At 42.2% G+C, this 72089-nt stretch overlaps 2 protein-coding genes across 3 annotated transcripts in view; one reads left to right on the top strand and one right to left on the bottom strand.

Annotated features, from left to right (window-relative positions):
- LOC121297959 (semaphorin-3B-like) overlaps positions 1 to 6736 on the top strand; it is a 26927-nt gene extending 20191 nt beyond the window's left edge. Inside the window, exons 12-18 of one of the 2 annotated variants that reach the window (XM_041224603.1) lie at positions 375 to 594; positions 1269 to 1360; positions 2150 to 2191; positions 2618 to 2775; positions 3086 to 3141; positions 3370 to 3509; positions 3696 to 6736. In XM_041224603.1, the coding sequence (XP_041080537.1) occupies positions 375 to 594; positions 1269 to 1360; positions 2150 to 2191; positions 2618 to 2775; positions 3086 to 3141; positions 3370 to 3509; positions 3696 to 4178 (1191 nt within the window). In that variant the 3' untranslated portion in view covers positions 4179 to 6736. The remainder of the gene's footprint in view (positions 1 to 374; positions 595 to 1268; positions 1361 to 2149; positions 2192 to 2617; positions 2776 to 3085; positions 3142 to 3369; positions 3510 to 3695) is intronic. The other variant, XM_041224604.1, reaches the window with a different exon arrangement.
- An 11487-nt stretch (positions 6737 to 18223) lies between these two features.
- Positions 18224 to 59477, bottom strand: LOC121298121 (semaphorin-3G-like). The gene is made up of 16 exons (XM_041224950.1): positions 58702 to 59477; positions 44892 to 45052; positions 39127 to 39189; positions 33477 to 33596; positions 29755 to 29845; positions 27148 to 27264; positions 26475 to 26617; positions 24981 to 25095; positions 24611 to 24680; positions 23858 to 24002; positions 22388 to 22619; positions 22032 to 22123; positions 21438 to 21479; positions 21113 to 21338; positions 20596 to 20729; positions 18224 to 20346 (listed from the first exon to the last, which is right to left on the bottom strand). Exons 1-16 carry the CDS (start codon positions 58832 to 58834, stop codon positions 19879 to 19881), a joined length of 2352 nt encoding a protein of 783 aa, XP_041080884.1. The 5' UTR covers positions 58835 to 59477; the 3' UTR covers positions 18224 to 19878.
- Positions 59478 to 72089: the final 12612 nt, after the last annotated feature.

Below are 72089 nucleotides of genomic sequence, written 5' to 3' on the forward strand. Positions count from 1 at the left end.
AGAGACACAGTGGCAATACACAAATGTCATCTGAAATGAGTAACAGACATTCCACAGCACAGAAGAGGGTTTCTCTCCTTTCTTTAATATGCCATTTGACTGGGTACCAGGGTTTATTGAATTTTTACGTTATTAATTTATAAAATTTTACTTTTGATTTTTAGTTAATTCAGTGATAAAGAATTTCTGAATATTTGTGTGAATTTTGAAAGAACATTCGAACATAAAACCCCCCCCCCCCCCCCCCCCCCCGTCCCAGTCGCAACGCTAATATTTTTTTGTTAGGAACCGTTTTGTGTGTGTGTGTGTGTGTGTGTGTGTGTGTGTGTGTGTGTGTTCGCACGAGTGACGGCTGGGTGGAATTTCTGTTTCAGTGTCCTAGCAAGACGTTCGGGAGCTTTGAGTCGACGAAGGAGTTCCCCGATGACGTGATCCAGTTTGCACGGCACCACCCCCTCATGTACAACCCCGTGTACCCGCTGAACCGGCGGCCCGTCTTCATGCGCACCAACGTGGAGCACAGCTTCACCCAGATTGCAGTGGACAGGGTGGCCGCCGCGGACGGGCAGTATGACGTCATGTTCATCGGCACAGGTGGGATTGTGGACTTACTGTAGGAAGAGTTTTACAGCTCCTTTTCACTGGCCACACTCTTCTTCTGTTCAAGATCTTACTGGCTCTTTGCTCGTGTTATGTACTGCAGTTTGAAATATGCAGATATCTTTATAAGGCTATCCTTGGCAAAGCCCCCAAAATGATTTCAATAAACCGCTAATTGCCTCTTGTAGTACTCAGACTGGTTTTCACTTCCTAAAGTTCGTACAGAATTTGGAAAAAAAGGTATGCAGTTTTCCTGCTTCATGGGTCTTGAAATAAACTTTAGCAAGAACTGAAACTACTTACTTTGATACCTTTAAAGGAATCCAAATAAAAAAATTGAGTAGCGAGCCGTGTTTTTGTTTTGGCCGGTGTTCCTAAATTATTTCTTGTAATTTTAATTTGAGTAACTTGTTTGGATTTGTTTTGCTCATTTGAATTTGTGTGTAGTTTTTTTTTTTTTTTTGCACTGAACAGCCAACATATGCTGCATTAGGATTATCCACTAGTAGATCTTCTGCTGTTTACACTTTCAGTGAGGTCCTGCCTTACCTTAGCACTGCATGTTAATATATGCTGTTGGAAATCACATTAGAACTTCAATGGAGTCCGTTTTCTCAGCCCCCTTGGTTTGGTTTGAGCGTGCCCGGCTGTGCTGTGCTTTTTTCCAGACGTGGGCTCTGTGCTGAAGGTGATCTCCGTTCCCAAGGAGAGCTGGAAGAACATGGAGGAGCTGCTTCTGGAGGAGCTGCAGGTGTTCAAGGTAAAGCCAGCGATTCCCCAGCACAGGGCCCGCTCTGTGCATGTGTAAGAGTGGAGGAATACACTGTACAGAAAGCATTTTCCTCCCAGACCCTGTCTACTGCTCCACATCACCCCCAACTGGAGAACACTCCATTGTGGCATGTTTAGAAGTACTGAAAACAACAATGGCAAAACCTTTGACTTAACCCTCCTATCATGCTTTATATATTTTATGACACTTAGTAAGTTGGGGTCACAAACTAACAAACAAACAAAAAAGAACTTTTCGATGTTTCTTTTTTGTTTAGAACTTCTATACAAACATAATATGACAATATGACCTGAGGTGTATATCTATTTAGCTTTGCATGCGTGAAGAAAAATAAATGCTTTCACTTGATCTTTCATTATTATTATATTTGCATATGATGTCTGGAAATGGCTGCACCTGGCTGGAGAGATGCTTATTAACAAGATTTATACAAATTTCTATGAGGCAGAGGTTAACAGACGTACCTGAGCTCTGAACATACTCCTAATAGGAGGGTTAAGACTTTCTCATTGAGGACACTGAGCAAGACTGCTAGGGTTCATGCTTGTTATTGCATTTAATATGTTTCTTTTTTGTATTTCTAAAAATACAACTTTAGACCAAGTAGCTTTGAAGCATGCCACAGACTACAGAACTTGCACCTTCCAGAAGTTTCAGCTAGTGCCGTTACTACCTGTTCCACTGCAGGTAGAAAGAAATGTACATTTACTTACAAGCGAGACACTTTACCATCAAACTGGTTGTGTTATTTTGCAGGACGCGTCTCCCATCACCAACATGCAGATCTCATCAAAACGGGTAAGTCCACAAGGCTAGTGCAGAAAGAACTGGAGCCAGTAACTGGGAACAGATAATTGAAGCAGTGCGTACATCACGTTACCTTTTACACCACTAGGGCCCGCTGTTGCTCTATGTGCAGGTTAGCTGAAGAGCCATTTGTGACAAAGTGTTTCTCACTCGTGCTTTTCACTGAATGTTAACAGCCTGCATTATGAAATAGCAGGGCTGTAATTCTGCTGATTGTACAGAGCCTGAGAATGCAGGTCTAATGCCCATCAGAGATAACTGTGGTATTACTTGAATTGAATCGGTGACTGTGTGTTTTGGCATTTCCAGATATCTGCTATAAAAAGATATCTACATACAGAATCAGTTGCAATGGCAGATAACTGAGGGCTGTTCTGGAGTTCTGTTCTGATGTGAATGTCTTCTCTCTGTTCATAGCAACAGCTGTACGTGGGCTCGGAGACGGGGCTGGCCCAGGTGCCCCTCCATCGCTGCAGTAGCTATGGAAAGGCGTGTGCGGAGTGCTGCCTGGCACGAGACCCCTACTGCGCCTGGGACGGGACGTCCTGCACCCGCTACCTCCCCAACACAAAGCGGTAAGGGTGCCTGGGTCAGGGGGCGTGGTGAACCCTGGGTTAATACACAAGCTATTCAACTGGTCAGGACAGGAGAGGCCTGGGTTCATGTGGGGTTGTATGTCCCACAGTAAACGAGTATGGCTGTCTAAGCATAGTGCTGTCAGGGGGGTAGATCACATAGTGCCCCTCCTGCAATGAGACTCACTGCAGTTCACCTTTCTCCTTCGCGAGCAGTAAATCCATGAACAGTAATCAATTTCTTTCTTTAAAAAGAAACTGCACTGCACTGTTGATTCTAAAACGTTTGCTTTGTCATGCACTCCCACAGGCGATTCAGGCGTCAGGATGTGAGAAACGGAGACCCAAACACACTATGCTCAGGAGGTAAGCCCATGTGAAGCAAGCAAAGCATATGCAGTAACCCCAATGAGTCCACTAGCACAAGACTGAGTACCTGAGAGGCAGTACAACACTTGTGGCAGCCTGTGTGTGTGTTAGTACCGCTTTAGATTTCATGATGTGTTCAGTGTGCTGCTCCCTGACACTGGGACTGCTGTGAGTTGTTCTGAGGTTGTATTTTGTTCTCATGGTGATATGACACATTCCCTCCAGACCACCACCAGCACAGAGTCACTGAGAAGAAGCTGTATGGGGTAGAGGGCAGCAGCACCTTCCTGGAGTGCATTCCCAAATCCCTGCAGGCCCAGGTGACCTGGACCTTCCAGAGCCAGCCGGACAGACGTCGAGACGAGGTGGGTACGGGAGGGCAGGGTGAGCACACTAATGACTGTACTCACCACTTTGGTTAAGAACTTTACAGTTGTAAGTTAATTCTCAACTAAAGTCACCCCCTGTTCTCAATTAGTTTGTGTAACAGAGGTTTTACTGCACTTTAAAGCAACTCTGTACCTGATCAGGGGTGTGCTGCCTTGTTCCAGGTTCACCCGGATGAGCGGATCATCAAGACGGACAGGGGTCTGCTGCTGAGGACCGTTCAGAGGAATGACGCAGGGGAGTACCAGTGCCACTCCATGGAGCACGGCTTCACCCAGACCCTGCTGCGCATCTCCCTGGAGATGATCTCCTCGGGCAATGCGGATGGGTACTCCCCCAAAGACCAGCTGGACCCCCATGGCTCCTCCCTCTCCTCCAGCCAGAAGGTCTGGTACCGAGACTTCATGCAGCTGGTGGACCACCCCAACCTCAAGACCGTTGACCAGATCTGCGAGCAGGTGTGGAAGCGCAAGAACCGGCAGCCGAAGCTGCTCCAGCCTCCCAAGAAACCAGCCCCTCCCCCCCTGGGAGTCCAAGTCAACCCCAGCAAGTGGAAACACCTGCAAGAGATCCGAAAGGCGCGGAACCGCAGGACCCACGAGACCCTGAGACCAGAACGGGCCCCCAGGAGCGCCACCACCTGGTGATTGTCTGCTGATGGGAGGGAGAGAGAAAGAGAGAGAAATAGAACGAGAGGCTGAGAAGGAAGGTAATAGAAGAGGAAGGTGGAGTGAAAAGGGTGTAGCCCTCAAACCTATCCTTTTCGTTGATTTTCATTTCAATTTTACTCCCTCCCCCACCAATCGCACCCCCATAGAGGTGGGCAATGGACTGCTCTTAAACCCACAATTGGTTGTTTAAGCCCGTTTATATCCAAAGGTTGCCGCAACCAAAGCTCTGTATTTCAAAATAGTTCTGGCAAAAAAAAATTAGAAAAATTAATGATGCAGTCTCCATTGGAATCCTGTGTTAACTTCATTGTTCTTCCATTAGTCCTGCCAGTAAGAGAACTGGGATTACCCAACTCATCACCCATGGACCTGATCATGTTCCTTCCCTGGAACCTGGCCTCTGACACACTTCTCCCCAGCCCCTTCTGTTCTGCTCTGGTTTCTGACTGTTCAATATTATTGCCTGCCAGGACACTCCATTCCTGGGCCAACTCCCAACATGATGATCCAGGAACAAATTAGTTTCCTAATGCCCAGTAGCATGAGAGTCCGGGCTTACACCTTTGGAACTGATGTCAATGTCACACGGTTGTGCTGCATGAAAAGACACGAATTACAAGGATTATGTTATTTTTTAGGGCAACGGACAAATCTTAATATTACATCTTGTTAGTATACAAAAAAAACCTTGGATGAAACTGGAATCACTTACAACCAAGAATCAACTCTGGAGGTCATGGGTGCCTGAGAGAATTGGATTAATAGTCATACAGTTTGGGACCTCCGTCCATTCTTCCAGGACCAGAGAACTATGATTCCTGAGGACCACTAATTAATGGGAGAGCACTCAGCATGTCCTTCATAACGCAGTGTCATCTTTCTGGGACCTTTGAACATCAGTAGATGATGTCATTCATTTCACAACAATTATGACATCACTTACAATAGAGACAATGGCATATTTGATTAGTGAGGTGATGCCATGGTCCATGATGAAGCACATGACACTATCACGGAGAGCATGAAATCACCCATCTTGGGCACAATGGTACTGCAGTGTCTGTCCTGTACTTGAGACACATTGGTTTTGTCTGGGAACTGCGTAGGATTATCCATGTCACAAAACACGGGACTGCACACTGAACAAGCCGACAACTGAAATGGGGAGGGGGAGAATGGACTTTCCTTTAGAATCTAGAAGATTGAAAATGTAATCTTTTCTTTTAGGTACTGTACTGTGGGTCCTCAAACCACCAGCAAGTCGTTGAATCCCTTTTTTTATTTGTTGTTTTTTAACTATTGCGCTCTTCAGCTTCCAGTTCTGGCTCAACCACTCCAGGCAAGCTTGACCACTGTTATTCATTCCAGTTCACAAAACCTCTTCAGCAAGAAACGTAGAGGAATGGCTTTAAGTACAGCACTAACAAATGTATTTGTTTTTGCTTCACTCTGTTGCTCCGCCTTGTGAAGAGGGAGGCTAGACTTCATCCTTCACCTTGGCTTAACATATGGCTACTGTGGAATTTGTCATTGTACAGTGTGTGACTCCAAGAGTAGATTAGTGTGCGCTTGTGTTTATGGTCCATGTACGGTAGTTATTTTGGCTGGTTTGGTAAAGGTTTTGTATTTATATCTATAGAGTGTGCAAAAAGATTGATTAAAACTCCAAAAAATAAACTTTGGATCAAAAATATTACAGCCAGTAAGACACGTATTCCTTTAAGTTATATTTCTGTAGCTTGTAATAAAGTACCACAAAAGCACCTTCTATTGTCATGTAAGTCAAGAATATACATTGGCCATGCATTATCAGGTGACAGACCAACGCTTTTCCTAGTACTTGCTACTTACGTCCAAGTTCTTGCTAACGAGGTTTCAATGCATCTGGACAGCTTCTGACAAGGTGCAAAGCAATGTATCCAAAAAGGAGTTCATGTTTTTTATTTCATGTTTTTATTGAATTACTTTGTATTTTTGTATTTTTTTTTTTTTTAAAGGAGAGCTGAGCTGTTGTTTCTGTATTCTGTATTATAAGCGAAACCTGAACTCTTTTTCTGCTGTTGCTAGCACCGACGAAGGAAAGACAAGACTCCTTGAAATATTTAAGTTAAGCATTAAAGTTGTATTTAAAAAGGTAATAATACAAAAAATAACAAACAACAGGTGGGCTAGACAATGTGCTTTTAAAGGTTGGTATCGATTGGTCTGGGACAGATCAGATATCAATATATTGTTATTAAAAGAAAATGCAGATAGGCAAGTATATATCCTGTGATTGAGTGCTGTGGACAGAAGGCACTTGGTTTTTATAGGTAATAAAAACCCCTCAGTTTGTTTGGTCTCCAGTGCTTATAAAGCATTGGAGGTGTATGTGTATGAATGTATTGCTTGGAATGGGTGAGCAAGCATGGCTACGATTATAAGAAAAGGTCAAAATTCACTGTGGCGCACAATACAGAACGAGTTCCTGTGGAGAAACGTTTCAGATCAAACGTATTAAATTAACACAATAAAATAAAGTTACTTACTTTGCACTGCTCTTAGTTTGGAAATTGACTATTTTTTTTAAATTATTCTGTTTTACTTAAATGAAGAAAATGCCCTCGTATCTGGTGTGTTTAAGTGGCAGCTAACACTTTATGGGTGCAGAGAAGCTTATGTACACTCAAGTAATGGCACAGCAGACTGCTTGCAGCTCAGCGGGGTCATTGTAATAAATTGCCAGGGTGTTGTAACTGTATGATTTAGTGCTGGCCTCCCCAGCTGGTCAAACTAAATGAAGCTATAATAACCTCTTCATTAGCTGTTACCCTTTAGAAGGTATTTTCATTATATCATAAAAGGGCAGTTTTTCGGAATGAATTACAGCAGACAAAGCTTGAACTCACAAGGGATTTAAAGACAGGCTCTAAAAATGTACAATAAGTCTTGAGATAAAGATTTGTGAAGAAGGACCCCGGGCCCGTCAACAAACAAACCTTCCATGAGTGATATATAAATACAAATCAGATTTATTGCAGGGAATCATATGGTACTGTATAGTGAATGATGTGACAGAGGCTAATGGTAAAGCCTTCTAATCCTGTTCAAAAGGTTGAAGGTTAACGTTGATTGAGCCGGGACTTGTTTTAGGATAATGTGTACATTCTGCAGCTACAGCATGCTTGTAGATACAATGCATCAGAAAAGCTGTAGCCAAGCGGCTAGCCTACAACACATGGAGTTCACCACTGGAACCACAAGGGGGCAGCACAGGACAGATAGTTCAGCCATACAGTATAATTACATACCCTTAATCTGTCATTTATATACAGTTTTCAAGTCTACAGTATCTGTGTCTTTGAATTCATAAACTCATTTGAATCTTAAACACAAGAGTTAGGTCATTCTTTCCCTTTAAGACAGAAAGTACACCAATGGGCCTTGGCTGAGTGCAATCTAAAGTGATGTTTTGCTGTTCCTGTAGTAAGCCGTGTAAGACAACCAACTCATGAAGCATGTACTGCATGCTTGAATATCCCACCCCAGCAATGCAAGATTGATTAATATGCAAACTGCACAGCACCTTTCACATCTGCAGCACAGACTCTGTCCTCTTACCACAGTGCTCTCTCAATCCATTAAACAACCTGATCTCGACTGCTAACCAGAACAAGCACTAAAAAAGCCATTTAAAAAAATGGTACGACCCAATTTACACAAAAAAGTGTCTGCGCCCATTAAAACACACAGCTGTCCATTATATTCTCAGCACCACTATGTATTTGCTAAGCTGAAGGTCAGGCATTTCCATTATTTCAGCCCAATAGTTTTAAAATAATTACGACCTGCACCCCTCGTTTCACTTTATTGCATCCCTCCACTTGGTCGGTGGGGAAATTAAATGGGGGAACAATTCATCAAACTGGCAACCAATTAGCCCCCCTGCTGGTCCTACAGAGAGAGCCCAGTGTGTTAGGTAAGGGGATGCTGGGCAGGTCTCACATTCAACTGGCTTAATTAGAGGCTCATTTCCTGGAGAAGTGGCTGATAAAGGGGAGCCAGCCATACCCTAACGATCTGCAACCCTCGGTGCATGTGTGTGCGTGTGTGTGCGTGTGTGTGTGCACGTTGCAAACTGCACCAGATCAACAAGTCCCTACTGTATTCTGTTTAGGTGAACTCAATTACCCAGGGGAAGTGGTTTTTAATGGGTTTGATAACGGAACTAGAAAGTCTCAGATTTCCTAGGAAGTTGAGAGATATTTGTATGTGTTTTCCAGGACCATGTTTCAAGTTAGACTGCAGTCTCTGCTTTTCTTCCATTCAATTTGTAAAAGAACTCTTCATAACAATGTATCATAGTAAAAGCAAAGTGTGATAAAGCATAGCGAAAGCATGGTAAAGCAACAAGCATTGTAAAGCATAGCAAGGTACAGTAAAGCATATTAAAAAACATGGCAAACCAGGGGAAATGCACAGTATAACAATGGGAAGAGCATGGGGGAAAATCGCAAAAATAACATGGTGTAGAATGTTCAGTCCTTTTTTAGAATTTAATGAGGAGTAACAGTCAGACAGTCATTACTTGGGTAAGGAGTTTTTCAATCAAGATCTCAAGTTGTGACTGACATTTGAAAACCAATGCTTTCAAAATCTATTTTCTGGACACATGACTGAAGCTAAACGTATTCAAATCCACATTCATCCATTTTAATATGGCTGGAGTTTTGGTTTTGTTCAAGGCTGTCATCTGGGATTGGCAGACCTCCTGTGCTGTCACAAGAAAAATGGAGCTTCTCCAATCTTAAAGGCCCTTCACAGGATACTATCCCACTGAACTGTACAGTTCTGCACTAAAGTGCCTTTACTGTAGTTAGACGGACCTCCCCTCCCAGGAACAGGCAGTTACGCCCTTGAGCTGAGAAAAGGGTAGTGCAGATAGCAGAGGAAACGAGTTTCCAATTAAAACATTCAGGGAGCAGAGCCCAACTTCAGGTCTTCTAGCTGTGTTCCTCTAGAAGTGTGCATGTGTTTATTCTCTACTGTATTTAAAAAGGATTGCTTTCCACAGTGGATATATTGTTTTAAAAAAGCCTCCTGATATTTATTAAAACCCAGTACTCTTAGCGTGCCACTACCCTTATAAAAGTGTGTGCACAGTGTTTTGCAGTTTTCCCACCCTTTTCCCTTGGTTTTACTATTATAATATTATAATTATATATTATAATTTACCCTGGTTTGCCATGTTTATTAATATACTTTGTCACACCTTGCTATTCATTGCAATGCTTGTCTGTGCTTTACCATGCTTTCATTGTGTTTTACTACACTTTGTTATGCTTTTACTATGGGAAAAACAACTTATGTTTACATTTAAAATAGATATTCAGGCGGGAGTCTTACCAAGCGCCTCTTGCTTTAGGTGTCTATTTAAAAAGCGTTTAGCTTGGGGAAAGGGACTTTTTAGAAATGAGTGCATCTGTGTGCGTGCTCTAAGAACTGCACTGATTAAAACATCTTCAGATGGCTGAATTCCGTCCCCTGCCTTGTGTAATGATTCCCATCTTGTCCGATCCCGTCTCGCTGACAGGCTGCCCCGGAGCGACGGGCCCTGGGATGAAAGTGGAGAGGATCTGAGAACTGGAGTATGCAATGGACCTTTTCGAACAGGGAGGCACTTCCTCTGCAGATCAGGCACAATGCGATTACTCTAATTGCAGCCACAATTAGCAGGTTTCCTGTTTTACCAGTCAAGGAAAACCTGCCACAACACAGCTTTGAATTCTTTAAAATTGTGTGAATCTCCGAACTTTTAATTGCGCGTAGATGTTTGTTTAAATGCATTTATCTATTTTCCTGTGCTCCTGCAGTGAGATATATACATCTATTTTTTTGTAACTTTTTTCCTCATCAACAAAAGCAAACCTTCTGTTTCAAAAGATTTTTCCTATCATTAGTTGTTTTCGAGAAATTTCTAGAAATTGGGTTGGGCTATACAAACTAATTGAACTGATGATATGATATATGATAGTATATATATATAACATATATATATATATATATATATATATATATATATATATATATATATATATATATACACCCCTCTGGGGCACCTGTCTCCTCTGTCCTCTCCTCTTTCTTGAAAGTTGCAGGACTCTAGCACCCCACTCGCATTGGGCTCCAGTCCATTGTTTCGGTGCACTTGGAATCAAACAGCAGAATCAGATTTGGACTGAGCAGTTTGTTTAAATTACTTAAATATGACTATAATAAAAAACCTTAGCAGGAGTTAGTTTATTAATTTTCAATGAAATGTAATTTTACTGCTTTTTATTTTAAAACAAATTATCCCATTAAAAGCAACATTTATCATGCTGTGTTATACACAAAAGAATTCCAGTTTTAAAAAAAAAAAAGGTTACAAGTGACACATTGATAAAGTTCTGATCAATTTCCAAGAGCTGTATAACATAGTGTGATTAATATATTTATTGAAAGGCTTGACTTAGCCTTCACCAGCCTGGACTGGGACTTCAGTGCATTTTCTCTCACGAGCGGCAAACCAACATCCCTGCTCTGATTCCATTGGGTCGATACGGTCAACCTGGAGTCCTTTACCAGCACAGAGAAAGAAAGAAATCCATTCGACGGTTCAATCATCATTGCTCTTTAAATAACTTTGAGAAAGAAAAAAAGGACTGCCTGATTACATTACTGTTTCTCATCATTAATTCCTCGCCTGCAAACTCAAATCAAACTTCTAAAGTGCTGTTGACAGAAATCTGTCCTTGAAACCAAAGTCTGATGATTAATTGCACTAATCAAGGCTCATTTTCTGCAGCTCGTTTGGGCAAATTAACCCCGAGGTCACAGCGGCATGTTGATTTAAAGGAGACAGGATCCCCAGTAGTGAGGGGTGGCAGGAAACCCCTTGTGTGAGTGTAAACTTTACTGAAAACAAATATTGAACTCTGCACACAAAACACAGTAGAAGGGAAAGGTAACATTAGAGACCCAAATCGCTCCTCTAAAAACACACCCTGTGTAACGAGAGGCATGTAGCAAGTGCTGCTCTCGACTCGGAGCGGACCGTCCACAGCACATGGAGTTAACTCTTGCTCTAATCTTCTCAATCTTGTTTCAGTCTTTGTTACCCAGTGATCCCTCATCCAGGGGGGGGGCAAACCGAAGTCTCAGAACTTAGAATCCGGACACCTGTTTTGGTGGGCAGCTTTAGTTTTCAGACTGTCTACAACCAATGAGTTTCCTTGTAATTCCAGAACTGAGAGGAGCATTTTGTTTTCAAACTCATTCGCTTCAGAACATCACATCCAGGTTTTATTTGGAATGACGAGGAGTAGATCAAGGTTTTTAATACATTATTTTGATGTGGTCTTTTACTAAAAGAACTGTTTTGAGTTCTTTTTAGTTTGCTCTATTTTGTAAAGTGCCCTGGGGCTCCCTGAAGGAGGCTATATAAATTAAAATAGCATGGCATGGCATGGTGTGTGTTCCACCTGCTAAGAGACTCAGTTACCACTCTGGCACTGCAGCAGCACTGCACACCACACAAGTATTCTATTTTCCACAGCTCAAGTACACAGGAAGATCTCATCATGGCAGGACAATGGCTGCCACCTTTGAGGAAAGGGCACTGCTCTGAGAACTAGCAGCCTGGGTTTCCTGGCTGCACAGTGCCTCAAAACAACAGCAAGGTGCAAGGAGGAGCACACAGCATGTGCAGCCTGGTGACGGACACTTCCTCTGGGAACAATAAAGCCAACCAGACTCCACCCTCAAAGAGCCGACCAATAAAGGCCTTTCATTTGGGTTCTGTTACAATGCAATGGAATTAATGAGTCTTCTTACTGTATAGTCTTCCAATCTTTAGCCTTCTGAAAGCAATTGACCACTTTGTTTGTTATGTATGCCCAACATAAAATTATCTGTAGCAACAAAAGCAAAACTCTCCAAATCCAAACGATCCAATTTAGCATGTAAAATAATAATCTTAACCCTAATCTGCAAAGATGAGTTTGTGTTGATTGCTGTTATTTCTTCATGCTTCTACCAGCTGTTCCATGGTTTTTTACAAAGCATTACTGATATCTTCCTTGGTTACCTGTGCTTCTCTTTGACTTCGCTGTCACTGCTTTTACTGCAGGAATTGTGGTTTGTTGTGAATTGATTCAAAGTAATAACAGGAAACAGAGAAACTGGCAGGTTATTGAACATTTCCATGATAATTACTGGCACTCATGACTCTGGCTTGTTACTGTCTGGTTAATATAAAACATTAAACAAGCGTTTTCTGAAACAGTCAGGGAACAAGGAAAGCTAAATGGGAGGTCCAGAGTTTTCAGAAACTTTCTCTGCAAAGATGGCTTCAGTCTTCAGTCCTGCAATATTATAACCTCATTATTCTGAATGAGAATGAAAACATTTGTAAGCGTATCAATTATGTAACTCTGAGTTGCATATATAAAATGCCAAACTGGTGCAAACTTGCCACTGGATTAAAATCTTAATTAATTTGTGCTTATAAAAGGTTCCCAGGGTAAATGCATGTCACAGAACATGTGATGGTAAAGCTGATTAATGAAAACAGTGCATAGTGCATTTTAAACCAAGAATGTAATAAATCAAGCATTCAAACTAAAACTAAATAGGTAAGGTGACCACATGGCTCCGTGATTACCGGGACAGTTTGGAACAGCCTAGTGCATTCTGATACGTTTTACCTGTGTCAGGTACCATTCTTACCTTTAAGAGAAACCGGACTACCCTTACCAGAATGCATTGGGTTGTGAATTGAAAAGCATGAACTGTCCCAAACTGTCCCGCTGAACACAGAGCCATGTGATCACCTTAAAAATATGCCATCCATCCATAATCTTCTTTCAATCCTTTAACAGCGTAATCTAACGACAAGAAACAGCAAGAAGATTGACTGATTAACATATATTTACAAAGATGTCTTGTATCAAACATTTCCCCTTTGTTTGATACAAAAAATGAGGAGCGATCACATGATCTTCCCAAACTCAAACAGAAACACAGGAACAAATGAAAGTAAGTACGTTGTTTTCTTTTCTTTTTCAATGCACACGTCTTACTTTCTAGCAATATAACACAAAGTAACTATATTGCTGTTATGCATAGATTTGATTGGGAATTCATTACGAATTGGCAATGAATGACGTGTACCTGTATTTATAAAAAATACAATCATTAACATTACATATACAGTACATTTTACACAGTTACTCAAGTATATTTTTTACACATAGACATGTGTGTGACAAAATTGTACCAGTTTTCAACTTTCATTCTGGTCACAAACAGTACAGTTGTTAAAGCATCCCTGTTTTGCTTGTCTGTATTCACCTTGTTTATAAGAGTGAAGCTGTAGCTGTGACAGCACAGTGGGTTATTATACCATGGCAATTTTACTATTATTTGTGTTTCTCTTGGAAGTGTGACCAGCCAGGCTAACCTTTTAAGTTAGTCTCTATTGTGTTTTGATTAACACAGCTATTTATACAACTGGTTTAAAATATAGATATACATCCCATGTTTATTTTTTTAAAGTATGACAGTGTTATTATATATTTATTTGGACTGCTTCAGAGTTGCTACTGCTTCAATTAATTGAAAAAACAAGAAAACAATTTCACTCTGAAATCTGGTAACCCTAACCCTGTCACACAGAGTAATTGAGGCCTATTACATCTGCAGTCTTAAAACTGCATTTATGCAGGAACACCAAGTATTTCTTTTAAAGCATAAGGGCTTAAATAATGAATTTAATGAAGCCGTATTCTTGTGGGATAGCTTCTCAGCTTTTTCCAGTTCGCAGTTTTAATATTTATGTGAACAAAAAGCAACTCAATGCTGTTTCAGTGTAATGCGGATGCTGGAAAAAAAAATGCAAAGCAGCAAGATAAATTCTGCTGTGAGCGGATGAAAAACACAGCGCTCTGTGCGCGTTACAATCTTCACCAAAATATTAGTTTTGTGTTTGGTGTTGGAGCTCATAGATCAGTTCAGAGACATGTGAACTGTGGCTTTGCACTGCAAAACCAAGGTGTTTTTTAAGGTCTGTCCAAAAGAAGGAGATTAAATTAAGTAAAAAAATTAAGAAAATGACTGACTGTCAAGACCTAAGGCCCTGTCCACACCACATAACTGAGAACCACACTCAAAAACGTTTTAATTAATCCAGCTCAAAGCGTCCACTCTAAAGTACCGTTTCATGTTTATTCGGATGTAATTGCTCCACACCCTATTAAAATAGTCTGCTTTACAGCTCCTAGACTGGACTGCGTGACTTTAATAAGATATCGTCCCACCACGCACTGGATTTTATGCTTACAACCCTGGAAATATGGAGCCCGTGACAACGGAACACATAGCACTTCTTAGCATGAACGTTATGGCTGTTTCGTAAAGGTACATTTTGTCATAACATGTGGGTTTTGTTTTGAACTCTGAAGTTTTCCTTGACCGATTTCATCACTCCAGATTTCAATGTGCCTTGATTTTGGCATCTGATCCACCATTATACAAGAGGCCTCAGAAATTGTGTATAGTACAGCAGTATTGATAGTCATTCGCAGCTCCTTCAGGCACCTGTTCTGCTGTATTTGTAATGTCCGTGTGCCAAAACATATCAGAATTCATTTTGGTATATACACAAAGTATGTTGTTGGGTATTACAGCATCCACACTTCTGACAAACCGCACAATCTGATGCGATCTGATTTAGAACCGGACTCAAGAGTACCCCGAGGTGGTCTCGAGTACAATTCTAGAGTACGGTATTAAACGTTGAGTAGTGTAGAGGTTAACCTTATTTAGCACTTTTAAGCCGGTTTAAAGGCAAGTTATATGGTTTAAAGGCATAGTGTGGACAGATGTCAACACCTAAAGGCATAGTGTGGACAGATGTAAACCCCTACCTGAGATCAAGGAATGTCGGTGTGTTGAAAATGCGACTCAAGTTCAAAGCTGATTCAGTTTAATAGGAAGATCAGAAGCATGCTGCTTCTAATTCCAGGCATTAGACCAATCCTCTTAACCAGCCACGGAGAAGAAAGCCAGAGGAATGGCCTCCTATGCCCAGTGGCAGCGGAGGAACACGCTTGGCCTACCTAACATATACATAATCAGTGCTAGCAGGGCGCAGATTGGAAACACCTGAAGGACGAGCCTGAAAAGCAGGGAAGAGTTTCTCCAAGGGGTATTACGCTTAGTGCTGGTGGGGAGGTTAATAGTTTTATAGTTGTCAGCACCATCCTGGTTTCGTCAGCTCACGTCTTTCACCACTGGCTCTGGCCCGGTCTCGGAGGTGTTGGGAATTTTTTAGATTTTTGGAGATGGATCAGTAACTCCCTTTTCCTGCTTCCCTGAAGACGGACAAGTCCTAAACCCCTCATCAATCAGGCCCTCTGTTTTATTGGGGGCAAATTCCATTAATGTTCTTTTATCAAAGAAATTAAGGAGGAGAAAAGCTTCTGCTAGTCAAACAGCAGGTTGTTTGAAGGGTCTGCGAGTGTAACGGACAGTGTTGTGTGATGCACTGCCGTTATGAATCTTGAGTGCACACTGTGCCTGAGTGCAAAGTCTACAGTTCTCGCTTAGGGACAAGCAAATAATGGCACGTCAGATCAATCACTTGCAATCCAAGTGCTATTAACCTTGACCCGTTTAATATTGCATGTATTTATTCAGCTTGTATAAAGGGTTACTGACATCTGACAACAAGTCATACGTCTAGGGAGCAAAATCCCAGCTTGTTGCATTGTAATGAATACAAGAACAAAATAAAATAAAACATGTGTTCAACAGGGGAATAAGAAATTAAACAACCAATTACAGTTATTAGCTGATGCTAGAATTGACCTGTGGAGTAAAAACATGTTTTGTTCAGCTGGTTTTGTCAGAACGCTGCAAGAGGCTCTGAGAGGAAAGGGAGTTGTAAATGAATGCTGTCGTCATGCCAGAGGTATTTTGAAACAGTACAGTATCTCAAACTAAAATAAAGAAAGGGCAGATTTACTACAGTCTCACTAAATTAACCCCAGTTAATCTAGAGAGACGAGGACCCTTTTTATTGTGTTGTATTGCTTTATGGGCTGGAATGGCTTGGTTCTAGAGCTTGTGTAACAGGCAGTGTTGTGTGGTACACTACCATTACAGATTGGGTCCCCTGGCGGTTAGATGAGATGAGGTTAAAAGCTCTAAAGCCAAAAATCATTTCATGATTTATAGTGCGGTTGTATTTTTACCATTTACACGATGGTATTGCACATAAAACATGACAGCAGGCTGAAGAGCACTTTGCTTGCTGATACTTTTTTTGAGGCTCGAGATCAACATTTCATCTGCCTTGACAAGGTCCCTATATAGAAAGAAGGGCAGGGGGGAGAGCAGGTGCGGCGTGGGGGAGAGGGAGTCGAGCTGAGCTGGGAGAAAGAAGTGAAAATGTAATCCAGCTGCTTGGCTCATGCTCTTTCAACATCTGTGAGTGGGGTTCTCTGTGTCTGTGTGTTGGGGTCAAAAAGTGCAGCTTGCTTATTAGGTTTGGTAAGTAATAAAAATGACATTGACATGCATTCCAGCTGAAAGCTGCAAATCAGCATGCACTTGGAAATACTTGTGCTCCTAGGTATGTTAATAGCTGGTGGAGTGGGTGTTTTAGGGGAACGCCTCATTATTACAGTCTGCAATTGAACGTGTTTCATTCCCCTGCCATTATGAAACTTAACATAGATTTTCAAATCAATCCAAAAAGTATTAAGGAGTCACAAGTCCTAGAAACAAACATCCAAACAAAGACAACACAGAAAGACAGCATATGCTCTGCAATTAAAGTCATGTGTTTTTTTGCAATTCTTTTTTTTTTTCTTTTTTGCAGCAGCTGACCCAAGCCAGTTCTAGAAAGTAGAATCTCACTTGGTTCGAAAGAAGGCAACACATTCACACCTATACACAACACATTTTCATCCCAAAACATTTCTGGTTATTATTGAAACATGAATCCCAAATATGTATGCAAGCCCAGTACCGATTGAGCCAGGCTGTGGTTTTAAACAGAGCTGTGTAAGCCCCTGGCTGGTCGATCCAGCCTGGGATATGGAACATTGGAACACTATGACACCTCCTGCACAAGGTGTCTCCCTTCCCCTCGCTCTCGGAGCTGCACACTGACTGTGTTTCCACCTCCTGTGCAAGGTGTCTCCCTTCCCCTCGCTCTCCAAGCTAGTAGGAGTCTGTGATGTGCTGCACATAGCGAAGTCTGAGACCTCCAATAATCTTCCTTTTGAAAATAACACAAAAGGACCACAAGATTTCAGTGGACATTATATGCAACACCTCCTGTGTGTGTATGTCGGCTCACTTAATAGCACCTAACCATGGGGGGCAGCCACCATGCAAATCACTGCAGAAAAACAGCACAGTTTTTTGCCACCAGTTCCAGTACAATTCTGCAACGAATAGGAAACAACTGTTGACTAATGTACAAAACCCCTGAATTAAATACACAAGCTTATTTCTGATTTGATAACTAAATGTGTTTTTATCCCTGTCTAAAAAAAACATGCTAATGATGATCTGGAGTAATGCAAGCAATGAGCATCGAATCTATCTGCGAATGTAATGTTACGTGGGCACAATTATAGCGCCCATCGTTTGACACCCCTGGAGTACCGCAGACAGTTAGCTGGCTGTGCCTCTATCACATGCCCGACAACTCAGCAGCCCTGTACTGTGTTCCCTTCATTGGCAGCGATATCCAGTCAAGTCATGTTTTTGATCAGCAGAGGCTGCAGCAGTCACTTGTAATGAACCCCCACTATGAGCAAAATGCACATCATAACCAACAACAGGCAGTTGTATTGCCTTGGCAACAGCTTTTATAAGGGAAAAAACTAAAGAAAAAGTATATAGAAAAGATTCAATAAAAAATACAAAGTTATGCTGTGCTCCAAAAAATACAAAAAAAAATAAAAAATCACTCCGATACATGCATGAGGGAGGTCATTAAATAGAATATAAATACATCATTAAATTACACACACTTTTTCCAGAGGTGGTCCCCTCAGTTCTGTATAGAGCGGCAATGGTCAATCTCTGGTGTGCTCCATGCTTGCTGTCATTTTGCAAGGCCTGTACAATGTCAGGAACAGTTTATTTGAACAATCCTTTAGGTTAACAGTATCATTCTGTGGCTTTGCACAATTATTTAGTGAAGTCATTTCGGTCATTTACATTTTTTTTTTTTTTTTCAATATATAAACCAGGATGTTTTGCAGGCAAAAACAAAGGTTCCTGCAGTTCTGCTGTTAGATTCAGCATTCTGCTATGATGATCCTTTGGGAAAGAGCAATGATGTAAAAACTTGAAAGATTTCCTAATGGTCTTCAATGGCAATGTGTTGCCACTGCTATGCAAGGAACTATCATATGGACAGCTGCATTGGCTGGACCAAGGTAGCATTTTCATTCATATACCAATACCAGACACAACATTAAATGACTGATACTATAGTTTAATAAGTTGCTCAAAGTCTTTGTTTTTGCCATGACAACTTCCAAATTCAAGACCATTAAAACTAAATGGACTACTAATGGAATGAGGGACTACTGTACAGCAAACGTTATCTACAGTAACTCAACAAGGGCAATAAAAATGAACTGCAAGTGGTACACAAAGTATAGTTTATCACATAAATATCATTTTGGAAGATTAATAAGTAAAGTAAGAAAACGTTTACACAAACGTCAGTCAGCTAAAACACGTATGTAACTTTCTTTTCTCCAGTAAAAATGATCAGTATGTATTACATTAATAGGCTTGACCAACATCCTTACAATGTCAGAAAAAAATGTTGTGTCAGGGAGAGTGATCCAGCTTTTACCAGTAAAAATATCCCAGCAGACAGCAGGACTGTCAGCTTTTGTTTACTGAAGCATGAGAAAGAGAAAAGGCATGTTTTGTCATTAAAAGGATTGATTTTACCAGAAAAAAATATCAGATGATGCTTTAAGAATGAAAAAGACTGAGGTCTGCCAATAAATACTGCCCACTTTTGCCAGTAAAAGTACCAGTTAGCTGATAGAGTTGTCAGTTTTTGCTGGTAAAATGGTCGCAACTTTTCAGTTGAATGACTAACATGTAAGTTCGGCAGTAAATTCCCCATGCTTTTTCTCGACTCCACACCTTCACAGCAGATTTATTTAAAATATAAAATAAATACTCGAGAGCTTCACAGACTGCAAGCATAACCCCTGGGAATGAGGCTGGGAAACTCTGGCCAGTGAGTGATAATGAGTGTGTGTTTGTGAGTACCGTGTGAACAAACCACGGTATGTGGTGGAAAGAGATATCAAACTGTCAACACACCGAAACAGCTGTGCGGTCCGAAGGAGACCCATTTACAGTATTTTACAAGAAACAAAGAAGGGTTTAAAAAGTTTATGCAAGTTGCCTTGGAGTGGCCACTAGTTAGCCTCGACTGAGAGATACAGTCTGATGTTTCAAACAGAGTTCAGTTAGGCCAAGAGGTGAGAGTTGCAGGCTGCTGACTCCTAGAAATGTCTTTCACCCAAGCTGAAGAAATTCTCTTCTGCTAAGTCCTTGCCCTCTCAGCCCCAGAGCCAAGTCAGCGTTCATGAGATGAAATTCCCTACGTGTCTCTAAGCGATCGCGGGATCCTGTGCCTCTCGTCCGAGCCCTTGTTCCGTGCCTTGCGCCCGCTCTCCTGTGCCAGCTTGTACTTGTTCAACATGGCCTTGTGTTTGCGCCTCTGCTTATCGCTGCACCAGACCCGCTCGCAGTACTCCTCTACGCGCGGCAGATTGGATGGGCCAATCAGCTGCATGATGTCCTTGAACCAGGAGCGTCCATGGGGCGTGGCCCGCTGGATGTGGCAAGGCAGTGGCCGGTACCCCGCCCACTCCTCTCCGGCCCCGCCCTCCTTGTTGAAGAGCTCCCTCAGTGTCTCCCCACGCAGGACCTCCAGGGATATGCGCAGCAGCGTCTGGGCAAAGCCGTGCTCCCGCGACTGGCACACATACACCCCCTCGTCGTGCCGGAACACCTTGCGGAACAGCAGGCCCTGCTCCGTCCAGATCATCCGCTCATCAGTCTTCACCTGGGGGAAGCATAGTTGACAAAAATGTCTCATTAATTGCCTGAAAACGAGTTACACCCTGAGTAAACTGCATTATCACTATTGAATATAATATTGCTGTTATACTGCTACAGTGCAGAAGAAGGACAAACAAAACTCACTTCTAACCTTATTGACTTACCTGCACTGTATAATTGCAATAATTAAAGATATGTTAAATAACAAGGCAGGCGCTAGATGCTGGGATTGATCAGTCCTCAAAGCACTGACCTCATCTCTGTGGTCATCTCTCTCCACAAACCAGGTGACGGTGGCCTGGGGAGATTTGGGAACACACTCCAGGAAGGTGCTGTTGTTCTCTGTCCCGTACACCACCTTTTCCTCTGTGCTGTCCAAGTCTTCCACTGTGGGAGAGAGAAGCAGGGAATCGGACAGGAAAGACGATAACTACAGAGTCCTCCCCCTTACCCATAGAACAGAGAGGCAAGAACTGCTTGTCACACAACCTGATAATAATAAACATGTATAAACAGTAGGAATAGAATTATGACTCCACCTACTTCGGGTGTATAATGGCCGTGCTAAAAGTACTCAAAAGTAGAAGATGTTGCTCCAAAACTTCCTAATGAACTTCTTTCTGATTTTCTCAAAATGATGCGCTGATTAGATTATGGATATGATCTGGTCCAAGCTGACTGGCTGGTGATCATCTTTGCCAGGTGGGTTCATAGTTCTGGACCTACCGTATTTCTGTTCCACACTGGAATAGAAAGTGAAGGTGGCTCACCGCTGACGTTCTGGTCCAGGCACTGGTGGACTGGGTTTCCATTGCGGATGTCCTGCCTGCGGAAGCGTCTCTTGTTGTGGGGCTGGTAGCGGGTGCAGGAGACCCCGTCCCAGGCACAGTAGGGATCCCGTGCCAGACAGCACTCTGCACACGCCTTTCCGTACGTCTCGCAGCGATGCAGCCTCACCTGTGCCACTCCCACCTGGGAGCCCACGTACAGCATTTGCTGGAAAGGAAATGGGACGGGGTTAATAATACAGTGCGCCAGTCACTGCAGTGACCAAAGTCCTGGTTAGAGATGCAGTACAGTGTCTAAAAGACTTACCCGTTTGACAGAGATCTTCATGGAGGTAATGGGTGTTGGCACCTGAAAATTGAAAACAGAGAATGAAACACTTGATTTGTCACCAGCGTGCTATACAGCACAATCTGTGGCGCTTTCATTAAGTTTCTCCAACTAGCGTGTGATTATATTGTAATGACACAGTAATTGCACGTGGTTGTGTATTGCAGTGCAACAGAATGCCTAGTTAAAAAAAGTAAACATCTTGGCAGTTCCTAGTGTCTCCTGTAATTACACTGAGTTTACACATGTGACTGTGTACTTACAGTACTATGTAATTACTATGTAACCAACACACACATGCAATTTAAGTGCAATTACACTGCATCTGGAGCCAAAACTCTCTAATCACTGAGCATCTCTAACCCAGAAGATCTCTTATCTTAGATCAGGGCAGTCCTTATCAAAGTTTACCAAAGTAATTTTGCAGTTTTGAATCCACGTCTGTTTACCATAGATTCACCATGTATATGATATGCAATGCGTGCATGTGCTTTACCATGATTCCGATGTGATTCCAGTCTATGCTCCTATGCATATACTATGATAGACCGTTATAAGGTGCGAGGTTCATACCTTGAAGACCTGCAGCTCTTCCAGGGTTACCTCTTCAGTGTGGAGAGAGTTTCCGCTGTGTAACACAATTCCCTTGAGCACAGAGCCAGCATCTGGAGAAGGGGAGAGGGCCAGGAGTCATTAAGGACTTAACAATATAGTGCCAGCAAGACGCTGTATATATCATGAGACGTTGTATATATCAGACCCTGATCCCAGCAGACGTTGTATATATCAGACCCTGATCCCAGCAGACGCTGTATATATCAGACCCTGATCCCAGCAGACGCTGTATATATCAGACCCTGATCCCACAAGATGTTATATATCCCTATATCCTCCGACAGGGAGGATAAAGAAGGAGCTGTCCGTCTCACCCGTGCCGATGAACATGACGTCGTACTGCCCGTCCTCGGCCTCCACGCGGTCCACCACGATGTGCCCCAGCCGGTACTCTACGTTGGTCTTGACCAGCACAGGCTGCCGCAGGGCCGGGTACACTGGCTGGGACATGAGCGGGTGACTGCGGGCAAACTGGAGCACTCCGTCCGGGTAGTCCTTGGTGCTGCCAAACTGCCGGCCCGGCTGGTTCGTGATCTTGCTCGGGCACTGGAGGAGAGAGTGAGAGAGAGAAAGAAAAAAAATAAAGGCTTAATGAAAAAGCTTCTGTCTTGTCTTCAACAGCCACATTGCTCCCTCCCACTGTCTAAACTGGGGGCTACGTGAGCTACCTGCAATACCATGGCGTAGTAGCGGTACCAAATAGCATCCTCTGTATTTGTGAATACTTGTGAATGTGGGTCGCTAACTCTAGGTAGGAATTAGAATCACTTCATGTTAAATGCTGTCTCCTGACTGTGATAACCTGTAATTTTGTTTTTTCCCCATGCTTTTACCCAAGCTCATGCTACAGATTGAATGTGCTTTACTAAGGTTAATCATGCTTTGTCACCAGGATTTACCATACTGGCCTATGGTTTGCAATGCTTGTGTTCAGCCATGCACTCACTGTGCTTTTTCTGTCGTAGGTGTTAACCATTGCAGACGGCTTTCAGCTTTTTGTGACCATTCTGTTTTTGATATTAATGACAGACTTTAGACAGTTCGAAACAAGTAAGGTTAAATAGATCGATGCACACTCTGAAACCCTAGAGGTTCCCGTCCCGTCAGAAGATGTTGCTTCAAGACACGTTTTCCCTTTGTTTGCTGTGTTGTGTGGTATATAAAGGGGTTCAACTGAAGGAACCAACAGTCAGACAACAAGGCAGTGTGTGTGACTCCCATCTCTCTGAGAGCTGCCAGCCTCGAGTGTGAGTGTGTGTCATTCTTCAGAAACAGAAAGGCGCAGCTTCGGCAGGATTCATGAAAGCCACACTGTATGAATCGATGTTGGTGATTCTGTTTCAGAGATGTTTCAGCGCTGGTTCAATGAGGTGCTGATTGATTCACATTCTGATTTTCCAGATTACTGAATTGCTGTTGCCCTAAAGAGCAGGATTATAATGTACTGACCTGGCAGCTATTGAAAACATTACTTAAAAGGAACATAAAAATAGCATAGTCCATAATTTTATTTTACCATGCTTTACTATGCTTGCCTGTGCTTTGCCATGCATTCACTACAGTTTTACTATGCTTTACTACACTTTTACTAAGGGTGATCGTAATAAACTTTTACAAGATGTCTCAGTTAAAAAAAACTAAAAACTTGGCAAATGCAGGTAGTTTTTTTTCCCAAGCAAACAATGAAGCCACAATGTATAGAGACAACACTGCAGACCACACCGCACGTTCTGGGACTGGCACGTGGTTAAGTTCACTCCAGACCACGGAGATAAGAGGCTTACCACGCCGGGCCGTGGGTAGGGCACTCTGCCCTCGAAGGCACTCCACTGGTAGTTGGGACCCTCCTGGTGGGCGAAAGGGCCGTTGAACGCCTCACGAATGTCCGCCATGCGATAGACACACACTGCAAAGCCCTGGAACACATTGCTGAAGAGAGGAAGACAGATCCATGAGTTATTATTGAAGCATACGGAAAGGGATTTCATCTTTAGAGTATCAATTTTAAATAATAAGACAATATGAAACAAGCCAATCAAGCTAATTATATATATATATATATATATATATATATATATATATATATATATATATATATATATATATATATATATATATATATATATATATATATATATATATATATATATTATATATATATATATATATATATATATATATATATATATATATATATATATATATATATATATATATATATATATATATATATATATATATATATATATATATATAGATATAGATATAGATACACACACACAGACACACACACATAATATATAATCTATCACCATTCTGACAGGGCAAGTTTTTTCCATCCAGAAATAACAAGCAGTCACAATGGAAATCAAATATAACATTATAGTTATATTAACTATAACTATCCTAGGGGGAACAATACAATGATTTTGAAAAGGAATCCAATTAACTGTTGAAATAACAGATTATGGTTTTATGCAGTGAGGAGGTGGAAGAGAGCTGAGAGAGGGTGTGAGGAAAGGGAGTTGGAGGATCACCTGATGGTGCTGAATATTGCGTAGACCTCTGGGTTTTTCTCATCCTTTGTTCTCAGCAGAAAGACGTCCTCTGAGAACCAGACACAAAGGATTAAATTGCATGTACCTTGGGGCGGGGTTATAGGAAAGGGCAGCCTCCAATCAGGACATCTCCTGAACCCTAGAACCCGCCCACCAGCTCACACATATCAATGCAAACACACCGCTAGATATACGTGCTTGTAACACTGTGAAGATTTACAGAATAATATGCACAGGGCTGTCAAAAGCAAGCTTAAAGACTCATTGTCAGAAAGAAATACAATTGTTTTAATAGTAAAAAAAAAAAAAAAAACAGCAAAAAAGTACTCAGATCAATAATGTATCTTACCCAGCTCGTCGAAGTGCGTGTCTATCCCGTGAGGTCCGGGGACGGAGCACACCAGCCTGGCCTTGATGAAGGTGCTCCACTTGTTGACCAGCACTCTCTGACCGCCCGCATCATTCTGTAACACAACGAGAGAGAGCTGCTTTACAGAGTTGGACTCATGGTGGCTGGGCAATTCATTGGTCTCTTTCTGCTCTCGGATAACTCCGAAATACCAACATTCAGTGAAGACTTGTTCAACCCCACTAATGAAAACGGCACGTTGATACAAACTAGCTGATTAAAAAAAACACAAGCCCCTAGAAAGACAGAGAGGCATGAAAAAAACCTTAATTGTAGGGATGTGGTAACATAACAGAATGCTGGTATTATGTTTATTTTTTTTCAATGCTGGAATTAGCTAAGCACCTGCGATATGTGGTATGCTGATATACCAGCATGTCATGCAACCTTCTGTACCATTGAGGGCATGCAAGCAGCAACCTGTTTCAGGGCCAGAGAGACGGCAGACAGGAAACACTAAAGAGCCCTTGGGGGAGTTTATCCACACCAAGCAATGAAACCCCTGGAACGTCTCTTTAGTGCCCTGTGATCAGCCACTGTGTGAAGTGACGCTGGTTAGTTATTGCCTCTCGAAAGCAAATCTTTACATCAGTGTTGGATTTAGCACTTCTGAAAAGTCACTGGAGGGTCAAGTCTGTCTAGGAAAGGCCTGGTGTAATTATAGTACTGCTCTTAAAAAAAGTAGCTGTCTGTATCTGTATTCATGCACACAAGAGTTTGGCCAAACCAGATGGTGACATCTGTTTAAATCAGAAAAGTTGATTGTGGCAGACTGCTTAATGGCACCTTATCAGGTTTCAAGAAATTATAGCCGCTAGGAAAACGCCAACTTCAATGTGCTGCATGTATGTAGCGATCAAAGCCAGAACTGAAATGGTGCTGACGTGTTGAGGGTGACTGTGAGGAATCATCTGTGATGAGAGCAGTTTTACCCGAGTGCTATTCAGGCATTCATTGAATCTCAACCAAACGCAGTGCAGCTGTGAAGCAAGATCTGTTTGGTTTGGCCCAAGTACTTCTCACTGTATTATTTACTGCTGCTGCTAATGCATCACCAACACATAAAGCATTACAGCTGGCCCATGAGCATTATAATATGCATTGAAACATGTTTTGGGAAGCATGTCACTGGATACTTGTGGGCTTCCATATTTTTCCCCGAAAGCTGGAGATTGAATTACTGACTGAATGAAGCACACTGCAAGCCAGCTGTTACGATTGGCATTGTGTTTTCAAATCTACAATGATGGAATGAGATCGACTCAACAAGATTGAGGAAGAAAACCAGTCCAGCTGTTCAATAACATGTTCATGAGTGACTCCACTGACAATAGTTTGTGTGTGATCAAAACTTTTACAACAATCCAACTGCTGCTCTTGGTTTTACTGTATTTATGAAGTTAGCAATTCCGATTAACCATGCCACAGACTCACCGCGCACACACGCCCTACGCGGCTGTAGATGGCGCCACTTTTGCCATTGGCTTCCATGGCCTTCTCGGTGAAGAAGAAATAGACCTTGTCATTGTCGCGATCGTCATTGTCCGGGATCAAATGAGCCGCCACAAACTTGGGATCTGTAGACGGGAAGAAATCCTTGCATGAATTCCAGTCTGCTTGAACCATGAGGAAACTTTCTGGCACCAAAAAAGTTCCCAATTTAACATATACTAAAACTAAAGAAACAACATTTTCCTGGAAACTAATATCCAAGTTTTACTGTCTGGAAAATTTGATGAAACACTGGCAATGAACTGATAGTGAGCAGCTTGGTAAAGAAAGTAGGGGAAGTCTTCAAGCGTAGACTAATTAATCTGTTTTAAATCAGACTTCAGTTTAACTCCAACAAGGTGGGCTACTGTTTATTAAATTATAGGCAGCTTCCAAGGCTTTCTGTTAGTTTTGTAATTCTCAGACAGAGCTGAGGGTTAAATCAGCAAGATCTGCACCAGGAGCTTCCTGATGGAAAATGGCCTTGTTGCTAAAATAATGTATTTCTTTATTTATTTATTTTTTGTCCTAAAACTTCGACTGACTTGCATCCAGCAGCCCTAATAATACAATCTCCGGAAGTGCTGGAGAGTTCGACAGGGTCGGAGGGGCTAACCGTGTAACAGCCGCTGGTCAGTCTCTGTTCTCATTGTGGAACGGGAGCCCATACTACGGAAAATCACAGAATCCCGCCCCAGGAAGTCTGCCGTCAGCCCTGTGTAGAGCTCACCACCTGCAGGGGGGGAGGCAGAGAGACAGATTTAGCAGCCAGGCAGGCAGTGGCAGTGCATTGATAACGTGTTACAATATTCACTTTCTAAACCCACCGAGGGTGCTGATGAAATAAAAAAAACAAAAATAAAGAGAGAGCGCAGCTGTACTGAAACAAGATCACAGAGAGGGAATTGCTTGGGGTGAATTGAATAATTGTGTATCGATTCATTTTTATCATATTGTGTCAAGCATCGTATAATGACATTGTGGAGACATTTGAGAGTTTCATTGTGGAGACATTTGAGAGTTTCCCAGGGTGATTGGTCACTGACTCCTTTTAAGAAATAGGATCACTTTTATTATATGCCTTGTGAGATGTTACAGGTTAGGGACTGGCATTACTTGGAACACAAGATAGGAAGAACATCGGGCAAGTGTTGAATGTCAGTTATTATTTCCCTTTTATTAGAAAATATACTTTGAACTTTATACAGTACTTACAACTGTTTTACAAGCATTACTCATGGCTTGTGTGTCATCTGATTTGTGCCATGTTGTAAGGTGTGGCAGGTTTGGCTCGGATGCCTGAACTTTGAAGCCAGTCAAATGAATTTTCATTGGTTCTGAAAAGAACATGCTAGTGCATTTTGCAGCCAGGACTGAGACCTTGTTGGCAGCCTTGTCTGATGAGTTTGCCTAGGGCTCTGTGTGTTCAGCAGTGTCCGATGCGTTTGCACAGGGCTCTGTGTGTTCAGCAGTGTCTGATGCGTTTGCATAGGGCTCTGTGTGTTCAGCAGTGTCTGATGCGTTTGCACAGGGCTCTGTGTGTTCAACAGTGTCTGATGCGTTTGCACAGGGCTCTGTGTGTTCAGCAGTGTCTGATGCGTTTGCATAGGGCTCTGTGTGTTCAGCAGTGTCTGATGCGTTTGCATAGGGCTCTGTGTGTTCAGCAGTGTCTGATGCGTTTGCACAGGGCTCTGTGTGTTCAGCAGTGTCTGATGCGTTTGCACAGGGCTCTGTGTGTTCAACAGTGTCTGATGCGTTTGCATAGGGCTCTGTGTGTTCAGCAGTGTCTGATGCGTTTGCATAGGGCTCTGTGTGTTCAGCAGTGTCTGATGCGTTTGCACAGGGCTCTGTGTGTTCAGCAGTGTCTGATGCGTTTGCATAGGGCTCTGTGTGTTCAGCAGTGTCTGATGCGTTTGCACAGGGCTCTGTGTGTTCAGCAGTGTCTGATGCGTTTGCATAGGGCTCTGTGTGTTCAGCAGTGTCTGATGCGTTTGCACAGGGCTCTGTGTGTTCAGCAGTGTCTGATGCGTTTGCATAGGGCTCTGTGTGTTCAGCAGTGTCTGATGCGTTTGCATAGGGCTCTGTGTGTTCAGCAGTGTCTGATGCGTTTGCATAGGGCTCTGTGTGTTCAGCAGTGTCTGATGCGTTTGCACAGGGCTCTGTGTGTTCAACAGTGTCTGATGCGTTTGCATAGGGCTCTGTGTGTTCAGCAGTGTCTGATGCGTTTGCATAGGGCTCTGTGTGTTCAGCAGTGTCTGATGCGTTTGCACAGGGCTCTGTGTGTTCAGCAGTGTCTGATGCGTTTGCATAGGGCTCTGTGTGTTCAGCAGTGTCTGATGCGTTTGCATAGGGCTCTGTGTGTTCAGCAGTGTCTGATGCGTTTGCATAGGGCTCTGTGTGTTCAGCAGTGTCTGATGCGTTTGCATAGGGCTCTGTGTGTTCAGCAGTGTCTGATGCGTTTGCATAGGGCTCTGTGTGTTCAGCAGTGTCTGATGCGTTTGCACAGGGCTCTGTGTGTTCAGCAGTGTCTGATGCGTTTGCACAGGGCTCTGTGTGTTCAGCAGTGTCTGATGCGTTTGCATAGGGCTCTGTGTGTTCAGCAGTGTCTGATGCGTTTGCATAGGGCTCTGTGTGTTCAGCAGTGTCTGATGCGTTTGCATAGGGCTCTGTGTGTTCAGCAGTGTCTGATGCGTTTGCATAGGGCTCTGTGTGTTCAGCAGTGTCTGATGCGTTTGCATAGGGCTCTGTGTGTTCAGCAGTGTCTGATGCGTTTGCACAGGGCTCTGTGTGTTCAGCAGTGTCTGATGCGTTTGCACAGGGCTCTGTGTGTTCAGCAGTGTCTGATGCGTTTGCATAGGGCTCTGTGTGTTCAGCAGTGTCTGATGCGTTTGCATAGGGCTCTGTGTGTTCAGCAGTGTCTGATCAACAAATCCAACAATAACAACATCAGGGATGAAGTACTGTAATATTCCCACAGCATAGCAGTTTGTGCTATTTAAGATTTTATAGCACTGAGCTGAAATAGGCAAAACATACAGAGGGAAAGCTCAGCTGGGCGTAAGTAATGTCATCTGGAATGGCTCAAAATGCTGGGCAATACAGAAGTTCTAAAAACAAAGGCATAGAATACAGAATGTTTAAATGTAGCAGAAAGGTTCTTGTCGGAATCCGGTTTGATAAAACTACAATTCCTATTGTATTATATTTCAAGAAAGGCACACACCGATGAAGGTGCTTGCGAAGGGCTTGCCGGGATCATGAGGGCACCTGCCCCGCCCGTTCTCCACGCTAGCAGGGTCCATCCTGAACACATGCTGTGAAACAAAACAAGACACAGAGTGGACAGGAGGGGGAGTTAGCTTTAACCTGCAGTGCTGTTAAATAAGAGGCGAGCCCGTCATTGCAGGCTGCTGAACCCCCCACGTGGAGTTGATGTAAACGTACTGGAGGGTTTCCAGCCCCCCCCAGCACCTGCTCAGCTTTACTTTCACAACTCAGCCATGCAGTTCACACAGTGTAGTTGACTGCTGGCAGCAGATGAGAAGATGCCACCATTCCAAGGGTTCAGCCCTGCTAAAAGACTGGAATTGCACAAAGACCAGCACTGTTTAACTTTTGTCCCATAAATCTGGAAAGGTCCATAAATCCAATATCTTCACACTCCCTCACATACTGCAGTGACCCTGGCACTGTAGATCAGTGGTTCCCAACCCTGTTTCTGAGGACCCCTGTGTCTGCTGGTTTTGATTCCAACTGAGGAACTGATTCAACGAGACCCTTAATTGAATTGATAATTTGCTTAATTATGGTTTTCAGCTCTTAACAGTTGCATATTTCAAGTTAGCTGTGACATTTTATAAGTAACTTGAACTCTGCAACTGTTTAAGAGCTGAAAACAATTAAAAAGCTCTAATTAAGCAAATGGTCAGTTCAATGAAGGGTCTTGTTAAGTAACTGAGCGCTCAATTGGAATGAAAACCAGCAGACGCATGGGGTCCCCAGGACCGGGTTTGGGAACCACTGCTGTAGATGATCAGTGTTACACCTCAAAGTGGTTGCAGCTATATAATTCCACAATATAATTCCTTTAATCTTACCTGATGTGCCCTTCCATTCTCTATGCAGGTCTCAAGCATGCAGTTTGAAAAAAAGCACATCACAAGCTTATATTTTCATTTTAAAACATGATATCTGGAATTACACAGAGTTTCATACATCTTTAGTTTGCAAGCCTTGCTTACATAAAGTCTTCCTTGGAGTTTGAAATTGCCCCCTTCAACTCTTTCTTTACTGTCATTACCCAACCAGCTGGCAGCAAGGCATCAAACTGAGACTTTCCCTTTAACCAAGTCTAGTACCAGATACTGGGTTTTGCAATGAAAATACATATTTTGTATAAAGCGTTTTTCTTTCAAAACTGCACTTTTCAGACCTGTACAACAAATGGAATGGAGCGGAGCAGGTACAGTGAGATCAATGGAGTCATGCGGACAGCGACCAGCACTTCAACCCAGCTGACAGCCCACACACACAGCACTGGAGTGCTGGTAGAGGGAGGAGGGTGGGAAACTTCAACCCAGCTGACAGCCCACACACACAGCACTGGAGTGCTGGTAGAGGGAGGAGGGTGGGAAACTTCAACCCAGCTGACTGCCCACACACACAGCACTGGAGTGCTGGTAGAGGGAGGAGGGTGGGAAACTTCAACCCAGCTGACTGCCCACACACACAGCACTGGAGTGCTGGTAGAGGGAGGAGGGTGGGAAACTTCAACCCAGCTGACTGCCCACACACACAGCACTGGAGTGCTGGTAGAGGGAGGAGGGTGGGAAACTTCAACCCAGCTGACAGCCCACACACACAGCACTGGAGTGCTGGTAGAGGGAGGAGGGTGGGAAACTTCAACCCAGCTGACTGCCCACACACACAGCACTGGAGTGCTGGTAGAGGGAGGAGGGTGGGAAACTTCAACCCAGCTGACAGCCCACACACACAGCACTGGAGTGCTGGTAGAGGGAGGAGGGTGGGAAACGTCAACCCAGCTGACAGCCCACACACACAGCACTGGAGTGCTGGTAGAGGGAGGAGGGTGGGAATATCATTTTGGTTGGTTGCCTGGTGTAGCTGAGCTTGTACCTGCTCCAGCACTGCTTTACAAAGGTTCATTAAATCTCATGGTGGGAAACTGGAGAATTAAAAAAAAAAAAACTGGCAGTAAATTCAAAATCTCTCGCTTTATAAAAACGCCAGATGTGGCAGAACTGTTGTGCAGATCCCTCAGAACAAACGGCTGCTAAAATAACAGAGGAAATATTAGTTTTATAAATGCCACTCGTATTCCTGCTCCCCAGCCCGACATGGAGCAGTGACTTCCTTTCTGTTCTTGCACCAACACTGGGAACATTTTTCTTTTTCAAACATTTTCTTTCTGAGTCCAAGGAAAGCCTCCCTTGAATAAGTCATTATCAGTTTAACAGAGGAAATAAACGCAGCCTGCTATTGATTAGAGGGGAGGTGCTGGGGCTTGGCCTTTTGAATTCTTGGCCCTTTGGAACCTGCCAACTCAAACAGAACAGCTTTCACTGGACCCTTTTAAGACTCATTCGTGCCGCCTGAGGACTGGATAGAGTCTCGCCACGGCACGCAACGAGCCTCCAGACTCCCAGCATGCATCTCTGCAGACGAGTAATACCTCTGTCATTTAATCTCAACTCCCTGGACATGCGGAGAAGATGCCTGTTTGAAAATACAGGTTTGTATTCATCCTGATTTCGAGGGCTATTTCATAACATATTCTTTGAAAAAAAAAAAAAAAACACTTATTAAACGTTTCATCACCTGTACAAAACAAGGGCTGGTAAAATTGGCCACAGTAGGTAAACAAGGTTTATCTGAATTCCTTTTTTTGTGGCTTGAAAGACAAAGGAAGAAGAAAGATAAAGAGCACGGCAGGTAAGAGTTTAAATTAAGACATAGACACAGTGTCCCTTTTATGAATTGGCTGTTCTAACATACGGTATGCCTCGCCTGTGCCTGATCTTAGCAGGTCTCTGGCAAGCACGAGTCTCCAACACCAGGCTCTCAACACAAAGCTCTATTGAATCCATGGGCACCCAGTAAAGAAGAAGCACTTCAGCAGCACATGACCCTTCAAGAGGCGCTAGACTGAGCCTGGTTAAAACACAGGCATCCGTTTGTTGCACCGAACAGAGAACGGCCTGTCTGATTATTCACTGGGTCTGTTGAATACGACGGGATCCCTTAGTGACTTGACCAGCCAAGACCCTGCTTATTAAAGATGCTATTCGGAGGGGCGTCTGGCCAGAGTCGTCCTTCAACAGAACAAGGGCATCCTTCAGAGGTCAGGAATGTGACCCCCAGGCCTATGCCCAAGTCTGTTGTCTGACAGTGTGGATGTGCTTGCTGGTCCAGTGCTGTGCTCAATAGAGCATTTCTCTCAGTCTTGGAACAAGCAGCATTTTTTTTTCTTTATTTTTATTAGTGCAAATTTAAAAAGGTCTAACAAAGCCGCTGCTGTTAAGAATCCCCTGTGAATGATTTGCTGTAGTCACTGGGTTATCATTAGAATTGCAGTGTTGCTATGCTTCTGATAAAGAATGCTGATCAACACCTACAGCTTATGCCTGGATGCTGCTTTTTTGACTTATCTCTGCATTTGTAAGAAATGTCCTTATCCTCAACGCCTAACATACGCAGTTCTCTGAGCCAGCAATCTCTGAGCTAGCAATCTGAATTCCAAGCCAAGAAGGTTACATACAATCAACGGGGCTTTCGTTTCCTAACTTTGCCTGTGTTAGCAATTATCAAAAACAATAGACTAACATTGTACAGTGTAACCGGGTGCTAAAATAGCTTTGTAACAGACAAACATCAGAAAGAAGGTTAAGCCGAGGAAGAAGTGTGGAATGAGTGGTGGCCTCTCACCTCTCCCCTGTGACCCACGTAGATGAAGGCACACATGGGCTGGAAGGCTCCGGTAGCGCAGGACAGCAGGTGAGTCCGGTTGTAAGGGTGCAGCATCCGGACATAGTTAGCGCATTCGCTCTGCCAGCGGAGAAACAGAGACATTGTTAAAAGAGACTAGGAAAAAGCATTCTTTAAATAACCTGAAGCTCGGTGAATATGGTCCAGTGTGCATACTGTAATGTACAGAAAGTGTAACATAATACTACTGCATACTGCTCTCTCTATTTTCACTGTTCTATCATTCACTCATTTTCTTAACTCACCGGTAGGCCATGTTGACAGTACATTGTAAAAGTCCTGTGATTTCTTGTTTAAGAGCCTTTCACTGACTCACTGTTTTCAATATTTCACATGTTTTTAATGTGTAACTCAGAAAGCAAAATAAAGAGGCTTCATTGTCCTTTCATATGCGTTCATATACTGTATTGGATACTTTATTGCATTCACTGATTTTGTATACAGTATTCATTTTTATCACACACTGCCTGTCTCCTACATGAAACCTCTCTGTCTATCTTTAAACAAACAAACAACAACTAAAAACCTCAAGAAACAACTCTGTGCTGGTGACCACTGAGCCCAGGGGAGTGATTCAGGAACTTGCTAAGAAAGAGTATTACAGGACCTGAAGGGAAGGGCCATTTCCTCTGCTGGCATTGCTACAATAGGAAACAGGAGGCCTGGCTGGCCAAGCGGAAGATTGCCAAGAGTTTTATCTTCAGTTAGGCCAAGATGTCAAGCTTGTCTGCTCAGCTGGCTCTGTGGTTATAGTTACTCAAAGGGCTGCTATTATTTCCTGGGATTGTCACAGAACAGACAGCAGTGAGATTTATCCTGATATGAATCTTCAAACCATTGCAGGTGAGTGTATAGTAGGCTGGTAAATACAGTGAACAATACCAGTCATTAAAAAGATTACAAATCAGGTTGTTGTTGTTTTCTAAAATCAGAGACACTCAGTGAGAGGCTACTTCAAATGTAGCACTGAGTAAGTTTGCAACAGAAGATAGGAAGCACTTTTAATACGGAATAGCCTACCATGTGAAGACTAGATTAAACTCAGACTTGCTCAGTTCCCATAGAGGAGACGTTCATTGCTTGTACTCTGTAGCAGTTATCAGCTTGGTCCTATAACTCCCCTGGCTGGAAAGAGGAGACAGGTGCTCCCCGTGGCAGTGTAATCCCCTACAGAATCTCACAGCTGGATTATCCCATAGCTCCTTCAAGTTAAACAGACAGATGTACTCTTTTAACAGGGAATTAAAGTCATCAGGGCCAAAGAAAGCAGCACATCATGCAGGGCTGGCTAAAGGTTCAGGGGTCTGCAGCGCATATCTGTCAAATGGATATCAGGCAACACATTTCTACTGCACAGCCACAGCCAAATAGAAGGGGGTGACAGACTCAGCCCTGACACAGAAGACAGTCTGAGACAGGCTGGCTGATCGAGAGATATCACAGATATCAAACCACATGTGGAATGTTTTTGTTTGTTTTTAAAATGTTTTTATAGTCGTGATTAACGGTACCACAGTGGTAAATCATTTTAAGAGCACTTCATGCTTTCTGTGTACATAACTTCCATAACTGGAAGCAGTTGGTAGCATTCTGCACAGTGTAGGCGAGACAAAGGAGTGTGCAAACAGGAATGCTTTCTGGCTGTAAATTGTATTGGCATTCACTGGGTTCTGAGTAACTGTGGTCTCTTTTGATTGCAAGTGCCACCAGGTAAAACCATTGTGCAAAACCAAGATGATTTGGGATTTAGCTAAGCAAACGCTTAGAAATGCTTTAGTGAATTCCCAACCAAGCAGGTTCCTATGAATGGGACATCGCTGAGCACACCACCTAATCTTAGATAAAGTTATGATATTCTACCTATAGAATCTCAGCTAAAAGGTATGACATTCTACCTATAGGACTGTGCCACTGTACCAATTAAAACAATGTTAAAGCTAAGTTGCTAGTTTTAAGTATCATTATACAAACAAGTAACATATACATTTGCAAAGGGCATATCCAATATCAGCTGCCATAAATATTTGGACTTTCCCAAAGCCTTCACTTTATACTTAAAACACTGGCCCCGAGCTACCTTTTCTTTCCTTTTATCCCGTGACGGAATTTCTGTGTAAATAAACATTCATTATCCAATGCAAGCCTTAACTAAGGGTCAGCTCCCTGTGCTTTAACTGAATACAATGGCGTGTCTTCGAATTCACAATCACAGTTTGAATGTGGCTCACACATTGTGTTTCAATGACCAAGGCCTCTGTGAGTGAAGGACCCTTGGAGGTTCTCACTAACAGGGCACTCATTGTATCTGCATTCCACCAGGGAGGTCTCAAGTCTCCCCAGGAGACACTGAACCGGTACGGGGTGGCGCACGGTGTTTTTTGAAAAGCAATAACACAGAGCCAGAGGATAAATTAAATGTCGAGGGCAAGATGACCTCTGGGGATAAAGATCATAAAGCAAACAGATTGAGGGGGCAGCTGACCAGTGATCAGGATTAGCAGTTCTCATTAGTCGGTCATTACTCTCCATTAGGCCCTTAATAAATCACGAGGAGGAGGGGGAGGGGGAATCTGTGTTTGCCCAAGCCTGGATTGCACCCAAGCCTGCTGTCTTCTAGAAATATTATCATGGTGAAAGGATGCAAAAGTTGTGGCTGATTCCTCTTATTGCTTGCTTTAGTTATCTTGTTGCTTTACCCCAGCATGTAGTATTCATGTTTTAAAGTTATGGACGGCTGGGGACGCTGTCGTAAACTGAAATGTTTAGCTTATTACACTGGGAGCCTTTGTTCTCATCATCTTTCCATCATCAGCACCTTCTGAAACACCTTCATCTAAACACTCTTCCAAGCGATGGCTATTGACCCAGTAAGCTCATTCAAGCTGCTTGGCTTGATCGTCTTGCTCGTTTCTGTTGCAAGAAGAGCCCAGCACGAAGGCATTCACAGAGGAATGGAAATCAGGTGGACAATCATTGACCATTAGAATTGTGTTTCTGAAAGCCAGTTCTGGATAGATTTGCACCCTGGCTGTGTGTTTCATAGTTCACAATCAAATTGCCATCTGGATAACAGTTCACTGCTGATCAACATGTTCTCGTTCCAGGATCTGGCATTCTTTCATTCTGCGCTTAGTTCTTAGGTCTTAGTGTGACCCTGGGATGAATCTGATTAGAACAGTTCCAGCATTTGAAAATCTGAATTAAGAGCCAAAAAAAAAAAAAAAGCATCTTCTCCTTGATATTTCCACTCAACTTTATTTTACCCGTAATGACCCTAACAGACTGAGAGGGAGAGAGTAGTCCTCCATAAACATTGGACCATTGCTGGATAGTATTGGACAGGAAAGTGATGTACGGACTTAAATGTAAAACTATTATTAATTTCAACAGGAGAAATACCTACATTTATATATAAAAGCATATTTTAAGAGCATTGTAAGTTTTATTAGATTTTATGATCGAGTGTTTATGGGTGTATGTTTACTGCTTGTTTTCCAAAGTAATCTGCCTATTTTCATTTGCTCATTTTACATGCCAAGAATACTGCGCTATCTTGTGTGTGTAGCAGTAATTCAGATCTCTGGGTTAGTGTAAATGGCTGGATCAGAGTTGTTTTTAAACTCAAGTGCCAGTACCCTTTTACTATAATTCCAGGCTCTTGATTTCCTATGATTCTGTTTTCTCTGTAAAATTGAACAAAGTGTCCCTGGCTTGCCTTCAGATGCCTTGAGGATTGTTCTGCCCATTGCTTCACTTCTTTCAGCCTTTGTTTCAAAACTTAATGTGCATTAGTCCCGTTATCTTGTATTCACGCTGTCATCCCGTGCATAGACCAGATTAAAGAATTCTTAAGTTTAAAAAAGAAACAAAAAAACTACAACACTCTTTTATGTTTAACAGCAGCTCCTGAGTATAATCTTTTGTTTTTGTGAATTATAATAAGTTTAGAGGTCATGTGTTGGGTCTCTCTTATTGTAACCAGATTCAGCTTGTCATCTAGTGCAGTTTGTTAACCAAACTGCACTAGATGGCACCTCTTCTAACAGTAAGAGACTCGCTGCACACCTTGTGTTATTACCTGCTTCTGGAGCTAGTGGACGACATTGCACAGTCCCAACTGTAACACAGTCATCTTGCTGTCCAGTGTAATAGTCATTACACCATATACCCTTGTATGTAATCGCTTCACTGTCTACCCACTCTTTGATACAGCCATTAGACTGTCTCACTCAAATACTGCCATTATACCATTCACACTGTAATAGGGGTATAGTATTTCAAAGATTAATACACTTACAAATAACCATTAGAGGGACACTGAATTCAAGAGTTTTCAGATTAAATTTCTAAAATATTAATATTTCAGTCTGGAATGTATTTTTATGATTCAGAACAAAAAAAAGAAAAAGGGAACCAACAGTTTAGGACCTGACAGCTTGACAGAATTTATTATTGCATGGGCTCCTAGTTATGAATTTCAGTGCTGTTTTAACTATCCAGCAGAATTCCTCTATAATGTTAAAATGGAAGATATATCCCATTCAAGTTTGTCTTTGTTACGTTTCTCCCTCACCTGCCACATCTAAAGAACTCAATACCTCCGTTGCCTCCCTCCCGTCATGTGAACTCAGCGCTGGGACTTTAAAATCTCCACAAGTAGGCTGTCAGATATTGAACACGGCAGAACAACCGTTTCACATTTCTCATTTATAAAACAGTATGTATTGTAAATGATAACAGATGGCTTCTTTTGTCCATTACTAGAAACGTGTAAAAAACAATCACAGGGCTTCATGTGACTGTTGAGTTTTCTATTTCAAAGACGAACTCCGAGCCATCTCTTTTCTTCATGTTATTCTCCTTCCTGTATTTTCTAATCTCAGCGGTTAGGTTAATTTGATATCTTCCCAATTATTAACCTAGATTCCGAAATGTTTCAGCTGAAAAGCCTCCTCCCTTTGACTTGCTAAATCTAGCTAACAAGCCTGCTTTTGCTAAATGAACTCCAAGGCCCTCGGATCTTTTTGTCGACTGTGCTCCTGAAACTTCAGTACCATTGTTAATTGATGGTTGTACAGTACCTAGGAATGCACTGTAATGTATAGGTTTGAATCTGTAATGCTGTTATTGAAGTCTCCTAGGGTGGGTTCTAACTAAAAAAAATACTTCTCATAGGATCTTTAAAGAATGCATTGACACTACAACAGTTTAATGCAGAATGGTGATACTATCATATTTTTTAAATAGTACAAATGATATCTTAATAGTATGGACCAAAACACACTGGTATTCCATTGTAATATAACAATACACCTCAGTTAATTGTCTCTGGACCACTATGTACTAGTGGTTCCAAATGTATTCCATTGTGTTGCAAAATTCCATTATGTTGCAATAATGCCGTGGTCTTCTGAGGTTCTGCTTGGATTAAAAATGGTATCTAGCTTAAGGTATTATTCAAAGTCTTGTTTGGTGAAGTACTGTACAGTACTGTATTGAAACTCACCAGAGTTTTCCCCATGATATCTAATTGTTTTGTCAAATATGTTCCTCTTACAAAAATAATTGACTAAGCCCACCCTTCACTCACCAGAGGGTCTTTGCCCTTGAGAACACAGTCCTCCTTGTCACCTGGCAGTGGGGGCCAGTAAATCTGCGAGACAATGAGAGAGAAAGACAGAGTTAGTGCCAGACACACACACACACACACATCCAGCCACCTCTATGCATCTGTCAAAGTTAATATACTGGGTCATTCAGCACGTTCCCATTTGATATCAAGCATTGACAATGCACAAACCTAGTTAACCATGTTTTAACTGGGCTTGGGAATGAGAGTGATGGGAATGAGAGGGGATGCTTTTCAAAGCTTTTTTTCATCCAAAGTGAAAATATTTTTAAATTTAAACAGTAACAGCATTTTGAGTTATCTGAAAGCTTTTAACAGCTGTCCCTTGTTGGCTTTACTGACAGAATGCTTTGTCTAAAGTTCTCATGAAACTTGATATACTTCATACTGTAATGATTTAATAGGATGCATCCTGAAATGTGAATACAGAAACCATTACTGTATCAGTGAGAGAATAATGACCAACTTATCTGTCAAATGCGCTGGCGATGGACTGTAAGAGTTTTGCAGCAGAGTAATCATACCTTACATCTAAAATGAGGGTAATAAGACAGAGGGTCTTTTTTATTGTTAGTTAATGCTCCCTTTTATCCCGAATCATTTAACATGAAATTAATGTCCCTTTGACTCCAGTTCTGACAGCAGCGATGTTTAATAGTAAACTGATTTAATGACAAATGTCTGCTCCAGTTTTTGAGGTTTCTTTGCAACAGCTGTTTTTACTGTAGAACGCCAGGCACAGATCAGAATTCAAATTCTTAATAGAAACCTCTGTGTGAATAAAACTGGTGACTGATAGAAAAATGCTGGCTTCCACTCAACCACCCATGTGAAAAATAAAACACATTGCAAAATTGGGTGGTCGTGGTTATGGATGAATTAATACCAACCACGTTAAATGATCCACTCTCTTCAAGATGCAAAGGAATATTTCGGATACATTTCCCATGCTTGAGGCACACTGAAGACTGAATCCTTTCAACTGGACAGTTTGTTTAAGATGTTCTGCTTTTAAAGATACATATTTGCTGTACATGTTTAAAGATAGAGAGGAATAGAATGGCTTGTAAACAACATTACCTGCTAGATACCCTATCTATTTCCACGTGTTGTATTTATTTAGTATTATTAAAGCTTAAGTACCTTAAAGCTACAGAACATCATACAACTTTCAGGCAACTCTTTCTGGAAACATAATTCAAGTGACATTTTTCTCAAGCAATTTTCACCATATGCAAAGCTCAAGCAACACAATCTAAACATTCTGGGTTTCTGCAACTCGTTGGGGAAGATGCTTGAAAATGCTTGTCCTTCAACGAGTTGCCTTAAAAAGTTGTGTGGTGTTCCATGGCCTTTATAACCTATGCAGATTACCTATATAATGCACGAGTAGTGTGGATAAGGTATTATATAGACACTGGCGATTGGTGGACAATGTGTTGGCCATCCACGAACTCTCCTTAGAACATAAGAATAATTTAAGCTTGCCCGGATCCTAGTGGCTGATTGAGCTCAAAACTTTGTCAAGTTAGGCAGCCCATTCCATACCCTCACCAATCTCTGTCTGAGTGTAACTTGTTAGTTGTCTCTATGTTTTGTCAATAGGGATACGACTATAGGAACAGAGCCCCTATCCTGTCCCTGTCTGGTTGGGGGTGTCTGTGAAATAAGTCAATGGTCTGCACTGCTGTAATCTACAGTGCATGCCAACCTGTTTCCCTCAGCAGGAAATCACAAGAGAATGAACATACCACGCAAATAGGAACAGTGTTCTAATTACAGTAATTGACTGTAATAACAGCCCTGTGTGTGTGTGTGTGTATTTGTGTGTGTTGGATTTTGTTTCAGTCTCTTAAGTAGCAGGTCTCCTGTTCTCCTTGTCCCATCTGTCTGCTTTCCATTTGTGTCTCTTGCATTGCTATTTCCTGTTTAATTAGGATTCATTCTGAGCGATCCTGTTTCATGTTCCCAAGCCGCAGCTCCGCCCCGGTTATCTCAGTAGCTGTAACGCATTCGCAGGTGCGTGCGTGTGCTGCAAACAATGCACTGACACAATGTGTCTATTAATAATTGTATCATTTGCACCACCAAGGGGGCTCCCAACCTTATCCATATATTTCTTTCACAAGCTCAAGCTTGTTAAGATTAACCAGAAACAGCAATGGAGCAGATGTGGACCTGTTTTTAACACAGAGTGAATTCACACCTTATCAGGGACACGTTAATGGAGCTGGAAATCAATATAAACATGATTCCAAATTCACTACATTTATTATATTAACTCATAAGCTTAAAAGTCTAAAAGGGTTTTCACAGGAATTAGTTAATCTTTTGATTTTGTATGAAGTGAATGGAAGGAAGGCTTTTATTCAGTGATGCAGTCCCGTCATTTAAAAAAGAATAATATTTTTTAACAGATAATTATCTTGAAAAATGCAGCCACTGATGCTCATCAGCTCAATTTAACCAAAACTCTGCACATATAGAAATTCCAGATGGTATGTTTGCACGGTAATTTTGCCCATGCTTTTACCATGCTTAGCCATGGTCTCTACCACTTATTGTATTTGTATTTGCACTGTGATTGTACTTCACCACACTTTCACTGTGCATTTTTAATGCTTTACTACACATTGACATGCTTTTGCCATGGCATGCCGCTGTCAGGGTAGTGTGTCCAAGTGTGAATCACCCTGTTTGTGCGTTCCTCTTTTCCCTACATTGTTAATGGAAGTACCAGGGCCTACACTGTTCTCCAGTGTTACTATTAAGAGCCTTCTTCCTTCCTTACTGGGCTTCCTGCTATAGACAGACTGCACTTCTCACCTCACAAAATAGAATGATCAACAATGCATGTTCTGGCGTCTCCAGTGGATCACCTAATAAAAGTGGAGAGTGAGTCATGCAAGCCTGGTTGCAATATCCGATATTGGCTTGGGGCCCACACTGGCCTTTGCATTCACGCAGATCCTTAAAACAGTTTTGCATAGTAAAAGGTGTGGTAAAGTGTATAACAAAACAAGGCAAACCATGGCGAACATTGGTATATGCTATATATATATATAATATATATATATATATATATATATATATATATATATATATATATATATATATATATATATATATATATATATATATATGTGTGTGTGTGTGTGTAACCATGGGACAAACATGGCTAAACTGCACAATTGCTATGCAAATATATTGTCATAAACTTTTAGAAGCAGGGATGAAGAAACATTTGCTCTAATAAAAATTTGGGCTGAGGGTTCAATCGAGAATTATATTGGTGAGGTCAACCTTGCTATATCAAAAGCAGTGTGTAATCGTGCAGCCGACCCACATCGCACCAGGTCCGACCCGGATAGAGCATGCCAGTGTGAAAGTGGCTTAAGATTTATACTAGCAATGTGTCATTAAAGCAATATTGTGATAAACTGCTATTTCGTGTTAATAATAATGATGGTTGAAACACATTTCTAGATGTTTTATAATCGGATCCCTGAGTTTAAGTATGATCACGAGATTTAACAAGGAGGCATTGTGGTCTCAGAAATACCTCATGCAGGTCAGCGATGACACTTCAGGTGCAAATAAGTGGATGATTAATGGATGCGCATGGTCTCAGTGTAAGAGCACAGCGGGTAAGGGGTACTGGCGTGACGGTTTGAGGGTATTGTGACAGCAGCTAGTTTAGAAAACCCCTGATGCTTTAAAGTAAATCTGCCTCATGGTCCCTTAAGAGTTCTAAGACCTGCTTCTCGAAACCTTGAACCGAAGCAGCTGCTTATTCCATCCTGCCACCCAAGAAGGTGTTTAAACAAGTCAAACTGAGGCTTGACGTACGGCAATTAGCATCAAGTCAGAGAGCGGCGTTGGATGGAAAGCTATGTGGCCAGCGCACAGCCTAGGAGGAAAGAACTAGAATTACGTCAGGGTTTTAAACCCTTAACCTGCAATGATTTTGTTTACATGGCTGTCTTTCCAGAGCCAAAGAAACAACAGTGCATCTGCACAGTCACAGATGCGTGTATTGCACAGATGATTGAAATGTATTGCATGTGATTATAAACGAGTCCAGCACACGATGCAGGCAGACGCATGGAGGGTTTCAGGCTCAAGACAATTCCAAAAAGGTAAACAGCTTTGTGAACAGGATGGCGTCAGACCGGAAATGGACTCAAAACAAGTGAAGGGCTTGTCAAAACTAACGCAACAGCACTCAGTGTTTTATTAAACAAAATAGACAATTGAAACAAAACTACACACAAAACAAAAGGCTTGCTGGCCAAACAAACAATGAACAGAAACAACACAAGTTTTGTGCTGGTTTTTAGCCAGCATGCTTAGCCATCGTTTACTCTTTTTACAGACTACGCCTCTCCTCTAACACTCCTCAACCTGAAATGAGCTAGGAGTGGGGCTTTTATATATGTGGCTGGAGCCTTAATTACCTATTAAACAGTGACCTTATTAAGACTCCAGCCAAATTCCCACAAGCTTTACAGGGATGGGGATTTTCGCCGGTCTCAAATAGTAAACAAAGACATACATTACAAATACTAACCATCATAATAATAATAATAATAATAATAATAATAATAAAACAGCACACACGTGTATATAGGGGTGGGACACTCCGCCACAGGGTTAAACCATTTTTTAATTAGTTTTTTTTGTTTGTTTTTACTTCCAAATTTCAGACCGTTTGGAAGGACAGCACGGGCTCACAACTGGGAATGTCTAAACCCATAGAGAGATGATGACATCATTACCCAGCCTGAGTCTGGGGAGTTTTTTCAGGGAGTGAGTAAGGATGGAGGGATATTTTGTTTGAGAAATACAGTAAGCATGTCTCAAAGATTTGGCTATTTCTCAAAGCAAATACAATAGCAAACACAATAATACATTTGTCTCTGACTTCTTCATTTTTTTTGTTTAGTTTTTTCTCCTGGAGTGCCTGTACACCGAGGTCTGGGCTCTGGTTGTTTCTCCCTCAAACTTTTCAACGTTTTCTTTTTCTTTTTTGCTGACACAGAAGCTTAGGATTAAACTCGAAGCATGAAAGGATAGGACCTTTGTAGGGTATAGCTTCAAATACTGTTCTGTGTTTTTTTTTCATTTGTTTATGTAACAGGGGCAGGCTGGGTGCGAACCAATGACCCAGAGCACTAAAATCAAGTGTCTAATCCACTGTGCAAAAGAGCATCTCATCGACATCTGTAAAAGTACTGCTCATGGATCACGTGGCTCAAAGACACTCAGAAATACAGTCAGGCATGTTGTCACCAGGTGCTATGAGAACTTCCCCTCCCAGCTCTGCAAGCTCAGCTCAGTCCTATGCCATTGAGTCCTGGGTCCCTCTCAAGCTGAGATGAATTGTGTGGTGGCTTTGAGTCCCTTGCTCTGATTTACTACTCTACGCTCTCGCAAGTAAGAGTGCGCTTACACTTACAAGTCTGACCTACTTGTTTTGGACTCTAAGCCACTTTATGTCCTGTATGTGGAACATGGCCCCTGAACTAAACTGTGTAACCACAGATATCATGCCTCCGTGGCAAGCTCACTGCACTCGAAATGGGAAAGTGAAAAGATGTTCCAAATGATTGAAACATGCTGTGTTTCTTTCATGGTTGACACAGATCCAGTTGGTCATGTAGCGTACATGACGTAATTGTTTTCCTTCTGGTTAGCTACAGCCTAGAACAAAGGAAGGCCAGTACCTCTTTCGAGTCAATGTTGTTGGGGTCCAGGCGTAGAGAGTACAGAACATCCTTCCCTCCGATAAACAGCCGGTCGTGATATTCATCCAGAAACATGGAGCTTAAATTGAGAAAGCCTCTGTGTCCAATGAATATGGACGACCTGTTTGTGGCCAGGAGATCTGAAAGAACAAAAAGAAAGTGTTTCAGCTACGGTATCTTGGCAGTGCATGCTAAGAGCTCTCAGATGTTCTATAGTTCCATACTAAATACATTCCACCCACAAAGAGCATTCTGTAATATGCATTGTGATGTCACTGTGAATTTTTCTGTGGGTTTATGAGGTCTTTGGACTCTCCAAACCCCTCTCTATTAGCGACGTGTTATTTTAATAAATTGGTACTGGAGAATAAGTGCATTGTTCTACTGCATGTATCATACTGTACTACAGTGCAGAGAAATAACAAAAACGCCTTAGCAATATGCGTGGCTGGATAGTATCTGTTTGATTTGATTGAAGTGTGATGTCATCTTTAAACTATATCTTGTTTTCATGCAGTGGCCATCTTAAAGAGATTGAAGTTGTACAATGATCCTCTATAGCTGTGAGGTTTGTGGTTGGAAAGCTACTGGGTGCAAGATGGTTGAGTGAAAAGGAAAAAGCAAAGCTTTTTTCTTTGCGAGGGTTCTCGAGGGAATAGAGTCCAGAAAAACCTTGAGAGGACCTTGAGCTGTTTATTGTTTTTTGTCATGATCCTCCTAAAAATAGGGCTTGGCCAAAAGTTAATGTTTTTTAAAATGGTTATGTTATTCAAAAAAGAACAAGTTGTCCTTTTTCCTGAAAAATATATAAAAGATTGTAATTATATTGCAAAAAATATTGCAAATTGTTTACATACATTAGTGATCCAAAAAAAGGTTTGCCAAAAGTAACTGTTTAAAAAATGTGTATATTTTATATCTAGTCTTTCCTCGAAAATATAATTTTGTTTAATTTTTCTCTGGAAGGAGAGGAACACCCTTTATTGGTCCCTAAGAAAACTTAAGATTCTGAATTCTGAAAAACAACCTCAGAGTTGCTGTTGTTGTTTTTTTTTTTTTTATTCATGAAATATTTGAGTGGGTGTTTTGGGTGTTCAGTTATCACCATCAGAATGTTCTTTGACTTACAGTTTCATAACCTGAGACAGTACCTGTCCTGTGTCTTTACTTTTAATGCAAGGACGCCAGAGAGAGTGAAAGTCAGAAATGTCTTTTCTTTTCACACAAACACTGATTGGAAGCCTGTCAAATGCACCCTACTTAATCTCTAGCCCATCTGCGCTGAATCTTCCCCTCCTGTTCATTAATATGTCAAGAACAATAGCACTCTGTATTCTAACAGAACCCAGTGCTGCTACCTAGCTCCGATAGATAAATCCCAGAGCAGTGTCATTCCATTCTGCTGTACAGCTGTAGACACAAGTTTTCCATCACCATATAGAATGAACTAATTTTCCTTCATAAAGTCGAATGAAATTTGATGAATAATGTTAACATATTAAATAACATAGCACTTGAAAAATGTTTAAATATGTAACATTTTGAAATCTAACATGAAATACAGTAAATAAATTATGTTCACATAGTATATATCTTTTTTTAATTATGTCTTGATCATAAATTTCTAGGTGATGCAAAATGTTTGGCCACAGCTGCACATTGTAAGTTTGCAGTGCGGAAGGTAGTGGGGTTGAGCAGCTCAGAGCTTGGAGAAAGGGCTGGTCTGTAGCATGGAAGGTGGTAACTTTGAATGTATTAATGCATAATATATTTCATGTGCTTAAGTGGAGAATGTGTATTGCTGAAGAGCACACTGCAAAACGTGTGTACAGTGTACACATTCCAGTTCAATTGCGAGTCACCCCAGGCTATTACAACCCTTTTGTTCACAAAGTGCTTACTGCAGCATTATGGATACAATGCATGTGAATACAGCCTGTCCGTGCACTCCATCCTAATCTGCCATCACCAAACCCCAGCAAATTTAAATAAATAAATAAAAACATTAGCTCAGTCAATTGCATGATTTCCATTAATCAGCATTACTCCCTCCAGTTAGAAAGTGAAATTGAACTTGGCCCTAACTCCATTTGAAATCACACCTCTCCCCCACCCAGCCCCCTCAACCCCTTTTTTCACAATCTGTTCCAGAATGACTGAATTTCCAATTATAAAAAAAGAATTCCGGATATGATCTCGTGAGGTCTTTTTTAAAGGGGTCAATATTGCTTACAAGACCAAGGACATGGCTGACACTGAGTAAAAATACTCGGAGGCATTTAGTTCTGTTTATTGACTATAGTTTTTCTGGAAATAGTGGATCAGGGTAGAGCCCAGATGCACTGGCTGTGTGCAGTGTGATGGCCCTGAGCACTGGGCTGTAGTGAATCTGGCTCCTCTCAGGGTAGGCTCAGTCCCCTATATGAGTACTCAGTGCTCTGGAAGCTCTCCTTGTGTGGGTTTGTTTCGTGGATGTTGCGATTATGGTGTGGTCTTGATGTTGTTTGAAGTGTGGTCAGGACAGATTGCCAGGGGCTGCCCGCAGACAGGAATTGTCGAGCAGCCAAACGTCTGCTTAGGAAAGTTCGTTCAGGGAAACCAAGGATATAAGGTGGAACTGACAAACCGTGCCAGGAATAGGGAAATTTGTTTTAAAAAAGGAACATTTCTCAAGTGTCGTTAGGAATTCTTGTTTAGTTCTTGGACCGAGGTTATTTTAAAATTGCCAAAACTCGCTAAAAGGGATACGCTGCTGCTCAAAACCGTGAGATAAAATGAAATAGATGGACATCACTTAATTTAATAAAGCAGAAAGATTCAGAAAAACAGACAGACAGATTACTGGCCAGGCACTAATGAATATATTACATTTCTACTCTGCTATATAAATATGTGCCAGAACATTCACAGAGGCAGCTAGTGTTAGAGATTGAGACTAGTCTGACATTTATATGTCAGTAGAACCCAATCCGGAAATTCACTCAAACCTACAGAGGGGCTACTGGCTCTGGCTCTCCAGTGCAGCGCTGACAGACACAGTGACATGCTGTCAATAAAGACTCAGCCTTTGATTTATAGAGGGCTACCATGCTCAGCTGTTAGGCAGTGCTGACAGACACAGAGAAACGTTTTCAAGGAGGCAGTACCCCTCAATGTCTCCTGCCCGCATCACCCAGGCAGGCCCCCTTCCTGTCTCTCCACACCTGTCACGAGCTCTGCATGTTTCACTCTGACAGCCAGAGCTACCGTGGCTAACAGGGTATTACAAATAACTTGTATTCTCTTGTTACCTTACAGAGCTTTGCTCCAGGAGGGTTAATAACCACCCAGAAACTGTGTCTGTGGGGGAGGCAGAGCGGTGTCATGTTCCACCCATCCCTTCGCTTTTGTTTCTCGGGAACTGAATTTGAATATTGATGTGTAGATTGCTGATGCCACACCAGATCTAGAGATCGACCAATGTAATGCTTCTCTATACGTGTCACAAGGCTACCTCTTATAGATTCAAGTGCTGCCTCATGCTGCGTTCTTTTTGTGGAAGGTTTGCAACACCATAGGCACCCTGCTGATGTTTATGCTACCATTCTGGTAATGTGTGCTTGCTGTTTGCATGTTAAGAATGTTATTGTGTTATTCGTGCACGAGAATCTTAACAGATTTATAAGTGTCATTTATACAGCAGCATGATTTATTTGCCTGGCAGTCAAAAGGTTTATCTGTATTGCACTGTACAGTATGTCCTCATCATTTCCTTTGAATGACCACTGAGTGCAGAAACATGGAAAAGCAATCCTGATGGACCTCATTGGGCAAGGAATTCCACAATTGGGATGCGTGAGGACAGGGGGTGTCTAGGTACTGTACATAACTGGAGACCAAATCACTGAGGTATGCAGATAGACTCAAAATCTGTCTCGCCTTTTTACAGATTTAAACAATTATACAGAAATAATTGAAGATATAGATTTTATTTAAGTATGGAAAAAGTCTGTTCCCATTATAAGTTTGCATTCTTTCCCAATGTCAGCTACACTCAGGCCTGTGAAGCATGAGGCTGTTTGAGTGTGCCCTCTACATGCTTGTCAGGGTTGAATTATATCTCTATATCTCTGTGTCAGAGGTAGAAACATAGCAGATGGCCCTTTTATTGCCTGGATTCTCGCTGGTTAGCACGACGCAAGGGTGTGGAACTGTTAAAGCAGAAAGGGAGTGGATCACTGGAAACTTTTTCCACTAGTCTATTTTTATAATTATCACTGTGCCTCCGAAGTCTATTTCCTTATCTGGTTCTTGAACTTGGATAAACTACTTCCCAGTCCCTCAGACATAACTATGAGTCCTGACAGATTTCTCAGTTCCTCATCTCTAACCACCAAGCCAAGCCCTGCTTCCTGAAATTTGACTCAAAGGCACAATTCTTCACAAATACCTCAGTTTGAAGCAATTGACCAGTATAATTCACAGTCTATCTACTGCACTGCTTACCAGTCACTCAACTAACTGCTTCCAGTCCCTCAGCTATACCACTATGCCACTTACCTCCCAGTCCATCAGCTCGAACCACTAGATCACACTGTCTCCAAGTCTCTTAACTGCTCACCCACACTGACTCACAGCCCCTTTACCTCTAGCCACTAGACTAGCTAGACTCAGTCTGAAGCTTTCTGTCTTCCAGTCCTCAGTTCTAAGTCACCCTGCTCAGTATATTTGTCTAGCTGATTACATGTACAACAGTGCAGTTCCCCTTCAGTCTGATCCCTGGCTGCTGTAATTGACTTCCTCCTTTGCTTCTCTAATTCACTGTAAGCCAGTAATTTGTGTGGTTCTGTCTCCCACTCGCCTCATGCCCTGAAATCCGAGCCCTGTGATAATATTGTTTCAGCGAGACTCTGACACTGGCGGCCACTGCAGAGGCAGTGAGAGCTGCCTGGTACTCACGCCTGGGGAAATAAAGAGGTATTAGGGCAGGCGACAGGGTGAACTACTGGCTCCCCACACCACTGGAGACCCGTGTGACAGAGAGATTCAGGGGTTCTGCGCATCATTTTCACACTGAGGAGAGCACTCAGACTGAGGTTCAAGCTTTTTAGCTGGGGGAACGCAAAGCCACTTTTTCAGGAACTGAGGCTTGAAACTTGGTTCCAGGAGACCGGGAGACATTCCTGTATTAAACTCCAAGTCCCCCCTGCAGTGGCCTGAAACCTAGTCTCCTGAAACTAAGTTCCAAGCCACAAAGTGGCTTTGTGCTCCCTCAGTTTTACCTCCTAGTTCTGCTAAATTGTGTCTCTCTCTTGCTTTCTTCTTCCAAGTCCAGGATCCTGTCCACCATCTGTAACTACTGTAAGTCAAACAAAAGTCTCACATTTCCTTGGGTACTCAAAGCAATGGTAACTGTTGGGATCTGCTGGGTTTGCTAGATTCTACGTATCCAAGTATGTGATGCTTTATAAATCGAATACTGTACACGCACTGTTCCTGCCACCTTCTACTATACTTAACTACACTTTTAATATGTGTATTCTATGCTATACTGCAGAAAACTATAATGGCACAACCTCTTCCATTTACATATACTACAAAGCACTATGAATGAATTATTAAGAAACTTGGGCTATCCCGGTTCTCCTTCAGAGCGAAGCTAGTTAACGAGGGGTTCGTGGGAGCTGAAGGGAATGCTGTTGGCGTTGTTTGCGTGTCTCCTGCCGTGCTCGGCCTCCGGAATCGCATCCCATCGCTCAGCTAGTTTCACTGCCCACCCCGCGGTGGCCAGTCTCACTAAGTGTGGAAAGCCAGGCTGACTAATGATGCCAATTAGCCCCTTCAGCTCTACTGTGCCCGACTACTTCCCTTCCCGTGGCACGAGGTCAGGGCCTTGTTTACACACCCTCGAAGGCCAGTCAGAGTTCAAAGGACCTGCCACTCACAAACTTGTATAGGTCAGTTAAACAGAGCAGGCCAGGAGCTTATTGATAGAAGAGCTGAATTCTGGAGCAAGTGCACAACTCTATGGGGGGAAAAAAAGTGAAAAGGTTTGGCTTGACATGTTATTATTGATCATTTCATCTGTAAGTTAAAACAATTCAAACTGAGTTAAAAAAAAAGGGACACCTTGGAATACTCGACAAATGTTTCCACATGTCTCTTTTTGAATGAAAATGAAATAGCTGTCAAAATGTTTGACTCTGAACAAAGAAGTTTCTTAAATGTAATTGTGAAACTACATTTAAATATGTTTGTGAATTTGATACAACTGGGTGTAGTTTACCGTTTAAAAATCCGCCCCAGTGTGTGTCAGGCTGTTCTTTTTACTGTGGCTTATTTCATGAAACACAAAGTTAAAAAAAACACACTGAAGTTAAAAAAAAGAAACTAGGAAGAAAAAAAAGCATTTTGACGAGAAGTCTTTTATCAGTGTTCAGTAAAGAGGTCAACGACAGTTTGAAGCACTTTGACGAATATCAAGCTGTATTTCATTCATGAAAGCAGAAATAAATCCTGAGTTTTGAAGCTTTGGGAATAGAAGCCGCTGTCAACGGTCTTCAGGAATGAGCTCTGAAGGCTGCAGGCCAGCGCTCTTACCAGGAGATTTCTGCAACTACAGGAGGCAGCAGTCTAACAGTAAACAGGAGGCACACTCATTGTTTCTCTAGCCTTATTTGTTTTGTTTTTTTTCCTCTGAAAATAACTCCCCTTCTTCTTCATGATCTCATTTTCAAAGGGAGGAATTGTGCACAAGAAATTACAGCATGCAATCGCAGTGCAAGATTCCAGTTCCAATTTTCCCAGCCAAGATATGCAAAAGCACACAGGCCCGTTTTTTTTCTGTTTTTTAACGCATTAAAGCAAACAATATATATTGGTAGCGCTGTGGATTACATGTATAGCACTGTAGTAACTTGGTAATTACATGTAACGAATGTTTAATTACATGGAAATAGCCTTGTGAAATGCATCTTGTTTCCTGATGTAGTTACATGGTACTATATTAGTAACCCAGTCTGTTATACTGCTGCAGGTCTGCCAGATGATTAGATGCTGCCTATCACTGTATCTCTTCCATTTCACAGCCCTTAACGACACACTTATTCCACCCATGGTTAGTATGTAAGAGCAGCGAGCCCCGTTATTAGCATTATTAAGTATGCATACGTAATGGAAAACGCTACCAAAATAGCTTAAGTCCAATCCAGACCAATCATTTCAGTAAAACATTACAGTCAGATTCCCAGGCCGCTGAACACAGTCAGAAGCGATTCCAAAGCGTTTATTTTATTAAGCCCTCTTATGTGAGATGTTGAAAGCAGACAAACGCCTGTTCATTTTACAGAACTAAAACCACAGATGTGAGAAATACAACTCCAGGTCTCCTCTTTTCACACACACCGCTCTTCTTTTACTCCAGGTTTGTTGGAGTTTTGTATTGCACTAATGTGGAATTTAATAACACGGACGTGGGAGCCACCTTGACACATTTTATAAAGCTTGTTTATTTTCCTTTTGCTTTTTTTTTTTGCTTTGCTTGTTGATAATACTCCCGAACCAGAGAAGAAGTGCAATTCCACATTCAAAGAAGCAATTTATAAAACATGCAATACTGAAAGCACTGTTTCAGGCCTGGGATATCACGACTGGACCGCTCTGCCTCTCAGAGTTCAGCTGTAACCAATAGAAGACCCTCAGCTCTAAGCAATGAAACACGCTGCCTCCTGGCTCTAACACACCCTTCCTTAATTAAAAAAAAACCTTGTAGTGGTCAAGTAAATATCCTCTGCCCCTGTAACAGCTGGTTTTCTCATCTTTTATGACCCTCCTCGTCGTCACAGATTTTTAATTGCTCTCCAGAGCATCGGTTGTTGTCTAAATTAACCTTGGTGAACACCGGGGCCATAACTAAAACACTGTGACAGGAAGGCAATTTGGGCTAACGGTAACCCACGGCTCTAAGAAGGCAGCTCTTACTTTAATGAATAGATCAGGTCCTCCTCCCAGCCCTGTCTCCCGTGCTGTGCCTTGTCATCAACTCAGAACTGTGACAAATCAATTCTTCTGCTGTAACCTCATTGAAAGGATTACACATAATGAGTTCCACATTGCTTCGCATCTTAAGGATGGTCGTAAATTTTAGCAATGAATACATGGTGAGCTCTAGTCTTCAGCCCTGTCTAACCCTCCCCTCACATAGGTACTAAATCTATCCTGACAGACAGACAGACAGACTGAGGGTTTCATCAAATAATAGAATAATGGACAGAGGCATCAAGACAGACAGACAGAGGGCTTCTTACTGTATCATTTACAAGCACTACTGTACATTTACCCTCTTCCCTGTGCACAGAAAGACCGACAGGCAGACAGAGATCTATTGCCTCAATTTAAAAAAAAAACAAACGAGATAGTTGCTCTAGATATTCCATCTCATAAATGTTCTGCATGAAAAAATGGGTGCTACCAGTCTACAAAAATGGTATGTTTCAAGAATGCAAAATGTTATTACTCACTTGTAAATATAGACAGTCTGGAACACCTACACTATGAACTGACTCCATTACAACAGAGTGTGTAACCAGTAACCCCACTCGAGTCTCAAGCATCTGCCACTGCATCCTGTCTCCTTTGTATTTGAACAGGGACAAAGCTGTTTTCTGAGCTAACAAGTCCCGTCAGCGGTAGGCAGACCTGCATTAGCTGGCAGCCTGGGAAGCTGTCCGTTTCTCATCTGAAAAACACACTGAGCAATGAGGGGCTGTACCAGTCTCAGAGTTCTGAACACTAGACACTCATTAGCAACGTGGCCTGGTCACTAACCCTCAGGTACTGGCGGGCTTAGAGCTGGTGGACTGGAAGGCAGTGTGGCCTAGTGGTTTGAGATAAGTGACTCTCAGGCAGCGTGGCCCAGACGATGGACATGAGGGCAGGGGGACACAGTATGATTTTAAGTTTAATTGCAATTACTCTACATAAACTCACTTTAAATAAACTGGATGGCAAAGGGACCATGTATGGTGTATATCCTGCAGATTTGATTATTTTTTTCCCTATTTATTTAAGATCTAAAGCTTTCCAGGATAAACTCTGTAACAGCTTGTATCCCATGCACTGTCTGCAGCTTGTTTCAGCTTTACTTTTGCGCTGTAAAATGAACATGTTGTCCTTGAATGACTGACCTTTCTGACACAGCATGACAGCATGAAAGACAAACTGTGATGTAAAAGATACATAACGGCAGCAAACTGTTTACACAGCACTGAATGCAGTGAAGGCATTTACAAGGAAATGTGAATAGAGTATGAACTTTAAAAAGGTGTTTAGTTTCTTGTAGTATTGCTTTATTTGTCATGAACACAGGTATGGTTTAAAAGCAGACTGGAAGACAATTTTGTAAGCCATGTGCTTCAGTGCTTGTTGTGACTGTGTTTGTGATGTGCATTACCCTTTTGGCCACAGCTGTAGATTTAAACCAGTACAAGCATCCTGAACAAGGCATGTCTTCTCGAAGAAACAGGTGACTATATCGGGTAACTGAACAAACTATCCTGAGACTCATCCAGCCCCATCTGTAAATCCTTCTGCAGGTCTGGAAGATTAGAAGCTTTGTGTTAGCGTGATTTGGGGCCAGGCTTTAAACCTCATTGGATTACTTGCTATGCATCTCTTTTAATGAAATTTACACAGAACAAGTTGCAGCACCCCTGCTGGAAACCGGAGGAACTGCAATAGTCGCTGCATTTAATGTAAAACGGCAGATGTCCTGATTCTAAACCTCCTCTACTTGAAGGGCAGTATCGCCAGGTGTTTAGGAAGTAGAGTATGGTGATGGGACCTCCAAAAAGTTTCAGTTTAATGCATGTAATCTAAATGAATCTGTTAGGGCACTGAATCCCCAGCAGGGATGGCACTGAAATCCATAAGGAAAGACTCAGCCTGGAGCAAAGAGAGAGAGAGAGAACGAGCGAGAGAGAGAGAAATATGATGTTTATAATTTAGAAGCTGAGAAATATAAATAAGTTTAATTTAATTGTTACCAGTGCTTCTGGTTAAATTCATTGATCTATTTTTAAATTAAATTCAGTGCAAGTCACTCAGACCCTAGGTATAAAAACCAACTGACAAACTGCTACCTGTAAAACCACTCACTCCTCAAGTGGGACTAGCAAACATCCCTCAGAAACCTCTACCTGTAAAACCACTCACTCCTCAAGTGGGACCAGCAAACATCCCTCAGAAACCTTTACCTGTAAAACCACTCACTCCTCAAGTGGGACTAGCAAACATCCCTCAGAAACCTTTACCTGTAAAACCACTCACTCCTCAAGTGGGACCAGCAAACATCCCTCAGAAACCTCTACCTGTAAAACCACTCACTTCTCAAGTGGGACTAGCAAACATCCCTCAGAAACCTCTACCTGTAAAACCACTCACTCCTCAAGTGGGACCAGCAAACATCCCTCAGAAACCTCTACCTGTAAAACCACTCACTCCTCAAGTGGGACCAGCAAACATCCCTCAGAAACCTCTACCTGTAAAACCACTCACTCCTCAAGTGGGACCAGCAAACATCCCTCAGAAACCTCTACCTGTAAAACCACTCACTCCTCAAGTGGGACCAGCAAACATCCCTCAGAAACCTCTACCTGTAAAACCACTCACTCCTCAAGTGGGACCAGCAAACATCCCTCAGAAACCTTTACCTGTAAAACCACTCACTCCTCAAGTGGGACCAGCAAACATCCCTCAGAAACCTCTACCTGTAAAACCACTCACTCCTCAAGTGGGACTAGCAAACGCCCCTCCCTGATTTACACAGTGGAATTTGGAGCGTGCGGTAATCAGCAGGAGGTGAGGGGGTTCAGGAAACGCTCCAAAGCCAGTGAAGGGACTAACAGGACTGGATTGTCTGCTGCACCAATGCGGCCTCAAACTTTTTACTGCATGCTTTTTTAAATGCCCATAATGTCTTCAGGAGCCATTTTCCACTTCCAGTGAAAAACAAGGGGATCTCCCAGATGCACCATCCATTTCAATTTGACACTTTGTGAAAAATAAATAAAAAGGAAGAATGACAAGGTGTTGTTTTCTTTAAAAAGGCCAAATTAGATCAGAATCTGATTTAAACTCTCGATGTATTGAAGATGTTTTTCGAAGGAAATAGTAAGGGATATTTTTAACTATATCCTGCGATGTGACTAGTTGTGACGAAGGTGTGCAAGAAAAAGTAGTGCAGTACACTTTAAATAAATTGCAGTAGCTATACGATTTCATTTGTGCAACAGAGTGACTTTTCTATGCAGTACAATGCAGGAGGACTATCTGTGTAAAGTGTCAAAGGTATAATTCAGCTCCACACTAAAGGTATTGCACAATTACAGCAGTATTTCTATAGCAGAACATACTTGGAAGGGATACAAAAAATACGTAACTAACCTTATTTATTTTAAACAGTGTGGATAATTTTTACCTGCAGAAATGTTCCCTCTTTGAGATATTGGCCTTGCAGCAGTTCATTTCAAAGTGGAGTGCAATGTGTGAAATATCCAGCAGGTGGCGTTGGTGGATATATGTGTAATTGCTGTCGAGTTGGTCATTAGGTTACATAATAATGCAGCCACTAGGTGTCTTCTAGGTGCTGACAACAGGCCGGAGCACCATACATTAGTAAGGCAGAAAGTGCAGTAGTGTGCAAGCGATTGAATAATGTAGTTAAAAACACCCACTGCACAACACTGCCCACATCACTGGACAGGGAATTAGAAAACAAGCCTCCAAATGAAAATTGTTACAGTAAACCTGATAAAATGATATTCCCCTGTATAGGACTGCACTGTGCATGCCCATCGAGGCAGAAGGGAAAATCCAACAGATAAACACAGAAAAAAAAACATTAAATAATCAGGACATTTCGAACTAAACCCCTTGACCTCAGTATCCACACTTGACCTCAGTATCCACACTTGACCTCAGTATCCAGTGATGCGTTACCGACATGGTAACAGTGCCTTTGTCCCGTACAATCACTTTTTTTTATGATGACATTTTTTGATATTTGTAAAACTTTTATGTGAACTCTATGGCATTCGAGAATTTTTCCCTGCCAAGGCTTTGAAAAAATAATACATAAAACAAGTTAAGCATTATAAAGTACAGCTTCGAATGAACCCTAACATGGTACAGTTACACGTGTAGGCCAAGGTTACTGTAATCGGTTAGAATTGCCAAAGCACCACTGCCTGACCTTTCCACAGCTTCTATCACGGTTCCCTTTCCGTCTACATATACAACAGAACCCTGTGGCTCCGTCACACCTGTGCTATTGATAACTTACTGCCATAGCACCATTTTAATGACTCTTCGTCTAGCGATGTGTGGGTGCTTAGATTTCTATGGAAGCTTGTGAGGTGTGTAACTTCTGAAGGCCTTGTTGTATTGATATGACATGTGCAAAGGGATGCATAATGGATGGAACAGATCAGACACAGCTCCAGTGTTTTTAAACAAACAGCCCCCAGAACAAAGACAAACACTAAAGAGATTTATGATACTCATAATTGGCATGGTTTGCCACATTAAGACACCCTTATTTATTATAATATTAGAATAATAATAATATTCAGAGTGCTGTACAAACAATAGAAATAGTTGCATTTTACAGTCCAACTTTGTTAATAATAATAATAATAATAATAATAATAATAATAATAATAATAATGTATTTCAACTACCAGTTCACAACAGTATTTTTTTCCCTATAACCCTGCTGTAACTTATTTGTAAATATAATAGCGTGCTAGACGAGCAACAGACGCAATGGATAATTTAGTAGCCTAAAACAGCTCCTGCTTTAAAGCTTGAACAAGAGTGAACAGCTGGAAGTGGATGATAGACAGAAGCGTTCCGGTTGTCCTGCGGTGCTGGTTTGTTTAATTGGTATTTTCTGCAGCAAGAATGTATTTTATTTCCTAATGCGACGGAAGCAATAGGCATTGTATGGGCAAGCCAGGCACTTTTAACCGGTACGATTGCATTTTTTTTTTTTTTTTTTTTTTTAAATAAGGCAATCATTTTGTTTTATTAATCTTATTTATATTCTGTATCCAAGATGTACTCGCTGCCTGTGTTGTTTGTAATATGATGATCTAGTAGTTAATTATATTATATATATATATAATATAATATTATATATATATATAATATATATATATATATCTATATATATATATATATATATATATATGTGTGTGTGTGTGTGTGTGTGTGTGTGTGTGTGTTTATTTTCATCTGTTTTTACTTTGTATCGATATAGAATATTGATTGGTTTTAATTGCTTCGTTTACTTTTGATAGGCACATTATTTTCACTATGCTGAATTAGCCCACATTGCTATAGCATCAGGTTCTGGTCATGAATAGGCTACAGTAAGTTTATTGATAAGACTCTAAAATTAACACAAAATGCAACAGTAAAAGGACGTGTTGAGAAATATACACATATTGTATATTGCATAATACTTTTGAAAATATAAAAGTTCATTGATCGGTTTTCGAAAAGTATGATGCATACTACGTATATATATATTTTAAAGCATATTTCGTATAGATATATTGTTTAAACACTCTTTGTCTTGTATACAAGCTATTTTTCATAACGTTGTACAAAACAAATCCAACAGCTCATATAGCTATGGAGAAGTGCGAGTATATCAAAACAAAACACGTTTGTGTTAATAATAATATTATAATAATAATTAGAATATAATAATAAAATAGAATAATAATAATAATAATAAATAATGTACCTTTATAGGAGAGACGTAGCCGTGGCACGTTTACTTTGGATGAGTCTGTCTTTAAAACGTGAAGCATCACCAAAACAGCCACCACAAGAGCTCGGGAGACAGGTAAGTCCTTCATATTTCTTCCAAAGTACATGCTATTTAAAAAAAAAAAAATCTTTGCACTTCTCAGTCAGTGTATGCTTCTGTGACAAAATAGTGATATTTTAATTCACGGAGTTCCCAGGATACACATACAGTGAACGTGCGTTTTTCTCAGGCGCTCCGGTGACAGAGCGCATTGACTGACCGGGTGTCCCAAAAACCGACACTCGTGAGGCAGTCTGCGGCGAGGTCTGCGTGGCTTCTTAGTTTTAGCTAGAGTGAGTGACTGACACACCCCGCTTTCCTCTCGCTTGGACCGAGGAAGCTGACGGGCACGCCTCCAACCAAGCTTCGAAGCCAGAAATACTTTCTTGTGTACTTACAAAAGGGATGCTGCGAAGCTTTCTTTGAATCGTATTCCTCCCTCGAGAAAACCGACTCCTTGCACTTATCTTCAATTTAAACTGACTGCTGACCCCCTCGAGTGCATTTCCAGAGTTCAGTTCCAGGCAAGTGTCTCGATTAGAGTAGAGGTAAGGAGAACGCGCACAATGCGCACTGTGGAACAGAATTCTGAAAGATGTTTTTTAATTACTTATCTTAACTGCCGATCATCTTAGTTGCATTTTGATATTCAATTAAAACAGCGACATAGTCAAATGAATGCTAAACGGATTTGCATGATAACAGACCATCACAACAGCACTGTTAGAATCCGAGCATTGAAACTGGAGCGGTATAGGATACCTACGACAATGCATTCCACAGCTGGATCAGTCACGGCAAAGGACGCAATGTCTTGTATAACATTGTATCTGCAGCTCCCAGAGATTGTTTCAGCTACTATGGGCACATTCCTTCTTTCATAATGCTGCCTGCTTATTTATTTGATTTTCTTGTATAATATGGAGTAGGCTTTTTGGTGTATTTTAGTAAAACTATGAATCTTAAAACTATGAACTTCTGATGTAAATTGTTATTATAATCATGCTAAGATTTTACACCAGAAACATGTGCAGGTTTCCTATGTAATTTAGCCTACTGTTACATTGTGCCATATTAGATGGTCTAATTACAGCTTACCTATCACAGCAAGACTACCCTGCACCACAGGGTGTGATAAACGTCCAGGAAAAGTTTAATGTACAAGTGCATTATTGTATCCATTATTGCTGTCTCCAGAAAATGTCTCTTAAAGCAGCCGAGTGAAAAGTTTATAGACAAAGTTAGAAATTTCTTTGAGGTTCATAGGCTTTTTTGCTTGGACACCCACACACAGACAGTGAGTGCATGACAAGAGGGAGGCACACAGTCATAAAGATTACAACACTGCCTGTTCTTGACAGCGCTCCCCTCCTCTTACCTGTCATCGCTTAGCTTACCATTTTAAAATAAAAATAATAATAAAATAGCATCAACCATCTGCAACACAATTTATTACTATAAAACCTCAGCTCTGGTGCTATACATATCATCAAATAGTATCCATATAAAAAACAAACTGCACGTTGCAGTGGAGCAAACAGACTGGAGGGGCGGGAGCAAGCAGCATTCAAATAGACTGGAGGGGCGGGAGCAAGCAGCATTCAAACAGACTGGAGGGATGGGAGCAAACAGCATTCAAACAGACTGGAGGGGCGGGAGCAAGCAGCATTCAAACAGACTGGAGGGATGGGAGCAAACAGCATTCAAACAGACTAGAGGGGTGGGAGCAAGCAGCATTCAAACAGACTGGAGGGGCGGGAGCAAACAGCATTCAAACAGACTGGAGGGGCGGGAGCAAGCAGCATTCAAACAGACTGGAGGGGCGGGAGCAAGCAGCATTCAAACAGACTGGAGGGGCGGGAGCAAGCAGCATTCAAACAGACTGGAGGGGCGGGAGCAAGCAGCATTCAAACAGACTGGAGGGGCGGGAGGAAGCAGCATTCAAACAGACTGGAGGGGCGGGAGGAAGCAGCATTCAAACAGACTGGAGGGGCGGGAGCAAGCAGCATTCAAACAGACTGGAGGGATGGGAGGAAACAGCATTCAAACAGACTGGAGGGATGGGAGCAAGCAGCATTCAAACAGACTGGAGGGGCGGGAGCAAGCAGCATTCAAACAGACTGGAGGGGCGGGAGCAAGCAGCATTCAAACAGACTGGAGGGGCGGGAGCAAGCAGCATTCAAACAGACTGGAGGGGCGGGAGCAAGCAGCATTCAAACAGACTGGAGGGGCGGGAGCAAGCAGCATTCAAACAGACTGGAGGGGCGGGAGCAAGCAGCATTCAAACAGACTGGAGGGGCGGGAGCAAGCAGCATTCAAACAGACTGGAGGGGCGGGAGCAAGCAGCATTCAAACAGACTGGAGGGGCGGGAGCAAGCAGCATTCAAACAGACTGGAGGGGCGGGAGCAAGCAGCATTCAAACAGACTGGAGGGATGGGAGGAAACAGCATTCAAACAGACTGGAGGGGCAAGCAGCATTCAAACAGACTGGAGGGGCGGGAGCAAGCAGCATTCAAACAGACTGGAGGGGCGGGAGCAAGCAGCATTCAAACAGACTGGAGGGGCGGGAGCAAGCAGCATTCAAACAGACTGGAGGGGCGGGAGCAAGCAGCATTCAAACAGACTGGAGGGGCGGGAGCAAGCAGCATTCAAACAGACTGGAGGGGCGGGAGCAAGCAGCATTCAAACAGACTGGAGGGGCGGGAGCAAGCAGCATTCAAACAGGGAGGGGCGGGAGCAAACAGCATTCAAACAGACTGGAGGGGCGGGAGCAAGCAGCATTCAAACAGACTGGAGGGGCGGGAGCAAACAGCATTCAAACAGACTGGAGGGGCGGGAGCAAGCAGCATTCAAACAGACTGGAGGGGCGGGAGCAAGCAGCATTCAAACAGACTGGAGGGGCGGGAGCAAGCAGCATTCAAACAGACTGGAGGGGCGGGAGCAAGCAGCATTCAAACAGACTGGAGGGATGGGAGCAAACAGCATTCAAATAGACTAGAGGGGCGGGAGCAAGCAGCATTCAAACAGACTGGAGGGGCGGGAGCAAGCAGCATTCAAACAGACTGGAGGGGCGGGAGCAAGCAGCATTCAAACAGACTGGAGGGGCGGGAGCAAGCAGCATTCAAACAGACTGGAGGGGCGGGAGCAAGCAGCATTCAAACAGACTGGAGGGGCGGGAGCAAGCAGCATTCAAACAGACTGGAGGGGCGGGAGCAAGCAGCATTCAAACAGACTGGAGGGGCGGGAGCAAGCAGCATTCAAACAGACTGGAGGGGCGGGAGCAAACAGCATTCAAACAGACTGGAGGGGCGGGAGCAAGCAGCATTCAAACAGACTAGAGGGGCGGGAGCAAGCAGCATTCAAACAGACTGGAGGGGCGGGAGCAAGCAGCATTCAAACAGACTGGAGGGGCGGGAGCAAGCAGCATTCAAACAGACTGGAGGGATTGGAGGAAACAGCATTCAAACAGACTGGAGGGATGGGAGCAAACAGCATTCAAACAGACTGGAGGGGCGGGAGCAAGCAGCATTCAAACAGACTGGAGGGGAAGACGGGTGCAAGCAGGGTTCAAGGTGGAGAGAAAGTTTGTAAAATTACCTGGGAATGTAAATTCATTTGTCAACTTCTGTAAAAGAAGAAAACACAGAAGGCTAAACCATGGTAAACATGATCTGCTGTGATTCACCCTTCTATGCAGCACATGATTTTATTTGATGTAAGGCTGACCATGGCTTACATGGGGTAAAGGTCTTCATGCACGCTGACTTGTTTCTTAGAATCGCTCTGTATGTCCCTGGCACTCACAGCTCCTGGAACCTGTGCCAGGGTAAAGGTTAAGTACTGATTGACTGTGTTCAGCAATAACTGCTTGAGAGACTTGGGTCCTTTTCATTCAGACTCTTTGTGGCTGAGATTTACTGACGTCAGGGGGTCGCTCAGTACTGTACCTGCAGATGGTTATCCCTCCCTCAGTGTGAGACACCTGCATCTCAGGACAATGAAAATCTCATTTTTACAGTCCAATACTTCTATCTGATTAGATAAGACATGTGAGACACCTGCATCTCAAGACAATGAAAATATCATTTTTACAGTCCAATACTTCTATCTGATTAGATAAGACACTGGGTGTGTACAGGAGTTCAGGGTTTTCTGCAAGAGCTGTTTTTGATAAAAGTAGATCATAAAACTTCTGTACTTCTTTTGTGCATGTAACCACGCTAGCTCTAGGCATCAGTCTGACTAGCTCATGTTGCCTTACCCTTGTCAATTACCCAGTAGACTGAAAGAGCCAATAAACTCTCCTGTACTGCAGCTACAAGCTTACCATATATGAAATATGGGAGTGCCGTGTGATATACTGCAGCTATAACCAGGTTGTGGAAATGGATTTAAAGGGGTCAGGATTGTTAAGTAAGATAAACAGATGCTCTGCATTGATCTCATGTGAAATACACTGACATGCATTCACCTACTGAATAAAGCTGAGTGCAGTTAAGTAGTTTGGGAACAGCAAGGGGGCATATGGGGGTCCATTGACTTGACCAAGATCAGGCAGGGGAGGGGTGAGTGCTCGAGGTGCGGTTTTATCAGTGCCTCTGCCTGAAATGTAAAGAGCTCTCTGAAAGCAGGGGTAGAGTTCCACACTGAAGAGATTCGAGTGGAGTATGTTTTACAGTAGTCGCGGGAGTGCCAGCGGATAACCAGTTTCCTTGTTTGCTTATAAGAGTTTGGATTAAAGCATGCTGGGCAATATAACTAGCAAGAACTCCGACTCGCACTGCTGATGGAAATGAACAAACGTCACTGGATGTAATCGAGTGAAATATTCATAGGACTTATACACCATAATACTTGTAATATGTGGTACATTTTTCAATAATACTGGCCTACGTCGAATCTGATATTATCAGAGGGACACAAGAGGCACTAGCTACAGTGGTTTAAAGTGGATTTATTTTTCTTTTTAATTAATTTTAACCCATTAAGTACCAAATTCCTTTTTCTTTGAAAAAACCAGAGCACTAGCTGTGTAATTTTTGTAATTTGATGCATTACATTTTGTGGTTAACAAAATCAGAATAAGTTACCATAACAATAGAGTTAAAGAGAACATTTTAATAACAAGTAGATGCCAGTTAAAAAAAAAAAATAGATACAAAGTAGCCTGTCCTCAAATGAGGGCAACGGCACGTACTGGGTTAATAAGCCTGAGCCGCTGGGTTCATCAGTTCTGTTTCTGGTCATTTCGAATCGCACTAGATAAAGTAAATACTCTGCACTTGTGTTTGGTGCCTCAAAGGTCAAAGCCATTTAAGCATTCAGAGGTCAATGGTAATAATGCTTTGCTGCTGGATAACTCTGATTTGGTAGCACAAATTACTTCCAGATTTTCACCCATAGTAGCTTATTGTTTGGCACGCATTTACCATCCAGACTGAAGACAGGTTCCTCCAGGCTGTTTGATGGAGGGTCCAGTCAGAACAGCTAACGACCCCGGCCTCTCTGCCCCTTCATTAGGTTAATGTTGAATTTAAATTACGATATAAGTGGGGCTGTGCCTCTCAGACCACCGCTACTGAATGATAGCAAATTCAAAGCCAGTCATTTCAGCGAAACAAAGTAAGCAGGTTTCACAGTGGAAATTGCCTTTTGTCAATAGAATTGTGAACTGAAATGATTTGCAAACAAACACAAAGTATCTGTTATTACTGGTTACCGGTGGCTGCAGAAAGCAGCGCACTGCTCCACTTTAATTAAGAGCAGACCGCTGTGTCTCAGTGCCCTCTGATTTCAGCTTGTCCAATATTCCTCACCTGGGGCTCTTTCAGCCCATCCCAGATGAGGAACTTGACCCAACCAGGTCCTTTAACCCTTTCAACCATATAATGGTTTCCATGCATGAAAAGGTTAAATACATAATTGAATAAAAACCAAGGTTCAATGAAAACTGTTCTGTTCAGAACAATGCTCTGCACGGCCCAATTCAATAATTAAGGACATGGTTGGAACTTGATCTTGGACTGGAATGGACTGAAGGAGACAGCGCAGAAACAGGGTACTGTGTTTGAAAAGTTTCCAGCTAATGCTTGATGAGCATGTTAAAAGACTGAACTCCTGCCGGAGGAATCTGGCTGATGTTTCTGTGCGCCGGGATCTTTGGGGAGGAAGTGCATGCGATCCAGTTTCTATTACTGCTTTAGTTTGCTTACCAGTGCGTATCACAGCTGAACAGGGGGGCAGTGGGGGCTTTTCTCTACTCGACAGATTTCAAGATAAATGATTGCCCTGAAATCCAAACGGGCAAGTCTTTGCAGGTGACTTGTGGAGGATCCCGGAGCAGGTGTGTGTGTGTGTGTGTGTGTGTGGCTGCGTGTCTCAGTGTGTGTGTCTGCGGTGGCGTTGAATCCAGTACGGTGTCTCAGTGTGTGTGTGTGACTGGGATGGGGTCTCTGTCTTTTGGATACTCAGTTGTCCAGTCCATGCTCCTCCCTTGGTGGACGGCGGTGTGTGAATTTGCTCAATTCAGAACCTCAGGGAGAAGAGGGTTTTCCGATTCTGGATAAGTTTATGTTTGGAGGAGGACAGAAAAAAGTGTGAGGAAGTGAAGAAACAAGATCTGTCTGTCTGTCTGGTTCACCATATTTTTATCTATCTATGTACATAAACGTTTATGGCCCAAATTCAATTAACTATAAGCTGCAAAAAATATAATAATATCTAATAATAGCTTAATATCAATGATTGTAATGAGTTGGCATCTCATCTCAACGAATTGAATGGACTTGATCTGCAAACCTTACAGTTAAAAGATAAACATCTTACCATTCAAATGAAGAGCAGGCTCTGTAGTCGAGAGGCGAGTGTGGTCCTATGTTGATCTCAGTATCGTTAACTGATCAACACAATACAGCACAAAGATGAAGTCATGCATTTCTGCGAATCCCTTCAGGGTTTTTGTACCACTTGTATGCCTTGAGAAGAGACCCTGACAAGTTAATGACTTGAACATCTTAAAGCCATTCACATCCTTCCATACCTCTCGAGGGACCCCATGCCCTAATTCACTTAACCTTTTAGCTGGAGGGGAATCCGCAAGCTTGTGTAACAGAGCTAATGTGGAGGAATAGATCTAATTAGCAATATCATCACATCAATGGAGTCTTAATTCAATCAAAATAAATACGTTTCCAAATTCCCTCCATTAGTTGCAACCGTCCACCTAAAAAGCCAATTGACTCAGGCCCTCGATTTCCTTCTGCTATCCTGAAGCAGAAGGAGATAACGGCTGTTTGGGGTATCATGATAAATGTGGGGAGTTACATCATTTTGAATAAAACAATAGACTAGGTACCATATAAAATCGATGTACAGACCTACATACAGATGGTTGAAACCCTATGAGGAAATATCTTTCAACATTACTGCACAACAAGCAGTCTGTCCTTAAAACTGCAGCATTTCGCAATGAACTTCATATTGAAATAGCATTCCTGAACAGTGTTCCCTGCTCTTCGACGACTTCTGCTCCAGTCTACTTCATGGAAAGTAATGTATTATTTATTTGTGATAATATTAGCAGGGGATACAGGAAATACCTACAAATAATATATATCATTTTTTTTCCAAGGGTTTGTAAGGTAATACATTTCAGAAATATGTACTGTAAACTTTCCTTAAAACCCTATCTGAATTTTTTCAGAAGAAACAAACGTTCTTCCTCTTTGGTGAGAGCTGATCATTTCTGATTTCACAGCACCTTTTTTCCTTTCTCAAGGGCCACTCAGTTTCAACTGATTTCCGCTTGGCCCAGTGGTTAGTAAGAGGGCTTTGGGAGTATTCCTGGGTTAAATCCCCACCTCAGGCCTCTTCAGAGCACATCAGAGGGACACTCGAGGCTCCTGTTGGTTCAGTAATTTAAGTCTAATAGCCCTTCATTAATATCATATTAACAAATTCAGGTTGCAATAATAAGTCTTTATTTTTTCAGATTAAAACCCTTTGAGATTGCAATCTCCTTTTTACCAGAGGAACCTGGCCAGAAGGCTAACTTACAAAATACTGGAAAAACATGAACACGTCCGCACAGCCATCTAAACACCAATTAATGAGCAACAACGAAATATTAAAGCTGGAGATCCAAATCTAGTCTCCAGTATCTTCAAGTGCAAAGGCTAGGGTGAGTCTTCTGAAAGGAATACAACAATGATGTTGTTCTGTGTGGTCTCTTGCTAGTTTCATACAGGTATATTCTTACATTTCCATTTCTACAGTTTTTTATTCATCTCTAGAAATTGGCATTGGCAATTAAAACAGGAAGATAAGATATCTGTAATTAATGTATTCTATAAAAAGTTGACGTGAGCGTTCCGAAGAAGTGTTGTGTTACCGCTAAGATGTTCCATTAGATTTCATTATGAAGCCTATTTTTTATGTCACTGGAATAATACCCTATAAAATGCATTTGAAAGTATAAACTCTATCCAGATGTTACTCTTATTAAATACTAACAATCATCTGCATTGTAAAGTGTTCATTAAGTGTCATCAGTATAAACTCCTGATTTACCAAGTAGAAAACTGGCAGTAATGCCCTTGGTTTTTAACCCCAATGTTCCTGGGTTCAAATGCCAAGTTCAAAGATGTCTTTCAGCACTTCTGTGTGCGCTCGCAGCTGGCCTGGAGGTGAATGAGTGCGCCTTGTGTACAGGACATCTCCGCTTCAATCCACACCTCGGGGGGTTTAAATACTGAAACCATCAGTGCGAGTCATACTGAGTTATCAAGATCTTGCAAGTAAATACATTGAACAGAAGATATTGAATTACAGCTTCATGTGTAACTCCATTGAGCTTACTCGTATGCACTGTTTCTCAAAACTCATTTTTCTCTGGTTTTAAAAAGCAGAACTTATAATGTACTGCCACTGATGGATTCACTATATCATTTTATTGTAAGTCAGGCATGGATGGTACATGGTGGGGGAAATAGAAAGCATATACCAGTACTCACAGCTTGTCTGTTGATTCAGTATCTGTGCGGCCGAATCATCATTTGTTTTAATGACCATTCCTGGAGTTCAAGGCAAAGTGAAACTGCATTAGTTTGCTATGAAGTTACATAGTGCACTTCAACCTACTTCTTATGTTATGGGGGAAATAAAATTGTTAATATTACAAAATATGAACAGCTTGAATCTTTTCCCTTTTGCAAATTGCACATTAGCTTGAAATGATTTGAAAAGTCTGTCTTGCAGTTTTTGCAGTTGCTTGCAAACTCTCTCCTGCCCTCCAGCTATTGATTTACAAGCTGAACTGCTAAATATTTTCACCCAGCCCTGGTGAGCTGGTAGCATGAAGGGGCCTGTGTTGTGTTAAGGTTCTCATTTCTCTCGCTGAAACTGTTACACCCTGAACGGGAGCCAAAACCGCAAAACACTCAACTCCACACAGCCAGCGTGGGGAGCACAGAGAAAGGGAGCATCCCTGTAGCTCACCAGTGTCTCTGAGAGAAGAATTGATGAACTCTTTCTAATCTCTTTGTGAACAGGGCACCCTGTGGCTCCTACGATATGGTTTAGCAAGACGGAGTAGCTAATTAAGCTGGAAATGTCTTAAACTGCTTTGTAATGAATGGAGGGGTAGATCTCATCCCTCACCTCTAGCCAGGAACCCTATTTATTAAAAAGAAAATTTGTATGATTATTTAAAAAACAAACAAGCAAACAACAAGCCGGTCAGGAGACAGGGAGAGTGAAGCTGTGTGCTAACGATCTGTGTCATCCTGACCGATCAAGCCTGTTCACAACGAGACCAGGTCGTGACCTCCACACAATCCGTCATAGGAACTTCGTTTCTCGCAAGGTGACCCCCCCCCCCTCCTCGTCTGGAGTTCACTCCTCGCTCCTGTTTGTTTGTTTTTCCCCCGTTCCTGATGCCTGTTAATCATTGTGTCACTGAGGGGGCTTAGGATGGAAGGGGGACCAATCTGAGACATGCATTCAGGAAGGGTGTTGACATGTCACAGAGCTGATCTCAACTGTAATCACACAGCACAGCCCTCCCTAATCAGCGAGACACTTTCACACCCTCTCTCTTCTTGCTGGCCCATGCCACAGATCTCAGTTGCCATTCCACAGTTGACACGCAGGGACAAAAAAATTTATATATTAAATGTGTCCATAAATACTCAATCACACCAAAACTAACTTAACTTCTGAGTATTTTATTATAGATACTGTGCACTTTCAATTAAAAAGATATAGAGCTGCTTTATAACCCGTGCTGTTTCCTTTAAATCATATACTGCTGCATTAGAAAAAACACTCTTGTGTTAGCGTGCAGTAATCCCTTCACTGAATACAGACCTGTACTGTCGTTCTGGAACATTGCTCAAATGTCACAATGGAAAAGAAAAATGTTTATATTATGCCATACATAGATAGAAAGACATATTGTTCTGCTAAGCTCTTATTTTTTCTTCTTGAATTTATAGGTAATGCTTTACGTTTAATTTAATTTACTGTGAAGCAGAATTTTTTTTTTTTTTTTTCACGAACGTCAACATCCAGCTCTTCAGGCGGTATTTGATAATCAAAAACTGTTTAAGACTCAGCTGTAACCTTGGTTGATTCCAACAATAACACAGAGAGGAGTGCTGTGCCCCATGCTGAACTCCATGACGTACACACAGATTACCAAAGCATGCCAGCCCAGCAGGCAATCAAACCCAGGTGCCACGTTATCCCTGTGGGGAGTGAACTCCGATCGGCTCCTTTGCAGGGTTGCCTTGGGAATGATTGGAACCAAGTCAAGACCCAGCCAGTACCAGAACCTCCCACCTTCGCTACATGCTTTGTCCCAGCGGGATCATCCTGTGTAAACATTTGAAAACTAATACATTCAAACCCTTGGCCGCCACTTCTAACCCAGAGTCTGTTTAGCAAGTTCCCCTCTCCCATCTGGTGCCTACTGGAGAGCCTGTATGACGTAAGTTATTGTGGAGCCCAGCTGCTAATGATAAACACACAACTGCAAAACAGTGACTAGAACCTTTTCTATAGAAAACAATGAGCTACAGTACTAGAGACCAGGCGGACAGACACCACAGATATATACTGCAGATTGATAGAATCACCATGGTGCAGTAGTTGTACTGTATTGCTATGTTATTCTTTACTGTCAGATACTTTTTGCATCCATATATGAATTAGGGGTATCACAAAATACAACTGCGCTTCATGACCTGCATAGATAACATTGTATATGCAGGGGGCTTCATTCTGCAGTGGTGATCAATCTTGCATCTTTCTCATTGTGCACTGTCCCATTGTGAGGAGACCTGACCTAAACAACCCTACTGAGTTGGGAAAGGGATCAGAGGAAAGCTCTGCTCCAGATGCACTTCCTGCTGCTTCATTAATCACCACTGAGCCCGTCACCTGCTCTGGAGAGGCTCCAGCCCGCAGCACAGCCAGCGCAGGTAACCCATCTTAGAGAAGTGCTGCATACTGACACAAAAATAGGGTTTACAGTTCAGAATGTTTGAGGGCCATGTGTTGAAATGGTGCAGCTATTTTAGAATACAAACTCAGGACAGAGAAGGAGGAGACACTACTTTAAACAGAGAGTGGTGAGGGTGTGAGATGGGTTACCAAGCCAAGCTAGCAATGCTGAATCACAGGGGTCCTTTTAGACCTGGCAGCACATGTCTGGGGATCAATCTCCTATTAGGAACCGGACAAGCACTGATGGGCCGAACGGCCTCCTTTCATTCGTAAATGTTCTGATGTTCTCAAACCTGTAGTACAAGCATTGCAAAATCATAGTGAAAGCCTGCAATAATAGGAGTGATGGTGAAATGGTTAAAAATCAACATAATCAAAGGTAGTAAAGAACAGTAAATGCATAGTGTAATCAAGGAAAAAAACTGGAGAACTGCAGAGTGACTTGCACTGATGCACAGAACTAGCTTATCTAATTACTGAGCCCTTAACCTAAATCTAATTTTGGTGTGTGTTCTGGACCTGGTCAGAATGTACAGGTGATCCCTGGGCACAGGCACTGTAAGATCTACAAGGTCTATGTATAGGGTTTGGGAATACTTTTTGCAGCCACTGTAGTATCACAGCCACGTGCACAATGTTTAGTTGCGGTTATAAGCTGCGTGTACTTTTACTTCATTAGATGTTTGTTTGGAATAAAGAGCTACACCCGCACCCTGACCCCCTGACCCCCTTCCCGGCTACACTATCACCCACGGACCTTGGCCCCCCACTTTTAGAAAGGCTCCGGCACCGTTGATCACAGCGTATTAGAAAGAGAAGATAAGCCCTTTGGGAAACAACAGAATGTCTTAGTAAGAGTAACACAAGCAGTGTTTCAGCTCATTCCAATGATTCATCCCAAGGGAAAAACGTAAATAGCCTGCACAGATGATGGAGCGCTCCACTGATGAATTCCAAAGTGCATACCATCATTCTGCTTCTTGTGACCTTATACAGGGCTCACACGAGTAAACCTTGCCTTAGACGGTCACCCTTGGTTGTGGGTGAAAGTGGTCTTCTACAACAGGTCAAAACTATTATACTGATTTGAAGCTTGTTTAATTGCAAAATATGAACGTGAAAGTTTCACAGCGCCTTGTCTCTTGATAGTTTGATTATTCGGTAAACTGTTCCAGACCAGTGTTGGATTAAATTGACAGCAAACTGAAGCTAAAGCTTTGTGACTAGGTCAGAGTATTGCTACAACTTCACAGTTGTGAGTGCATATTCCCTCCCTCCAGCCCTCTGCCCTGAGTTTAGCTTTTACTATCGTGGGGGCCAGTCTCCTCTCCCCAGATGGGAAGCTATGGGAACTTTGCTAACTCCACTTGGGAATTGCCCATAATGCCAGCTATCTGATGTTTCTATGACACTGTAAATGAAGATCCCACACTAGCCTCTAGTTCTACCAGATATTTAAACATCTCGCCATTAAGATAATTACTCTCCTAATTTAGTGGGAAACGGTTAACAAAAAACAACTCCACCGGCAATCTAGGCATGACAATGTTTTATACTTTTTTTTCATGTTTAATGGAATCTTTTGAGCGCGGTTGCACTAATAGGGTTTTTTCTTGTGCAGTAGTTTAAGGTATATTTCTGTACAGGGTGTAGGCTGTCAGTATTGCACTGGTGGGGTTTCTAGACAGCAATCTGGTTTGCCATATTGCTATTAGGTTTAAACCCTTACATGTTTTAATTAAGATAGGGCCTGCTGAGCAGGTAAGTGCCTTGTAGTTATAAGGCTTTCAGTTGTTTCAGAACGAGGTGTCCTGGA

Source organism: Polyodon spathula, chromosome 23 (assembly GCF_017654505.1).
Source record: "Polyodon spathula isolate WHYD16114869_AA chromosome 23, ASM1765450v1, whole genome shotgun sequence".
Lineage (NCBI taxonomy): Eukaryota > Metazoa > Chordata > Actinopteri > Acipenseriformes > Polyodontidae > Polyodon > Polyodon spathula.

Excerpts from the sequence above, each read along its gene's own strand:
- LOC121298121 (XM_041224950.1), bottom strand. The coding sequence starts at position 58,834 with ATGTACTTTGGAAGAAATATGAAGGACTTACCTGTCTCCCGAGCTCTT. Across the intron at positions 22,620-23,857 it reads CCTACCCACGGCCCGGCGTG|TGCCCGAGCAAGATCACGAA; the intron begins GTAAGCCTCTTA and ends TCTCTCCTCCAG. Across the intron at positions 21,339-21,437 it reads TGAAGATCTCTGTCAAACGG|CAAATGCTGTACGTGGGCTC; the intron begins GTAAGTCTTTTA and ends TTTCCTTTCCAG.